Here is a 72,089-nt window from a genome sequence, read left to right as displayed (position 1 = left end):
TATCAACGCAGTAGGTTGGGAAAATCCCCTGGAGAAGGGGATGGCAACCCACTCCAGTACTCTTACCTGGAAAATGCTATAAACAGAGGAGTCCATGGGGTCACAAAAGAGTCAGTCATGACTTAGTGACTAAACAACAGCAACATTCGACACATGAAACTTGGTATTGGAGGCTGTTCCCTGCTCAACTTAATAATGATAAAAGAGAGTCCTATCCAGGAGAGAGGATAACTCCAAGATTATATTTTTATTGTCCTCATGAAATTAAGGCAATAAAATTTTTATATCTGATTTAGCACTTTTATCACAGCATTCTTTCTTTCATAGATTCTATATAATATAATCAGTTTCTGGTATCTTCCATTGAAAAAACGTTGTTGTCTTTTTTAAAATTTCCTCAATGATAAGTTAAATAATAGTTTGGCACACATTTACTATTTATTTGTTATGAGAATTAGGTTTTTTAAAAAAATATTTTAAAGCTTACACGGTCCTCCATAAATTTCTGTAGCCCTAGTCCAATGCTTTTAAGTTCTAGAAGGCTCAGTTTGCTCATCTGCCTCACAGTTTATTACAAAGAGTTTACTATACTAAAGTTTATTGTAGAGGTATTGTAAAATACATAAGACACAATAAAAACTCAGTATGTTGTAGCTGTCACTCATATTTTCCATAGTAATAACTCAGTATGTTTCACTTATTTCACTTGAATAGTAAAAATACAAACACTATAATATGAAAAATTGTGAGAAATATTTGACGCTAAATACAGATCCTCATGCTTACAAAAGCTAGGAACTAATAGGATCATTCTAGAATGATGTTGTATACGATATAAAGCTCCTCCCAAAACCTGTCTGAACATTCCAGCGAAGGAGAGCTCGTTATCACTTAAGATGTAATATTGGGACATTCCAACAGATCAGAAATTCTTACATTAGAAAGCCAAAAACTATCTCAATCTAATGTTCAAATGCTAATCCTAGCTTTCCTCCAATGCATTACGGAAGAAGAAAGACAAGTTAGTATTAATTGATGACATGCCTTGCACTTCTCTCTCTACATGCATCACGTATTTTCACACTCATATCAATCTTCTGAATTAGTTACTACCATTATTCCAAATTCACAGGTGATAAACTGAATTGAGAGTGATTAGACAACTTTCCCAAGACCACACAGTTAAAGCCAGGAATTGGATCCAGGCGCACCTGATCTCAAAGGCTTTGCTCTACTCACTAGTCTCTGCTTCTGCTTATTATTACATTGGTTTTCCTTCAAGCAAACCCCTTCTACCACCTCTTTTCCATTCACTTCAAATCCCCAATACCCTACACAGCAAATAAGACCTCTCAGTCTCTTGGGTATCCCAAGGCTCTGAAGGTCACAAGCTCACAAACTTGGTTAAATCCCTCTTCCACATTGAAGCCCTTCAACATTTAAAGATAATTATTTTATCTCCTTTGAGAGTTTTCATTTCTCTGTGCAGACATCCTTCAGTTAGTTCAGTTGACTTTCTATGACAAGATTGCCAAAACATACATAGTACTGTTGCCTTCAACTTGGCATGCTGTAGACATAGACTGTCCCTTTTAAAGTTCAATATCCAAGGTTGAGCATAATATGGTAGAAATGGTCTGGCAAGTATAAGGTAGTGTCCATATGATGGACTCTTATTCTGACTTTGAGCCTCTAGCAGGTAGCTCAAATTCTATTACCTTTTTGGTAGGGAGGTCACAATAAATAGTGGCCTTCCAGGGAAATGCAATAGCTAAGATGTTTTCATTTGAGCTTCTGTTTTAATGAAGATTCTTTATTACCTGTGCAGTTGATTTCTTGAAACTAAGTGCAAGATACTGTGTCATTTCCAATTAATTTTGCGTTGTCTGTTTTGATCTATCACTATACCCTGTCAAGTTATCACTCAGCCTTGATTCTGTTTTCAAATATATCACTTAAATTCAAGCAATTCTTGGTAGCTAAGAATTTTCATAAAAATATAGACAGCTAGGACTGTTACAGTCATGCTAACTCCCAACTGTTAGAATTCTAGTACATACTTTGGAAGTACAGATTTTAGAAAGTATTCAATCTACCCACAGTTATCATCATCGAGGCTACATTCTTCTATCTTGCATAGTGCAAGCATAATCTTTGACAAATAATATGGGTTTATTAACCATATCATAAATAAATTAATGAATTGCCCAAAGCACATCCAGAGATATTTTGGTAACTGTCTTTCTGAAATTAACATATACCATTAAGCATTTTGCTGCCCTATCTCATTCACAACCCTTGTCAGTAAAGGAAATGTGAAATCTGACATGATTTTGTTATATAAAACTATGCTGATCTCCAGAGAGCTTTCATTCCTTTCTGAGAGCTCACAAACTGCCATTTAATAATCCATTGCATAATCTTTCCCATGATCATGGTGAAGCTTCTATTCTAAAATTTGTGGGCTTCTTCCCTGTTTCAAAAAATTGGGTTGTTAGTGACTGTTTTCCATAATTTTAAAAATAATTTTGTGATCTTCCACTAACTTCTTCCAGCATTTCATGAAAAAAATTTGGGGCTGATTTTGAAGTTGTCTTAAACAGATATTTGCTTGATTTTTCTCTCCGTATACATCTTGGGTATCAACTCATTCCTATGGGTTCTATTTTTCTTATGATGTATGGCTTTTAAATGATTTTAATTAGTAAGGAAAATGAAAGCAGAACAAATGAATTCTGTTTTCCTCAAGAAGTTCTGCTCTCAGGAATTTTTTAACATTTGTTTTCTGGTCTGTTTTTGAGTGTAAGGTATGTGATGCAGTCAGGGGACTGTAGGGTGAAGAATGGGTGGAGTAGATAATTTATGAAGTTGGCATTTTGGATGGGACAGAAGATGAAGGGTGGTTTAATCAAGAGGCTGGCAGTTTCACTTTTTGCCACATGGGAGAGAGTAGAAAATGGAACATCTGGTGAATGTGAGCTTATCACGATATCATCTTGTCTGCATGGGCTATTCCAGTTGGCCCTGGCTCATTATGAAAGCTCATCATGAAGAAGCCAGAGGAATCCAGCACATATAAACATTCTGTATGCTCTCAGGATGTTATACTAACATCCAAGAACCAAGTCTATGGAGAATATCTAATCTAACTCTGATGTTATATCATTTCCTGAGGGCACCAAAGCAGCCAGAGTCCTAAGAGAAAGAAAGAGATGAATAAACGGACTTGTCATCACCCTAAACTCACAACTTGATTTGTTAAGACTTTCTGATTGGGAGGACCAAGTCTGTGCCTCTCTCACTCTAGAGACTATTCATCAAACTGACGTCCACAGATGGATGAGAGCCAAACTGTATTTTTCCATGATTTCAAAATTTCCTCCCTTTACTCCCATTATCACAAATATTAACAAGCAGAAAACAGACTGATTAGTTTTTGTTCTCCCCTTTCTTATGTTAGTTAAGCCTCAAAAGATAAACTAACATTTCTAGTGTATCAACAGTCTACCAAATACCACAAGTATGTCTATATGTAAGTTATATGACTGTTAATCATTGTAAGAATATGGTTTTTATGTACATTTTCCTTTCAAAGATGAAGAAACTGAAATACTAGGGATGGAGAGAGATAAATTGGTTAAGCCTACAAAATCAAAAGATGTAAGACCTGGAATTTAAACCAGGTCTATTGGATTCTAACATGTTCTTTTACCTACCAAGATGCATTTCCCAAGAGAAGCAATAGCAAAAAAACCCAAATGTGACAAGTTGGCAAGAAATAAGATGTGCGACAGAGAAATTTTTTTAACCAAAATCACAAAGAAACAAAAAGAAAACAGTTCTGGCTAACCTACCAAGTATTGATCTTCAGGCTTTGGGAAATTCAGAACTGGTACATGTGGAATATTGTGATATGATTTTGTATGATTTTAAAGTAATGTGTATTTGTGGTTTATAGTGCTTTTAGAGAAATATACTTTATTGTGGAATTTAATAAATACTTGAATAGAAAGCAGTTTGAGTGTGCCTGTGGTTGATTAAAAAGACATAAATTACACAAAAACATAGTTTAAAAAATCGGCCACCTATTGTAATTGTTTGGCGAAAAGTTTGTACGTTCATACTTAACTCTCGACTCTAATTGTTTCTTGCTTCTTCCTTAAGTTCTCTGAGTATAAGATTTAAAATTTCTTTCTTGGATGTCAGACACCTGGAGTCGTATATGTCACACTGATCCCCCATTAAGGATTACTGTTCTTGACCTCTGTAGGGCCCACAGCACACTATCCTGATATGATATCTTTGTATGTGAGTTTCTGATTGTGACATGGTTCAGATTATTGAAGTTATTACAGGTCAGCTTGCAATGTCACCCTTTTTTCATGCAGCATAGTAACAGAATTGGGCTTTGTAGATATTTCCCCTTTGCCACTTAACAAGGTATTAAGCCTCATCTATTGAGAGTGCTGGGCTTCCCAGGTGGCTCAATGTTAAAGAACCCACCTGCCACTGCAGGAGACACAGGAGATGCCAGTTCAATCCTTGGGTTGGGAAGATCCCCTGGAGTGGGGAATGGCAACCCACTCCCTGGAGAATCCCATGGGCAGAAGAGGCTGGCAGGCAACATTCCATGGCGGTCACAAACAGTCGGACACGACTGAGCACACACATATGCACAGAGTGTTCTAGAGCGAGATTTGGGGAAAAAGAAGCTTTCTCTTCCTGGTTCTCAGGTGGATCTCTTCCCAGTCTCCAGCAGAGAGTAATTTTCTTCCATTGCTTTCCCTTCTGTGCTGAGTTCCAGAAGCATGCACCTTTCTCCAATATCTGGGTGCAGCACACTCTGCCTAGCATTCAACTCAAGCAGCAGTGGCATAACCAGGGGCCCCAGACAATGCAAGCTGGCACCCCAGCCTGGGTCACTGTTCCAAGTTTTATGTACACAAATGCCTAAGATTCTACAAGAATGGTCATTCAGCAACCCAGGGGGGCTGACCTTTATTTTGTTCAGATGACCTGACAGCTCCCTAGAAGTTCAGAGCAGAGGACTAGACTCCCGCAGAGGGCAGCCTCCCTAGCTCCCAGTTGCAGCAGCATCTAATGGTCAGCAGGTGTTCCCAGCACATCACAAGTTCTGAGGCTTGATAGTTTCTGCGGACAGCCTTCTCTGACAACATGGAGGGAAGATCCCTGGCCAGTCCTATAAGTACATCTCCACAGTGACTCTTCTGCCATCTAGTCATCACCTAGTCCCTGCAGGGAGGCCTGGATCTCAGCCGGGAGGGGTGAGGGTCCTTCCTCAGACACTGTATCTCACCCTAGGGTGTGGTGGGTGCTCCTTGTATCTGCTAACCCTGTATCTTTTACAGTCTTCTTTTCCTCTCAAAGTTACTTCGCTGTTACCTCATTCCACTATTAATAGTTCTTTATAAGTTGGCTTAAAGCTCAACATTCAGAAAACTAAGATCATGGCATCTGGTCCCATCACTTCATGACAAATAGATGGGGAAACAGTGGAAACAGTGTCACACTTTATTTTGCGGGGCTCCAAAATCACTGCAGATCGTGACTGCAGCCATGAAATTAAAAGACGCTTACTCCTTGGAAGGAAAGTTATGACCAACCTAGATAGCATATTGAAAAGCAGAGATATTACTTTGCCAACAAAGGTCCATCTAGTCAAGGCTATGGTTTTTCCAGTGGTCATGTATGGATGTGAGAGTTGGACTGTGAAGAAAGCTGAGCGCCAAATAATTGATGCTTTTGAACTGTGGTGTTGGAGAAGACTCTTGAGAGTCCCTTGGACTGCAAGGAGATCCAACTAGTCCATCCTGAAGGAGATCAGCCCTAGGATTTCTTTGGAAGGAATGATGCTAAAGCTGAAACTCCAGTACTTTGGCCACCTCATGCAAAGAGCTGACTCATTGGAAAAGACTCTGATGCTAGGAGGGATTGGGGGCAGGAGGAGAAGGGGACGACCGAGGATGAGATGGCTGTATGGCATCACAGACTCGATGGACGTGAGTCTGAGTGAACTCCGGGAGTTGGTGATGGACAGGGAGGCCTGACGTGCTGCGATTCATGGGGTTGCAAAGAGTCGGACACAACTGAGCGACTGAACTGAACTGAACTGATAGTAAACTTCCCTTGTTCAAAAGATTTTGTACTTTCTGCCTTGTGATTTGATCCTGACTAATACAGACTTCTTAGCCAAGAAACTACTCTTGATTTGGGCCTGACTTTGCCACCTCAGAGAGGGAGAGAGAGGGGAGCGAGAGAGGGAAAAAAGAGAGAGAGAAAAAATGTAAGACACTTTAAAAAACCAATCTAATCTAATTATGTACTTATTACATACAAAGGATGATGCTAAGTACCTGATGGACATTAGTCTCTTGACTGTCACTGTGCCCTACTAAGTGTGCCTTATTAATGTTATGTCACAAATGCAGAAACTTGCTCAGATTCCCATAGCGAATGATGGCAGGGGTGAAACTTGAACCCTAGTGTTTCCAACTGTAGAACTCTGATTTTGAAAAAATGCTATACAGACCTCCAAATTACATGATATTTTAGACAAACACCTAAATAGTTTGTTCAAAATATAAAATGTTCCTTGTCATAATATCCTAAGTTTTAAAATATCCCAACATTTAATAAATGAGTTATTATATTTATGTGCTTTGGCTAATATGACAAAATACCATAGACGGGGTAGTTTAAACAACACACATTTATTTCTAACAGTTCTGGAGACTGGAAAGTACAAGATCAATGTGATAGCTAATTTAATTCCACCTTCCTGGTTTGTAAACAGTAGCCTTCTCTCAGTATCCTTGCATGGTGGAGAAAGAGTATACTCTGGTCTCTCCTTGTCTTCTTATAAGGGCACTATTCCACTGGGGACCCACACCCCCACAGCCTCATCTAAACCCAATATACCTCCCAAAAGCCTGGTCTCCAAATTCCATCACACTAGGGGTTAGGGCTTCAAAATATGAACAGTGAGGGAATACAAATATTCGGTTCATAACAGTTATGGAAGAACTGATCCTTGGTATCCCCTTTATACACTATGCCTCATTTTTATGTGACATGGTTTTAACATGTTAGGGCTAAAGAAGAGAACTCAAGGTCATCTAAGGCCATTCAGTTCAGTGGCTCAGTTGTGTCCGACTCTTTGGGACCCCCATGGACTGTAGCACCCCAGGCTTCCCTGTCCATCTAAGGCCATTGCCTAGACTTCAATTTCAATAGTCACATAATTCAATAAAGAATTTAGAGTGAAGGATTGTTTCTCTAATAAAAACTGTAGCCAGTATTTCTAAGATAAGTTGTTTAATTACTCAGAAGCTATAAATCCTTGTAGTATGGTTGCTATTTATATCATGCCCATGAAAAAAAATTAAATATCCAAACTAACATTCATATGATATGGAATAGTCAAACTCAATTTGTTGTAGCTGTAAACTTTCTCCACTGATTATTATCTTTTAATATTCAAGCTGATATTCTAATTCTAGAAAGTGACATTTTTATCTAGAATTATCATTCAAAAAGAATGGTGAATTAATTGTCAAGGCAAAGCTAGAAAGAAAAAACTTAAATGAATGAAAAAAATTTTATACTCTTCAGATTAATTCTCTAAAATTTGTTTCTATAAAAATAAAATTAATTAAGGATAAACGGCACTAGCCAATTCTATATCGTAAGTGTGTGCCTACATGTATGCAAATCTGCCAGTTTCTTTCTCAGTTCTACCTCCCTGTGTGTGAGGTTGGGAAGATTTCTTAAACCTCTTTAAACTTCAGTTTTCGTATCAATAAGCTAAGTATAATAAAACTACTTTGCTGACTGTTGCGAGTATATGTGATAATAGATATGCACATGTGAACGCGTCAACAAATTTATCTTCTCTGTTCCCTTTCTCAGGAGACTAGTGGAGAATGTGTTCCACTTGATCAAAAAAAGGAAGACATAAGACTTAAAAAACCAGAATCCAACAAAAGATAGAAGTAAAAAAAATACAGTACTGTTTTCTGGTGATGGTGAGGAGAGACCCAGTAACTACTGGCTTAGGGCAGGAAGATAGGGAGTTGGAGGAAAAATAGCATGAACAAAACCAAATCTGGTAATTACCTGGTGTGTTTGAAGACATCAAGGGTGCTGAATAAGTGACTGATAAATAGAAATAATGGCTCTTAACTCCGAGGATGCTCAGCTTTGTACAATAAAAGAAGTGTACTACATACTACATGAAAGTGAAAGTGAAGTCGCTCAGTCATGTCCGACTCTTTGTGGCCCCGTGGACTGTAGCCTACCAAGCTCCTCTATCCATGGGATTCTCCAGGGAAGAATACTGGAGTGGGTTGCCATTTCCTTCCCCAGGGGATCTTCCCGACCCAGGGATCGAACCCGGGTTTCCTGCATTGGAGGCAGACGCTTTAACCTCTGAGCCACCAGGGGAGCCCACATACTACATGGTTCAGCTGTAAATAATGTTTACAGTCAGTACACTGTCTAAATACAGCATTGAGCTAACTGAAATATATTGAGATGATGGGAGAAGGGCTGTAAGAGAGCTAAATCTTCATTTCCCAATTAAAAGAAACCATAGGATAATATATAAAACTGAAAAAAAAATCAAGAAAGTATAAGCATGTTTCTTGATAATGATGATAAACAGCAGAAGAAACAGGTGAAAGTCAAATCATTCTACAGTGTACAAGAAGACAGCTGCAGTTCTGGGCCACCTATCCCTTCCCCCAGTTTCCCTTCCCAGAGGAGATCACTTCCACTCCTTTAACTGTTGCATCTGGTATTTACCACCATGTCTCTAAACGTTAAGATTAAGTTCGTAAACAGACAGATTATAGGTCTATATACCTATCACAAGATCCAGTCTAGGTAAGTATATACTCCTACTTCTGTGTGGTTGTTGCTGTTAGATAAAGAAAGCCATTGATGTCGTGTTAAAACACTGGGATGCATTAAGAGACACATCTTTAAGACCATCAAAGTTTCTAATGTGATACCCAAGGAACACTTTACACCAGGAATCAGCCAGGTGGACTCATTTTGCTCTATGCAGGTGCAGAGAGGAAATTAAAAGGAAAGTAAATAGGAGAAAGGAAGGAGAGGGTCAAAGAATCTGGACATTCTTTTAACTTAAAAAAAAAAAAAGACCAATAATCCAGAACTGTCCTTTAAAAAAGAAAAGAAATACTTAGGAAATAACTGCAGTATTTTTAAAATGTCAGAATATATTAGCTAACCCTTACATAGTACCTATTAGTGGCCAACACTATTCAAGAAAGCAGACACATTAATTCAGTAAATACAGACAACACTATGTGGTAAATAAAATATTTTAATCCTCATTTTACAGATAAGGGAACTGAGATACAAAGAGATCAAGTAACTTGCCTCAGTTTACACAATGAGTAAATGAAAAGCCAGGTCTGGAACCCACACAGCCTGGTTCTAAGAACCCTGCTCTTCACCACCACTTCTTAAAATGAGGTCCCTCGAGACCCATGCTTGGGACTGTGTCTTCAAGAACAATGAGCAGAGAAAGCTAGGCAGGGGAAGATGAGTGTGAAACTTTGGGTATCAGGGTATGCCTGTTAGGGTTGGAGGTACTCTCTGGCAGAGGGAAGAGGTGAGTGAGAATGAGCTGGCTGGTATCAAATGGCATCTGAGTTTACTGCTGTGCAAATGTCTATTCTGAACCCAAAGTTCTATATGAACTGTGTATACCATATCTCACCTTTCCCAGAATCCTAAATGCCACTTTCCAGAATGGAATCCTCTGTGGCATGAAGAGGAAAGGAAATGACATCAGAGTCAGGGCTAGAAAGTAACTTATTTTCTCCTCAGGAGAAGGAAAACTAAACCATAGGGCTGTAAATGCAGAGTGTATTCTAGGGAAACCAGGACTGGCTGAATGTGCCCTGCTCACAGAAAATTTAGATGACTAGAAAGACCAAACCCAGAACCCTAGACCAGAAATGCTCTGGGAAAAATAAGGGCATTTCTCAACTGTAATGAACCTTCATGGTGTTTTAAAAAGAATCTCTAAGAAGTGAAGACACCTATTTCTAAGTACTTTAGGGACCAGATCAGGGCAGACACTCCACAACTCTGTTCAGATTTCATACATTATCAGTAAAGCTGTTCCCAAGCTTGAACACATCCCTAAATTTCACCTGAGGAGGCTAGAACGTGTTTTCAGATTCCCTGGAGAGTGACTTAACAGATGCCTCTGGAATACAAGCAGGACTGTTTTGTGAAGTTTCTCATTGTAGAGCAGCTTAAACTCCTGCTCTTTCCCAGCTGTGCTGGGCCCTTGGCTGCCAGTGAGATAAGAGGTAGAGGTCTCCAGAGATCCACAGAGTTGCCGTGTGGAGAGAGAGAAAAATTAACCTTCGGCTTAGTATCTGAATTCGTCTAATTTTTGCAAAAGAAAACATAAATCTCACAAGAATTGGCTTTTGCTCATTGTGAGCGTAAGTCATCAAGGCATGTAGATTCTGTTAAAGGCATATGTGGACCCCATTTCTGGGACTCTCTGGGTCAGCCACAGTCACTTTCTATGGTGAAGCTAGATTTGCCAGGTTGACTACGGAAATTCAGAATGCACACCGTAAAAGGCAGGCAGGCCCTGTTCTGTTAAGCATATCCCTCCACCCAAACATTTGCCCAAAGAGGAAAGCTGCTTCAATTTAAAAATATATATATTTGTAACTGAAGGATAATTGTTTACAATATTATGCTGGCTTCTGCCATACATCGATATGAATCAGCCATAGGTATACACAGGTATACTTCATCCTGAACCTCCCTACCATCCCCACCCCCATCTCACCCTTCCAAGCCGTCACAGAGCCCTGGGTTGAGTTTCCTGAGTCAGACAGCAAATTCCCACCAGCTATCCATCTTACGTATGGTAATATACATGCTTCCCTGCTACTCTCTCTCCATTCATCCCACCCTCTCCTTCCCCCTACCTTCACTTTTTAAAATGGCCTTTTGTTATTGACAACTTTAGGGACTACTGCTTGACACAAATGGTATAGCAGAGAGAAACTAGAAAATCTAAAAAGGACTCTGTTTTCCAAAATTCATTTCAATCAGTAATAACAAAGGGGCTAGAGTTTAAAGCATCTCACTGGGCCTCCATTAAGACAGAGATATATAGAACTGACTCTTAGAACATAGATGTGATCAAAGGAACAACAGACTATTATGGCATCTTAATATGGATGTTTTAAGCCATGAGACATATTTTTTACTCCATCACTAAGTTATGAAACACAGTTTTTGGCTGCTTTGAGTAATTAGAAGGGTGTTTTTCCCGTAAGTCCCCATGTGTCAATAGTAAAAACATCTGTCCCACATCTGCCAAGAGTAAGAATGCACACACTGAGGAAAATTGCTTTTGTTCATGAACAACAAACCTTCAATGACATTCAACAGAAAAAAAAAAATCTAAGCTTTATTTTGTTGAAATTACGTTTCTGATTTCTGGCATTGCAAAGGGAGTATTTAAAAATGTAAATTGATTCACAGTGGTCCTGTTAACTGAGGCCAGCTGTGCAAATGAGGACTACACATCATTTGGTCTCATGTTACTCTTGTTTCCCTTCCCTGGTTTCCTCTATAGCCACTCTCTCAGCAAGAAACACACTCTACTATCTGTTCATGTTGTTAAAGTCAGAGTGAAGTCACTCAGTCATGTCTGATTGCTTGCGACCCCATGGACTGCAGCCTACCAGACTCCTCTGTCCATGGGATTTTCCAGACAAAAGTACTGGAGTGAGTTGCCATTTCCTTTTCCAGGGGATCTTCCCAACCCAGGGATCAAACCCAGGTCTCCCACATTGCAAGCAGAAGCTTTACCATCTGAGCCACCAGGGAAGCACTTTTTTTCATGTTGTTAAGGTGCAAGTTTCATAATTTATAGATCCCTGGGAGAAAATGCTTCCAATGTTTCATAGATGAGAGATCCATCTTCTAATCTATTAAAATGAAAAAAAAAGTACAAAATCTAAAACCCAGAAAATTTGTTTTTCAATATCTACCTGCATCTTATCAGCATTTCAACAGAGAAGCAGGACCATTGGTATATAAATACATGTATTTGGCTTGACCCTGTGCAACTGTGGGAGTTGGCTACACAGTCAGTATGTGGCTATTGTTTATGTGTCTGGTTCTGGAGCATGAAATCCAAAGGCTGGCAGTCAGGAGTGGAAGATGGAAATGACGTGGGAGAAGGAAGAATGAACTGAAACCTGGGAGGCTGAGGCTGAAGCCACGAGGAAGGATAAGAATCTGCATGAGACTTTCAGCCCCAACCAACCTCTCACTTGAGTAATGGGGGTATCCTACAGGAGGAGCCCATGCGTGCCATCACAGAATAAACATGTGACTTATCCAGGAGGTGGAGCAGCTGAAGGAGAAGGTGCGGGCTGGCCTAGTGCGGCTCAGTTTCTACCCCAGGGCTGTTGTAGGAGCCAGTTGTTGAGTTTTCGGGTATGTGAGCAGAGGCAGCACATGGTGTCCAGATTGACTTTTCAAGTATAAAAACAATATGGCTACTGATAATTTCCACCTTCAAATTTCACGAAAAATGCTTCTTAGAGATTTAGCATGTAGGAACTATGTAAGAGAGGGAATTCCAGGAAACATAGTTCTAGCTTAGCAGAGGTGAAAAAAACACAAATCAGCTTACCCTAAAGAAATACAGTCTCATATGCTCAAGGAATCAGGTACAGAACATGCATGTTACAGTGTCTTTTTTAAAAATCGGAAATAATTCAAATGTCCCTTAATTCCTGACCTATGTCTGTTTGAAAGTGAAAGTCACTCAGTCATGTCCAACTTCTTGCACCCCCATGGAGGTGCCATGCCAGGCTCCTCTGTCCATGGGATCCTCCAGGCAAGAATACTGGAGTGAGTAGCCTTCCCTTCTCCAGGAGATCTTCCCAACCCAGGGACTGAACTCAGGTTTCTTGCATCACAGGTGGGTTCTTTACCAACTGAGCCACCAGGGAAGCTCATATCCAAATAAAGTATACTGCAATTCCAACAGATGAGGCTGAGCCACATCCTAATGTGGAAAGAGTTCTATGTCAAATTATTGGATGTGAAAAGAAAGTGTTATACAGTATGGTAACATGTTTTCAGCTCAGTTCAGTTTAGTCATTCAGTCATGTCTGACTCTTTGCAATCCCATGGATTGCAGCACGCTAGGCCTCCCTACCCATCACCAACTCCCGGAGCTTGCTCAAACTCTTGTCCATCGAGTCAGTAATGCCATCCAGCCATCTCATCCTCTGTCATCCCCTTCTCCTCCTGCCTTCAATCTTTCCCAGCATCAGGGTCTTTTCAAATGAGTCAGTTCTTCGCATCAGGTGAACAAAGTATTGGAGCTTCAACTTTAGCATCAATCCTTCCAATGAATACGCAGGACTGATTTCCTTTAGGATTGACTAGTTTGATCTCTTTGCAGTCCAAGGGACTCTCAAGAATCTTCTCCAACACCACAGTTCAAAAGCATCAATTCTTCAGTGCTCAGCTTTCTTTATGGTCCAACTCTCTAACAATCCTGCAAGCTCTACCTTTAAAACATAAAAAATGTGGAAACAGTTCTATGCCAAATTGTTGGATGTGAAAAGAAAGTGTTATAAAGTATGGCGGCATGTTTTAAAAAATATATAATGCAAAATACTGCTAAATAGCTCCGTGGGTACCTTTGTCCATATATATGTCAGATCCTGGAGGAGGAAATGGCAACCCACTCCAGTATTCTTGCCTGAAAAATCCCACGGCCAGAGGAGGCTGGTGGGCTACAGTCCACAGAATCACAAAGAGTCAGACACAACTGAGCAACTGAGCACGCATATATGAGATACCCTTCTTATCATAAGAGATGTAGCAATTTTTAAAAGCCCTCTGCCTCAGAGAGCTTACAATGTAGTTGAGAAGACAGACAATAAAGGTATGTATATAAACAAAATAAGTCATGGCTTAGGTGGTGAAAAATGCTACCTGGAAAAGAGCTGGGGGAAAGAAGAATGCACATTGCAGGTGATTGCAAGTTTAAATGAGGAGGCCTGGGAAGGCCTCAACAAGAAGATATTTAAGTAAAACTTTGAAGATGAGAGAGCCAGAAGTGCGGCTATCCTAGGGGAGGGAGGGATGCTCTAGACAGAGAGAGTAACAAGTACAAAATTCCTGGGACATGGTGTGTCTAGTGTACTGAAGGATAAATGAAAGAGAGGGAGCAAAGTAACCTGAAAATCAGATCAAGTGTCGCCTCATAGGTTGTAACACAGACTTCGGACTTTACTCGGGCATTGGAAGTATTTGGACAGTTTCAAGTAGGGAACCTAAAAATTAGAACAAAGCATCCTGGCTGCTGTTTTGAGGCAAGACTACAGACAGACCAGAGGGAAAATGGGCACCAATTAAGTAGTTACTACAATAATCCAGAGGAGATATGTAGTGACTTGGACCCAGGTGGTGATGATAAAGCGATTGGGTTCTGAATATGTTTTAAAGGTAGAGCTTGCAGGATTCTCTGAACACTGGAAATGGGCTATGAGAGAAAAAAGACTCAAGCGCTACTCTAAGTAGAGCTCCTTAGCCTGAGCAGTTGAGGCAGAAGGAGTCTTGATATGAGATGAGTTTGGGGGAGATGAGTATGAGACAGTTATTAAATGTCCTAATGGGGATGTCAAGTGGCTTCTTGTCTTTTTGACACCAAAATCATCTTGCAATCATATTAAAGCTAGGCCTGGTTGCTTGTAGCTGAAACTTATGAAGGACACAGCTGCAAAGTTAACTGGCTTATGTGTAACCCCCAGAATTTCAAAGAGTATTTCTAAGCCACCACGTTTATACTCAGAAATATGGCAATATGGCTGACCTTCATTTTTAAGTCATCTTGCTTATGCCCTCCACCCTTAGCACACATGCCAAGGGTGCTAAGAGAATCCTCTTGCCAATGCAGGGTATGTGGGTTCAGTCCCTGGTCCCAGAGGATTCCACATGCACCACAGCAACCAAGTCATGTGCCACAACTACTGAGCCCATGTGTCCATAATGAAGCCCACACACCTGAGAGCCCGTTCTCCACAACAAGAAAAGCCACTGCAATGAGAAGTTCAAGCACTGTAGCAAAGAGCAGCTCCTGCTCACCACCACCAGAGAAAGCCCACAAAAAGCAGTGAAGACCCAGTGCATCCAAAATAAATAAATAAATAAAATAAATAAATGTTCTAAGATATGGATGGGTGGTATGAAAAGCAAAAACACTTTAAAAATCAGATTCTTATGTCACTATTTTTAATTTTATACTGTCAGTTATTTAATTCACAGACAGTTGTTTCTATTAATAAGAGAGAATCAGCTTGTCTTCCTTTTCTTTTCTTTGGTTCCCACGTATGAGGGACTGCGAGACTAAATAAATCATTATATATTCTACATGCAATGCTCCTGTGACAGCCTTTCAAAAACAGAATTAGGAAGCTTGAATATTAAACACCACCAATCCATGACTAGGATAAAGTCAGTTTCAAGGATAAAGACATTTTCAACTTGAGTAGTTGTCCAAAAACAATTTCAACAATAAGGCTTTGTTATTCTAATTTATGAAGAAAGTCATTGCTTTCCAATAACTTCACTTAGAAAGAGAGTGTATATATATATATATGTATGTATATACACACACATATATACATATTCTGTCACACATATACACACACATCACTGAATTGAATGTCAATGGCTTTTTAATTAAGGTAAAATACAAGCTTTTACAGAGAATACAAGGAAAGCTAGCCTGCTGGTAATGTTCTGAAGCCTTCCCTGTGGCTTCTACTTTTGCATTAGTATTGATTTGTCAGATTTAAACTGTCATCATCATCAATAGCACAAGTCTTTGTGTGAATATTATTAACTCACACTAAACCCTGTATTTCAAATTATAAGCCAATCTAACTGAACAGCTCTTTTTGTAGGGACTGCTAAGATTATGCATATATTTAGAAATGATAGATTATTTTTTGTCCATCAATTTCAGTGCCTTTATTAATGAAACCCCTATAAGATGAATGGAGCTTCCCAGGTGGCGCTGGTAGTCAAGAAACTGCCTGCCAATGCAGGAGACTTAAGAGACGTGGGTTCAGTCCCTGGGTCAAGAAGATCCCCTGGAGGAGGGCATGGCAACCCACTTCAGTACTCTTGCTTGAAGAATTCCATGGACAGAGGAGCCTGGAGGGCTACAGTCCCTAGTGTCGCAAAGAGTCAGACATGACTGAAATAACTTAGCACATAATGTGAATAGTTTGAAAAGCACACAGAACTATCATTATTGTTGAGAACACGTGAATATTTACTTAGTGTTGGTAGGTGTGATAATGCATTTTAGTTATGCAGAAATATACCCATATTTTTAGGGTACACTATGGTGTGTGTGATGTCTGGGTGCTTAAAATACTTCACAGAAAGCCATCAATAAAGCGTGTGTGCAAAAATCTTGATAGTCTGTGATGTGTAAATAAAAGTTCATGAACTATACTCTCTCCTGTGCATATTTAAAATTTTTTATAGTAAAACACAAAGCAGTCCACTTGCTTCTATCAGTCAACTCTCTTTTTTTTATAAATAATAAAATGAGATTCCAAACACAGAAATATAATTTCTTAATACTGCTTCCTTTACTGATGAAAATATGCTCTGATGTAGGCAGCGAATCTAGGTTGACTGTGTCCACAGAGAGGGTAGGAGATCTAACATCTGGGCAAAGGTACTTTTTCCCAGTTATTTTAGTTGTGATAGCATTTGATTCACAGGACTCTGTACAGTTTCTCTATTACTGATGGAAGAACTGAGACTTAGAAAGAGGTTAAGTAATTTGACAAACTCACATTGATAATAAGTGCTGAAGTTGGGGATGAGAATCTAGATTGCCTCTAAATATTGCTGCATCTTAACCAGACTTCTGGGTCTCTTGTGTGAATTTCTGAAAAAAATTTATATCACCATCATCAATATTAATAAGAAACGAAAACACAGTTCTGATCATATGTCCTTGCTGCTAAAATACTCTTAAATGCTTTCTTATTAGCAAAAAGAGAACAAAAAGCCTTAGAAGGCTCACCAGGTAGGCTCTTAAATGGCTCCAACTCTGCCCATCCAACTTCAATCCCCAGGAGCTCTTCCATTCACACTGTGATGATTAATTTTATGTGTTAGCTTGTCTGGGACATGGGGTGCCCAGATATTTGGTTAAACATTATTCTGGGTGTGTCTGTGAGGGTATTCCTAGATGGGATTAACATTGGAATAAGTAGAATAAAGCAGATTGCTCTTCTTGATGGTCTGCAGCCAATCCTTGAAGGCTTGCATAGAAAGAAAAGACAGAATAAGAGAGAATGTGCTCTCTCTTCCTGAATGTTTTTGAGTTAGGACGTTGGTCTTCTTCTGCCATTGGATTTGGACTTGGACTGGAATTACATCATTGGCTCTCTTTATTCTTAGGTTTGGACCTAGACTACAGCCATACCATTGATTCTCCTTGGTTTTCAGCTTGCTGACTACAGATCCTGGGACTTCTCAGCCTTTAAATCTGTGTGAGTCAACTCCTTATAGTAAATCTCTTCATATATTACTGGATCCCACAGTAAGACAGATCTTGGTACGGAGAAGTGGGGTGCTGCTATAAGAAATGCCTACAAATGGGGTCGTAGATTTGGAACTGGTAATGAGTAGAGTCTGGAAGAGTTTTGAGATGCATACTAGAAGAAGCCAATGTTGCTATGAAGTGAGTTTTAAAGTTTAATTTTTGAGGACTCATAATAAGGAGAGAAGAGACCTGGAGGGAAAGTTTCCATCTTCTTAGAGAATATACAAATAATTATTAACAGAATGGTATAAAAATATGGACATTAGAGGCCATTTCTGGTGAGGATGTGGTAGGAAAGAAACTTTAAAGGGACAATGCCAAAATTATAAGTGTAAATTATATATAATGGCCCATCTCTGGGAACTCTGACTCCCAGGTGATAAACCTTAAGCTAACATATCTTTGTTTAGCTCACAGAAAAAAAAAAAAAAAAACCAACATCCTGGGGGCAGGAAGGAAGAAATTAGCATATCCCCTTCTGAGTCTGGTCAGAACCAGGGATTTACTCTCTCCCTTTTTAGTATTAAAAAAAAAGGGGGGGGGGGCTTCCCTGGTGGCTCAGAAGGTAAAGAATCTGCCTACAATGCAGGAGACCCAGGTTTGATCCCTGAGTCAGGAAGATCCCCTGATGCAGGGAATGGCTACCCACTCCAATATTCTTGCCTGGAGAATTCCATGGACAGAAGAGCCTGGCAGGCTACAGTCAGTGAGGTCACAAAGAGTCAGACAAGACTGAGCAACTAACACTTTCACTTCTTAGTATAAAAGAAGGCTGAATTCTAACTTGGAGAAGACAGTTCTTTGGGACACCAGTCCACCATTTTCTTGGTCTGCTGGCTTTCTAAGTAAAGTCACTAGTCCTTGCTCCAGCAACCTGTCTATCAATTTACTGGCCTGCGGGTGCAGTGAGCAGTACAAGCTTGGACTCAGTAACAAGGTCTCAGATAGAAACATGTTACTGGAAATTGGAGGGAGGGCAATTCTAAGAATTTGGCTGAACTGTGTTCATGTTCCAGTGTTATGCGGAAGGCAAAACCTGCAAATGATGAAATTGGATATTTAGGTAAGAAGATTTCTAAGCAAAGTATTAAAGTTGATTCCTCCTGACTGATTGTAAAAATCAGGAAGAGAGAAGAAATAAATAATGAATTGTTCATCAAAAATGAACCAAAACTTTAAGATTTAGATAGCATTCATCCTGGCCATATTGAAAAAAAAAAAAAAAAAAAAACACACACCATTTTCAGAAGAGAACACCAAGGGCTGGATTATCACACAATAAAGAAATTTTTGTACAACTCATTGGAGGACCCTGATGCTGGGAAAGATTGAAGGCAGGAGGAGAAGGGGATGACAGAGGATGAGATGGTTGGATGGCATCACTGATTTGATGGACATGGATTTGAGCAATCTCTGGGAGCTGGCGATGGACAGGGAAGCCTGGCGTGCTGCAGTCCATGGACAGGAAAAGAGTTGGACAGGATTGAGTGACTGAACTGAATGAGATTATGGGATTATCTGAGCATTGACATTGCCAGGTTGGATTAAAGACGATAAAGACAGGGAATTCTAACCAGTGCTATGAGGGTGGGGTCTTCCAGAGCCAAGAGGACAGAGCTACCTGGAGCCTTTGGGATAACATCTCTGCCCAGCAAAGCTTTCAGCGGTGCAACCCTCGGGCAGCAGTGCCATGAGAGCTGGACTCCTGCTCTAATGGATCTGGAAGGTGGGTCATTAAACTAAAGGGGCTAAATCCTGAGTCTTGGGACCTGATGCAGTTTACCTTGCTGGGTACTGGATTGCTTGGGACCCCTCCCTGTTTCTTCTTCCTGATTTCTCCCTTTTGGACTGGAAATGTTTATCCAATGCTGTCTTACCATCGTACTTTGGGAACACAAAATCTGTCAGGTTCCGCAGTGTGATGTTGTGATTTATACTAGGATCTATATATATATATATATATAAAGAAAGCTGAGCACCGAAGAACTGATGCTTTTGAACTGTGGTGTTGGAGAAGACTCTTGAGAGTCCCTTGGACTGCAAGGAGATCAAACCAGTCCATTCTAAGGGAGATCAGTCCTGGGTGTTCTTTGGAAGGACTGATGCTAAAGCTGAAACTCCAATACTTTGGCCACCTCATGCAAAAAGTTGACTCATTGGAAAAGACTCTGATGCTGGGAGGGATTGGGGGTGGGAGGAGAAGGGGACGACAGAGCATGAGATGGCTGGATGGCATCACTGACTCGATGGACGTGAGTCTGAGTGAACTCCAGGAGTTGGTGATGGACAGGGAGGCCTGGCGTGCTGCGATTCATGCAGTCGCAAAGAGTCGGACACGACTGAGTGACTGAACTGAACTGAACTGATCCCCATTTCTGGCACAGAGCTACTAAAATTCTCAGAATTGTGTGTGTAAAAGTGATAGAGTTGTTTCTGGCTACCTTAGTGAGGTGACTTTTGGATCACACTCACACCTAAAGATTGTGGTTGGTTACCGGTGAAACCAACACCATGGTAGAGGGTAGAACTCTGAATCCCACCCCATGGTTTTCCAGGGAGAGAAGAGGAGCTGCAGGTTAAATCAATCACCAATGATTAATCATGCCCATGTAAGTTCAGTTCAGTTTCTCAGTCATGTCTGACTCTTTGTGACCCCATGAACAGCAGTATGCCAGGCCTCCCTGTCCATCACCAACTCCTGGAGCTTACCCAAACTCATGTCCATTGAGTTGGTGCTGCCATCCAACCATCTCATCCTCTGTCGTCCCCTTCTCCTGCCCTTAATCTTTCCCAGCATCAGGGTCTTTTCCAATGAGTCAACTCTTCGCATTAGGTGGCCAAAGTACTGGAGTTTCAGCTTTAGCATCATTTCTTCAAAAGAAATCGCAGGGCTGATCTCCTTCAGAATGGACTGGTTGGATCTCATTGCAGTCCAAGGGACTCTCAAGAGTCTTCTCCAACACCACAGTTCAAAGGCATCAATTCTTTGGTGCTCAGCTTTCTTTATGGTACAACTCTCACATCCATACATGCCTACTGGAAAAACCATAGCCTTGACTAGATGGACCTTTGTTGACAAAGTATTGTCTCTTTGTCATTACATGATGCCCATGTAATGAAGCCATCAAAACTCAAAAGGACAGAGTCCAGAGAGGTCCTTGGTTGGTGATCACATGGAGATTTGGGGAAAATGACACACCTGGAGGCCCCTTCCCTTTCTCACATACTTTGCCCTACACATCTCCCCCATCTGGATAATCTCTCCCATCTCCCCCATCCTAAATTACATCCTTTTATAATAAACTGGGGCTTCCCAAGTGGCGTGAGTGGTAAAGAAACTGCCTGGTAATGCAGGACATATAAGAGACATGGTTCAATCCCTGGGTTGGGAAATCCCCTGGAGGAGGGCATGACAACCCACTCCAGTATTCTTGGCTGGAGGATCCCCAAGGACAGAGGAACCTGGGGGCTACAGTTCATGGGGTCACACACAGGCACAACTGAAGCAACTTAGCATGCATGCATGCACCCTTGATATAATAAACTAGCAATATAGTAAGTAAAATGTTCTTTTTGAGTTTCATAAGCCCCACTAGCAAATTAATTAAACCAAAAGAGAGGGGATTGTGGAAACCTCTGATTTATAGTCAGTCATAAGTTCCTGGGTTCAATTCCTGGGTTGGGAAGATCCCCTGGAGAAGGGAATGGCAACCCACTCCAGCATTCTTGCCTGAAGAATACCATTGTGGGGGTTCACGGGGTCACAGAAAGTCGGACATGACTAAGTTCCTAACACTTTAGTTGCTTTCACTTTAGTCATAAGTACAGGTAACAACCTGAACTGGTAAACTTCATCTGAAGTCTAGGGAGGGGGTCATGAAACTTCTAATCTGTAGCCAATGAGCAGGCTAACATTACAGTTAGCAACCTGGGCTTGTTACTAGCATCTGAAGGTGTAGTGGGGGGGCAGCCTTGTGGCACTCTACCCTTAAACTACCTGCCACACACACACACATACACAAACACACATACACACACACACATACACACACACACATACACACACATACACACACACACACATACACACACATACACACACACACACATACACACACACATACACACACATACACACACACACACACACATTGGAAAATGGATTTCAAAACACATCTTGCACAGGTTTACAGCTGGAGAGAATTTTGCCTCAGGATGAACTTTGCATTGAGTTTCACCCGTGCCTGCTTTAGATGTTATTTAAATGAGACTTTAGACCTTAGACTTTAGAGTTGATGATCTGGGACTCTGGGAGCTGTTGGGGTTGAATGAATGTACTTTGCATCCAAGGAAGGACATGAATTTTAGGGGGAGGCAGAGTGTTGTAGACCAAAATGTGTCCCTCCAAGAGTGATGTATTGAAGCCCTAACCCTTGATGTGATGATATTTGGAGATGGGGCTGTGAGGGAGCGATATTGGGTTTTGATGATGTCATGAGGGTGATGCCCTCATGATGGAGGTAGTGTTCTAATGAGAAGTAAAGAGCTCTTTCTCTCTTTCTACCCAGTGAGAACACAGCAAGAGGGCAGCCATCTGCAAGGAAGGAAAAGAAAACTCACCAGAGTCTGATTATGCTGGTACTTGACCTTGGATTCCCATCCCCCAGAACTCTGACAAATAGATTTCTCCTGGTTGAGCCACCCAGTCTGTTGTGGCAGCCCAAGAAGGCTAAGACACCCACCTACCTTCTGGCCATGTGCTCTGTTGTTCCTCTTGCACACGCCTTCCCTTCTACTTCAAATGTCCTGATCCTCCGAGAAAAACCCACTCATTCTTCAAGATTCAGTTCAAATGACACATTCTCTGGGAAGTTTTATAAACCTCTCAGGAAAGGTTAAATGTTCCTGCTACCATGTTACCATCAGCTCTGTATCATAGTAGGCATCATAATAGACAGAGTACTTGTCACTTAACTGCTGTAAAGGTAACTCATATATTATTTTCATTCTACTTGTCACAATCGTTATGATTCTTTAAATCACAAGGTCTGTACAGCAAGCAGTGGGGAAAGAGTACCAGGCAAGAGGCAGTGGAGGCCTGAATTATGCTAATGAAGAAGCAGTGAATAGAATGAGCTCAGGCTCTGGAGAAGGGAAGGGCGACCCACTTCAGTATTCTGGCCTAGAAATTCCATGGACTGTATAGTCCACGAGATTGCCAAGAGTCCGTTACGACTGAAAACTTTCACTCTTACTTTCACGCGAGGGAGGTTGGGGAAGACGCTCACCTTTTCATTTCATCCAGACATCCTTTCTTTTTCTACTAATTGAACCACCACCTGCTCCTTCCCCCACCCCTGCACTGATATAAATGATTCCCTACTTACCTAAAGAATATTTTTAGTTTCCTGGATCTCTCTGCTTCACTTGACACTGTTAAACCCACCCTCCTTCCCTTGATTTCTGGTACACTGCAGGATTTGGCCTCCTTCTCCGGCCATCATTCTGACCTTCTTTTATTTTGACTACTCAAGGGTATCCCCAGTATTTAAAAGTTCTTTCCTTGGGCCCATTTTTCTCCCTTTATAGTCTCTTTACATATCTACCATCTTGATTTCAACTACCATTGAATGATGCTCACATCTGTTTCTCCAGCTTCAAACTCGTTTATCTAGCTACCTATTATTTGAATGTCCTGCAGACAGCACAGTCTTGCCATGCTCCAGACTAAATTAATTAGTAAAACCTCCAATACAGATGTTGCTCTTATCCCTACATTATTTATCCCTGTTTGTGGCTATGCCATTCAAACAAGATAGAACTCTATATCATCCTTGATGCCGTTCTTTTTTTTTTTTTAATTGGAATATAGTTGCTTTATGTGTTAGTTTCTGCTATACAACAAAGTGAACCAGCCATGTGTATACATATATCCCCTCCCTCGCGGGCCTCCCTCCCGACTCCATCCCACTCATCCAGGTCACTACAGAGCACTGAGCAGCGCCCGCTGTGCTATACACTGGCTCCCACTAGCTATCTGTTTTGCACATGGCAGTACACATCAATCCCAGGCTCCCTATTCATCCCACTCCCCCCTCCTGGTGTCCACACATCCACTCCCTATGCATTTGTCTCGATTCCTGCCCTGCAAATAGGCTCATCTGTACCATTTTTCTAGATTCTTGATGCCTTTCCTAACATTATTTCCCATATATCTGTCAGAACCCGCAAATTCCTTGATTTCTCCCTTCCCTACACCACCATATCCAATTGACCTCAGATTTTTTCTGATCTAAATTCTTAAACATTTCTCAAATCTACCCCTTTCTCTCCAAATGTAGCAAATCCTTGTTAAAAGAAAGTCTCTCTGCTTACCTCTGTTTCAGCCTAGACTTCTAATTTTTCTACTTCTGTCATTCCTCTTTCAAACAGCTCTATCACACAGCCTCCAGCACAATCAGTCTAAAACTCATACATAAACCTGCCTGAATCTCTTCAATGACACTGCAGACTATTGGGAAAAAATCCAAGTTTTTAGGATACCGTGTGATGTTTTCCACGATCTTGTCCAGTGGCTTTTAAACTTTTTTTTTTAATAAGGTAAAAGAAACATTCATACTATGACTCAGTATACACATATGTTTTAATAACTGAAACCATACTTACCTTTACTATGTGTAATTTTGATATCTATTCTATTTCATTTTTAACTGTCAGCCCATACTGAATTGAAAAGCATGGGTCTAGTGTCCACCTACCTCTAGAGTCTCAGCTTGCTACTTCCTAACACATATACGACACTTGAAGAACACCAAAGTAAGTATAAATGAATGAACAAATGACCTTTCAGAGGTATATAACATTTAAAGATATTGAAATTTTATTGTTTTCAAAAACCTAAAAAAGTTGGAAAGTGGAAAGAAATAATTAAGACTGCCCTGTAGACTAAAAAACAATTGAAATTCACAATCAAGCTGTGCATCAGTTATCTTTAGTCATGTATCAAAATCTTCCCAAAGCTAAGTGACTCAAAACAACATGATTTATAATTTCTCACTAATCTGTGAGTTGGCTAGGTGGTTCCTCTACTGGCTTCACCTGCCAGTTCACTCACACAGCTGCCTTCAGTTGAAACAAAAGGTCTATCTAAGCTGACTGCTCTAATGTGCAGAGTCAACCAATCACATGACCTCTCACCTTCCAGTAAACTAGGCTGGCTTCTTACATGGAAGTTTCAGGGCAGCAGCTAGGAGGGCAAAGGCAGAAGCAGTAAGACCTCTTGAGCCCTGGACTCTGAATTACACAGGGTCACTTTCCTCAAAGCAAATCACAAGACTAGTGCATGTTCAAGGAGCGAAAAATACAATCTGCCCCAGGCTCGTTAGTAATTAACTTTCCAGACCTCCTAGTCCTATTGCTCAACTCGTTTTGTAATCAGGTATCCTTCTCTTTCGTCTTTTCCATTGTGGCATCCACAGTCTAAGAATGAAGAGCATGGACTATGTTCCTGAATATGAAGAGAGATACCGGGAGTAGAAAGGCAAGGAAACATCTTTAAAACAACCAACCAACCATCAGTTGAAATCCTATTTACCTAGCGATTTTGATGTTGGAATTTGACACCTTTAGTTTGAGGAGTGCGTATGTGAGTTCAGATACTGCAACCTTCTGCAGACTGTGTTTGGGTCACATTTGCTTGGAGAAGAGTTACTCCTTGAACACTGAGGCCAAGCTTATTTTTTCTTTGAACTTCAGGTTTTTACTCTTATATTTTCATTTTGAATTTTTACTATAGTAGAGTTTATTTACAATGTTGTGTTAGTTTCAGGTGTACAACAAATTGAATCAGTTATACATATACCTATATTCACTCTTTTTCAGGTTCTTTTCCCATATAGGTCATTATAGAGTACTGAGTAGAGTTCTATACAGTAGGTTCTTATTAATATCTGTTTTATATATGTTAGTGTGTATATGTCATTTCCAATCTCCCAATTTAGAGGCCAGACTTTGGAAGTATTCATTCTTGATTTCTCCTTCCTCATTAGACCTCCCTCACTCAGACTGGCCCAGCTGATATCATTAAATGTTCACATACCAGTCATTGAGATCACTTCTTGTCTTACAACCTGTCTTAGGTTGGCCTCCAGTGAATGCTGTACGTACAAGTATGGCTAAGGGGGGTTTGTGCACAGCCTGATGAAGCCAGCCTCTCAGCATCTGCTAATTTTGCCTACAGCTGTGATAAAAAGAACAGATTTAGCATAAATCTCTGAAAACAGGGCAAAAGCAAAATGTCTGTGCTTGCCAAGTACCTTCTCAGTGATCACAGGTTATTTAACACTCCCTGTTTCAATCAAAATCTATCTCAATTTCTGAAAATGCTAGATTCTCTGTTATAGAACCATATCTGAGATGCCCAGTTGTGAATATTTGGTTCAGTATTGATTTTTCCTTTTAAATTAGTTCAACTGCCAACTCAACCAGTTGAAATGCTAAACTCTCAACAAAATCTGCCTTTTCCTTTTATTTAAGCAGTGCATAACAAAGCAATATAAGAATCTAATAGAAGTTTGAGTCAGAGAGCCTTTAAGAATTTTACTTTTATTTATTCACTAAATATTGTCTATTATTTATTTACAAAATAGTATATAGTGAACACTGTTCTAAGTGTTAAGGGAAAAGAATGAGCAAAACAAAATTCCTGCCCTCTTAGAACAGATATCTTTTGAGAAAGTGTAGAAGATAGAAAAAGCAATCCATCTCTTCGATTCCAGTCTTCAGGCACTTTCAGAGACCAGCTAGAAAGTGGCAAGTGCTATCAGAGCAAACCAAATATGCTTTGGGGCTTTAGAAGAAGCAGTGATTTCTTCCAAGAGACGCAACCAGAAAAAGGTTCAAGCCTCTAACTGAGCTTGAAGAGTGGATAAGACATATACCTGCAAATGAGGTGGGAAAGATGTCCGGGACAAGAGAAGAGCAAGAGCAAAGATCCAGAGTTGGTGAGTTGACCCATGATTCCATATGGCCAGCACTTGGTTCCAGGAAGGAAAATGGTAGAAACAACGGTTAGAAGGGAAAGTGGTGGCCCAGGGTTAATCACAACCTGTGAGGCCTTAAAGACGCAAAAGGAAATGATTTCTTGATTTCCTCCAAGAGATAGATCATTTAAAACGATCCAAAGATGAAAATCAACACTCCCAAATTCTGATTTTGCTTTCCCATAATGGCTTCTGTAATAAAGACCCTGGTTCTATTTTTGATGTTTGATCACAGACATCTTTTAAGTTTCACCAATCCTTTATTCCTCCTGCCCCTCACCCCCAGTCTGGGCAAATTAAGAAAGGCCAGGTGTTCCTTCCTTGGGCACCAATGGGAAGATTCAAACCACACAGGAACGAACCCTCATCCTGACCCCACCTCCTAACATCCATTAAGACTCTAAGACTCCTTTTCCCTGCTCTCTAAGTCATTTCAGACCTGCCTGGGAGCTTAGTAATAAATCATTACATAAACTTTGGGTATATGTGTGGCATCATCTGTCTTGACATCAAACCAGATGTTGGATGGGGCCCATCCTGTTATCTATGGAATCTCTACAATAACCATATTGATGTTCTTTTGAAAAGGGGGTAATAGTTTTTAAAAACAGTTCAAGGCTCTGTTTTGACCATTAGGAGTCACAGCAGTTTGAGGATAGATCATAGCAAGTCTTAGGCGCTAAAGTCATTGGAATTTTACAACTGTTTTCTCTGTAGCTATAGGTTCCGCACTTCTTACAGTTAGATGAACTATTTGCATACTATACCTACTCTAAATACACATTAGATGCTTAATGGAAGAATATCACAGCAATGGTTGCTGTAGATGTTTTGATAGCAGAAAAGTAAATGGTAAAATAATACATGGTAGAAATATGCACTTCACCTAAAATGAGTAATAGTGGAATTTGAGCAAATTTTAATTTTTTTGGTGACTGTTTATCAAGCACTTATCACTTGCGATGCACTTTACTTGTCCCTGAGGATATAGAAACAAGTTTTGGGGGGTGGTTTGTTTGTTTTTTTCTATAGTTACTTTATATGCAAGCCTAACACATGCATTCAAACAGGTGCACCTCAGGTGGTTAATTTGCCTAACCAAAGTTGAAATGAATCGATGAATGTTGAAAATGAATTAATTGTCACTTAGCCCATAATGAGTCACTTATATTCAAGCCATTCAGAGGGAATTAAGCTCTATTCTGGAATGCATTTCATGTACAAATTATTCCTTGCAAAAAACAAACTGCATTGAAAAAAATTTTCTAAAAGCTGTTGATTCTGAATGATGAATAGCATTTTTCTAAACTATCAAATAAAAGCTATCATGAGGCTACTAACATGATTCTCATAATTAAATATATTTTACAGCCTTACTCAGAGCATTTTATCACTGATGGTATGTTACATCTTTTTGAGAATTTGCTGGTTTTGTGGGATGAACACTTAAAATATAAAATAACTTAAATTTTATTTTCAGTACTGCAATCTGGAAAAGAAAGTGCTATCAATTATAAATATATTGTCAAAGGATGGGTCTCAATTGCTATTAGAAAGAGGGACACAGGCAAACTGGAAAAAGGGACAGAGAGAATTAATTAAGTGCAGGAATTAATCAAGATATCAGACATCTTCACATATATGCTCCTGGGACAATTTTAGTAGGTTTTCTCTCTGTGAATCCAAAGTTATTAAATCATTATCAAGAATGAAAATTACTATATGATTATTCTAATTTTACTTCCAAAATAAAATATAAGCATTGAAAGAGAAGCCTACGTAGTACCACAAGGATGTGTGGCATTACAAGAATATCTACTTCAGAATTGAGAGTTGAGTTGCTTAACACTAAAAAATTGATATTGTCTAATCACTTATCAAGTTTCCATCAGAAGTGGCAAACTCTGTCAAAACTGACTCAAGCCATTTGTTGCACAGACTAAACTGACATGTGGAAATCATGGAAGTAACATGCCATTACCACTTCCAATACTAATTCTAAACACAGAATAATTGCCACTCATTTTATGACAAATCTCTCTCAGGTGCACGCATTTCTTAAAAAGAAGTGGTAATCCTTTGACAAAAGCTCCCTCAAAGTGGATGTGTTCTTGTCAAAGATGCCTTAAAGCAAAGAAGAAATTGAAAGAGAGCAAGGACTTAGATAAGCGAACCAAACTAGGCTGAAAATGTGTGTAATCTTTTCTTACAGATATAAATTGCAGTACAGAATAGGCTACATTTCTTCACACCATTTCAAATTCCTAAAGCCAGAAGTCCCTTTTAAGTCTGCTAAGAACTGTCTTCAACTTGTGTAAAGGGACTCAGGTCAAATATAAACAAAGACAGAAGTCTGTTCCTGTGTTCCGGCCTTTAGGCAATGGTCACCTTGCAACCTCAAATTCATAAAGCATTCTTTCAACAATGTGCGAAGTGTGGGCTATGCACAGTCCCATGCCAGACATTTGAAATACATCTGGAAAACAGAATGACAAAGATGTCTGAACCAACATGCTTTCAAACTTGGATTTCTATGACTGCCTTCCACCTCTGCAATGACTATTTCAGTCTCCACAAACTGGCACGTCTGTCTTCCTTACACTTGAGGCAAGTTACTTTACCTTTATCCCTCAAAACAATCGGGAGCCATGAAATATAAACTCTCTCAAATTCCTGGACCCAAATCTGCTCCCTCACGCTTCCACCTGTTACGAATCCCACCACCTTTAAACTTCCTAGAATCTTAAGCTGGTGATGTCTCTATCCTAAATAACTCTCTCTTCACTGAATCCTTACTGTGAGTATTTATGCTTGATCTAAACCAAAATTATTTGTTTAAAATAGGTGCACATGTGTGCCCACACAGACACACACATGCACACACACCAAGATTCCATCTTACCTTTAGCCACTACCTTCACTTCTCCCAAAGTCAAACTTCTTGAAGTAGGTACAAAATTCTTACTTTTCAGCTTCCTTATTTCACCAGTTCATTCATTCAATACATGCATTGCCCTCTCCATATCACTAAGATTATTTTTGATAAGAGCTTTGATAACTTTTACACTATTAAGTATAATTAACACTACTCAATTTTCATCTTACTTGAAGTCTTAGACATGTTTACTGCCTTGAAATCCTCTCTTCCCTCAGCTTCTGCCACATTATGGCACATCTAATTTACCTCCTCCTTCTTCTCAGTCACTTTTCTAATTTCGTTTTCCTTTTCTACTTGCTCTTTAAATCCTGAAGAGCCTTGGAACCCAGTAAAGCCCTCATCCTCCTCATACTCTTTTCTCTCTACCCATCAAACTCACTCACTGCCACAGTTTAAAATGCTACCACTATAGTGGAGACCTCAGAAATTATAGTTCTACTCTCAGATTCAGGGTATCCAATCAAAGCCACAATTTTCCCTCCAAAACCTGCTGTCCACCATTTGACGTTGGCATCATTATTTTTTATTATTGTTACTACTATTGCCATACTTATCTTGCTTTTCAAAGACCTTTTTTTGATTTTCCATACTACATCAAATCCTCTCAGTATATGCTCTCCTGGCATCCCAAATCTTCCCTTCACTAGATTTAACTCAACTCTGATTAACTGAATATTATTTATATTGAATAACTGAATATTATCCAATATACAAAACTCCAAGCTCCATGAGGGCAAGTACCACTTTGTTTTGTTCATCACTGTATTGGCATGCCCAGTGTGTGTCTGGCAGAGAGAACAGTCATAAATTCCTGTAATGCTAGATGAATGATGAATCACACTCCATTAATTTATTTTTTGTCTTAAATATCTTAGAGCACTCATGTGCTCAGTCACTTAGTCGTGTCCGACTCTTTGAGACCCTGTAGACTGCAGCCAGCTAGGTTTCTCAGTCCATGGGATTTCTCAGGCAAGAATACTGGAGTGGGTTGCCATTTCCTTCTCCAGGGGATCTTACTGACCCAAGAATCAAACCTGTGTCTCCTGCATTGGCAGGTGGGTTTTTTTTACCACTGAGCCACCTGGGAAGCCCATTGAGTACTCCTAGCCTATTACTATAACTGACTTAACTCTCTTGTGTGGAACGTAAGAAGTAATCTGTGCCCTAGTGTCCTGTGAATTGAATTGTGTCCCCTAAATATACATGTTAGCTCCTGGTCCCTGAGAATATGAATTTATTTGGAAATATGATCTTGACAGTTATAATCAAATTTAAGATGAGCTCATCAGAGTGAGCCCTAATCCAACAGGACACAGCTGGAGTCCTTACAGAAGGGAAAACTGGACACACACATAAACACACACAGGAGAACACTCTGTGAAGACACAGACACAGAGGGAAAATGACCACGTGAAGACAGAAGCAGCAAGTAGAGTTCCATTGCCACGAGCCAAAGTTCACCTGGGGCTACCCAAAGCTGGAAGAGGCGAGTAGGCATCCTCCCCGGAAGACTTCACAGGGAACATAGCCTTTCCAACACTTCGACTTCTCACTTCCCCAAAACTGTGAAAAAACAAACTTAAAGTTGTTTTAAGCCACCCAGTGTGTAGTACTTTCTTATTGCAGCCCTGGGAAACAGATACATGCTAAGGTGCTAAGTTGCCTCAATCGTGTCTGACTCTTTGTGACCCTATGAACTGTAACCTGCCAGACTCTTCTGTCCATGGGATTCTCTAGGCAAGAATACCAGAGTGAGCTGCCATGCCCTCTTCAGGAAACAAATATAGGCCCTTAAAAAAAAAAAGTCATTTAGAGGCAGGTAAACAGAAACCTTGGGCAACTGGACAGACAACAGAATCATCTTTCCCCTCAGTTATCTTTCTTGCCTTTTTGCCTCCATTATATTGGGTTGGCCAAAAAGTTCATTTGAGTTTTTGTCCAATCTTAACCCAAAAGAACTTTCCAGTCAACCCAATATATGAGGCTCACTGATGAGTGATCCAGCTATGGAGGCCTCCAGGTCCTGCACCCGGCTCACCAAGTGATCAGAACTTTCCATCCAAGGAAACAGTCCTCAGAGCTTCTTGGATAATGCCCAATCAATGGAGAAAGTTAGACTGGCTCCAAAAAATGTTTTTAGTAGGATATTTTGTGCATTGTTTGCTCCTCTGCTGAAAAAGAAATGTGTCCTTATAATGCATTCAACACAGCTGATTATGGAATAACTAATTCAATATTAAATAACATTCTTTCTTTCTGCCAGTCAGCAAATCATGATGAGACTGAAAATGCTTAAAAGTCCAGCTCAGAAAATGGTGTTTTGTCACCTGTGCTTTTTAAGACATGCAGCAATAACATACATTCAGTCAATTGGTAGGAAAGTGCTTGTCCTGTCAGCTTTTGTATGCTTGGTGATTACAGAACTGCCAACATTATTATTCTTGCCAGTTCCCACAACTGCTTGACAACCTCTTATCCATTTGCATTTTTCACTGATTTTCCAACAGTGTAATTGGGAAGCTTTACGATTGCACAAAAGTAGAAGGCTAGAGAAATCTATGGATGCTGTCTGTATTATTCTGAATTATTGTAGCTGCAGTCTTATTACCTCTGATAGGCTTGAATTCAACTATAATCACAGCCATTTGTTAAATATGAATTACAGTGTAATATATGTATTTTGATAGGCTTGGCACAGTAGCATCAAAAGAAAAAGGTGATCTTGTTATTTCTACCCCCATAAAGAGCTCTAGAAATACTCTCATGCTACTCTTTGAAATACATTTATAAAATTTTCATGATATTTTCATTGTTAAAGGAGCAAAACATTAACTGAGAGTTAAAAATTCAGAGTATTCTCTGGATTAAGTCTTAAATGAACAAAATATCTAATGATAATAATAGAGTGAACTTCAAAACGCAAAAGCTCTTGAAGGATTCTGACAAAGAGACATTTCTACTCTAAGAAAGCTACTATATGAGCCACTTTCATCAGTATTTTTTTCAATAGGTAAAAATATATTGATATTTTCCTCAGAAGAATATGGTTTTGAAAAACAGAAGTAAAAGTACTGTCCCTCATGAAACATTATACGATCTTAGAAAAATAAATTCAGTTCTGTCCAATTTACCTAAAATTGGGTCTTACTTGAAATTCCATCATCAAGTACAGAAAAGTGCTTAGATGTTTAGATTAGAAAACTGCATTTGTGAACATGCAGTAACTCCAGGGACCTGTATCAACTCCTTTGTTCACTCACCTCTGCAGATGATGACTCGTTTGCCTCACTCAAATGGTCACTGCAAAATTATTAGTATAGTGGTTACAAACTTACGAATCTTTGACTCTTAGGAAACCATTAATTTATCACAACATATCTAAAAACCCATATGCATCCCAGCATTTTCTGTAGTAAGAATAAATACAAATAATGTTTCAAGTGTAGATAAGCCTGCTATATCTATTCATTTTATAATGAAAATATTTTTGCCAAAATTACAGAATTCATAATAGGTATTTTATTTTCTCAATCCTCAGATTAAAAAAGCAGTTACTCTTCTGTAACTGCATTGTAATATCTCAAAACTCCATATAGTCAATAATAGCTACCAACTATTGAATGCTTATTATGTTTCAGGAATTGTATTGAGCCCTCAATCACTACCTCATTCAATTTGCACAACAACCCTTTGTAATATTAATAAATCACAAATTATTGGATACAGCCAGAAAGGTTATTCTCCCAAGGTCATACTTCACAAAAAAATGGGGCCAGAATTCTAAACTAAGATCATCACAACCTCTCTTGCACTGTACCATATCATATAGCCATTGGTGTGCTGAAGCTGCCCATAGGTCTTATAAAAGTTTCAGCAAGTTTTAACCCAGTTGTTAAAATCTGGGAAATATAAGCTTTGTCATGATAAGAATATTTGCACCCCAAAAATCAACAAGCACCACAAATAAGGGCTTCCTCTCGCTGTCCCAGACAGCTGGTTTACCAGCTCTGAATATAGCAAGATTTCAACTATTACTCCACTTTCACTTTGGTTCAAAATAATCGGTCCCCTCAAGAGTTTGTTAAAATGGGGACTGGACAGAGTCATAGACACATTTGAAAGTAAAAAAACGTTTGCTCATGGTATGAATTTCAATATTCCACCTCTGTGTTCTGCTATGCAGAGAGCTCTGAAAGCACATATTTCCCTTTTCATAGTGTCCACCATTCACCCTCCAAAGCCCATTGAGTAAGACCAACACTTTATTCCTCTAAGCCTTCTAAACTCCAAGTAACTTCAGGCCATAAAACCTACTCTATACATCGCATTTATATTTCCAAAACTTACTACTACTCCGTATTTTTTCCCAGATTCAAAAAGAGTGTTTTTCTTTTCTTTTCTTTAACCTCAATCACTTGATCAGGGTCACAGTCTAGAGTAGCTATTTCAGGTCATTCATTTTCTTTGGGTTTCATGGCTATCTTCTGCTCAGTTCTTCATGAGAGGCAACAAAGTTGAAAATAACTTGCTAGTAGAGCCAATGTCATCGCAACATTTTGAAATCTTTGCCAAAGATCCTTCCTTAGTCAATTCAAGCTCTTTCTTATAGACATGCTTATTGTCAAAAGACGTTATTAAACTATGACTTCATGCTACTATAAATTTCTGAGAACTGTTTTGGTTTTCAAATGAGACATACCATGTGCTCACTCATCCAGATAAAGGGAGATGCTCATCACAGCTCAGTGGACTGGATGAATTTATTAAGATGCATCCTGTCCATCAATATACCCTGAATATATCCTCTTTGGTAGTATTTTATTTTTGCACAAGCTATTTTTTATGATTAATGAGGAATAGGTTTAGCACAAATAAAATCTGCAGAAAGCCACTGACTCACCAATGAGCAATAGCCTTTGACGGTTTTGTTGTCAAATAATAACACAATCAAAATGTGTGTTGAATGTGAATGTAATAACATAACCAAAGGTGTATTTGATGAGAGTATAGAAAAAATAACTACTGTAGAAGTCCTTTTAAGAATAAGAATGAAGTGATCAATATATCCTTAAAATGTGCTTTAAAATGTAATACTTTGATTCTCTAGCCTGCCAAAAATATCTACTGAGCCCATAAAGTTATAACATTAGCAGCTACTTTTTCTAATGTAATCTAATTTTAATGACTCCCAATTTCAGTCATAGTGAAGTTAACTGATCCAGGATTATAGCTCCTGCTAGTAACAACTAAAGAACTGGTTAAAATATGTAATTTTTTCATATACCAGAAAACAGGCATTACAGGATTCTGATCCATGAGAAAAGGGAAACCAATATGAGGAACCCCACAATTGACCCAGATTGCTTCATGAAAGCACTTTTGGAACAGAAGAGGACAAGGCAGAAATAAAGCAAAGTGGTTTCACTGAGATTAAGAGACAGAGATCAGAGGTGAGAGAGGCACTTTAGCTGAGGGACAACAAGAGAGACACACAGAGAAAGAGCTCCAGAAATCAACCTGAGCCCTTTTAGATCTTTAGCTGAATTCTAAATTGCATACATCCAGGATGGGATTATATGAAAATGGCAAAGAAGTGCTAGTAAGAGTGAACAAATACCTGGAGCTCTAACCAGACCCACCACCAAAACTGGCATAGGGCCCGTTGTCTCTCAAATGAGAGACATTTGAATTCTGACCAACCAGAGTGAAGAATCTTACTCAAGAGATTCTGAAGAGACTCCAGAAAGACAACTGCTGACGAGCAGGGCTAGTTCAGCAAAACTGACTTTCAACTTGTTGGAGCACAGCTTGAGAAAGCCTCAGTAGGATCAAACTGACCTTCAAAGAAATTAAATATCTGACATAAAACTCAACACACTTCAAGGAAGGAAAGAACATCTAGACCTTCACAAATACTGCATTTGCAATATCTAGGATCCAGTCAAAACTTTGTAGACATGCAAAGATGCAGAACAACATGACCTATACTCAGGAGACAAATCAGGAAATAAAAACAGAACCATAATTTACATAGGTGATTCAAATGTGTTAACAGACAAGGACAGTGAAAAATAGTGTTATAACTATGTTCATGTTCAAAGATTGAAAATAAAACATGAATATGGAGGAATGAGCCAACTCATTGGAAAAGACCGTGATGCTGGGAAAAATTGAGGGGAGGAGGAGAAGGGGCAACAGAGGATGAGACAGTTGGATGGCATCATCGGTACAATGAACATAAGTGTGAGCAAACTCTGAAAGATAGTAAAGGACAGGGAAGCCTGGTGTGCTACAGGCCACGGGTTGCAGAGTGGGACATGACATAGTAACTGAACAACAGCAATAACATAGGGAGGAAAAAGACAGAGACTGTGAATAAATAAATAGAAGCCATATAGAAGAACCAAATGAAATTCTATAGCTAAAAATACAATAAAATAAAAAATCACTGGATGGGCTTAACAGAAGATTAGAAACAACACAAGGAAAAAATAGTGAATTTCAAGATCAGGTGATAGAAACAACACAAAAAACATAGAAAGAAAAAAGACTGAAGATGAACAGAGCCTCAGTGATTGATAAGACAATATCAAATGGTTTAACAAATATGTAATTGGCATTTAAGAAAAGGTCAAGAGACAGGGTGGGACACAAAAATATTTGAAGGGACAGTGGCTAAGAATTTTCAAAATTTGATTTGCGATATAAACACAGACCCAAGAAAACTCACAAACTACAAGCAGATTAAACATAACAAAAATCACACTAAGACCTATAGTAATTAAATTGCTGGAAATGAATAAAAAAGAGAAAATCCTTAAAACAGCCAAGGGGGAAAATGGGTGTTCCATGTTGGATGGGACACTAGTTGATTTGAAAGAGGAATTAAAAAAACTCTTGGGGTTGATGAAAATGTTCTGTATTTTGATGGGGTAAGTGCCTGCCTTTGTCATCATTCACTATATACTTAAGATCTATACAACTCTATGTATGTAAATTATATTATACTTTGATAATCTAATTCTAATCTAATTCTGGAAAGAGCATTTGGAAGATATCTGGACAAATAATCTGATATACATATATTCTCTGACCCTAAGTTTATGGTCATAAGAAGCACAAACACTTGAACGACTCACGGTAATGAAACTCAAATTACTATTATAAAAATTAAAAACTAAGTGCTTTTGGAGCACAGAAATCTTTGTGTAAGGAATATTTAATTCAACTCAGAAGATAAGAATCATCTTTTATTTCAAAGAAACAAATATTTATTGAACACTTACAGTAAGTTATATACTAAATATATAAAAATGGATAATACTCATTTGGTTAATAATATTAAATTGCATTGAGTATATACCATATGCAGACATTGAACTCATTATAACATCATCTTACCATAGAATAATAGTTAAAACTCAAGCAGATCTGGGCTTAAGTTCAGGCTCTGTTACTTGCTCACTTAGGAAAGTCACTAAACTTCTGTAAACTTCAAATTCTCACAGGTAAAGTAATGATAATAATTAAAATGCCTATTTTGTTGTATGTTTGTGAAGATTAATTGAAATAGATAGAAACAAAACAAGGTCCAAGTCCTAAGAACGCACCAGAATTGGCCTATGAAAAATAATGTCTGGTGGTGGTTCAGTAGCTAACTTGTGTCCAACTCTTGCAACCCCATGGACTGTAGCCTGCCAGGCTCCTCTGTCCATGGGATTCTCCAGGCAAGGATACTGGAGTGGGTTGCCATTTCCTTCTCCTGAAATAATGTCATTATGTTATGTTCAATAGTACATCCCTGCTATGAGAATACAGGGTGTAATTCATCTTATCCCAGAAGTCTCCCTTAGAAAGATGCTTAATGGACTCTTAAAGAATAACATAGTTATTCAGAAGACTTGGGGAATACATAAACTCCAGGCCAAGGAAATATAAACACAATCTCAAAGGCAAAAAAAAAAAAATCATAATTGCTGAAATGCAAAACACAAGGCACATGATATAGCATGGATTCAGAGAGACCAGGTTTTATAGGAGGTTTTACATTGCATGTTGAAGAGGCTGATCTGTACTTTGTAGGCTTTTAAGAGCCACTGAAAACTTTCAAGGGACAGCAATTTTACATTTTAGAAACACAGGTGGCTCAGTGGGAGTCTTATATGAAAATGGCAAGGTGTCAGAGAAGCAGTTAGGCGGTGGTCACCAAATCTCAGGCAAGAGTTGTGAGTCAAGAACTGGAGCAACTGTAGAGGGTTGGAGATGAGCTCCAGGGATGGGAAAGACCTGAGAAACTCTAAGGAAGTAAATTTGGCAAAGCAAGGTCAGTGATGGGATGTGAGAGGTGAGGGAACTAGCACCTAGGTTTGTTCTCTGGGTGATGATACTGTGATAAGAGTTCCAGGAGGAAGGATGCATTTGGTCTCAAGCATGTTGAATCTGAAATGCCCGTAGGAATCCCAAGGGGCTGTGAGTAGCACAGTAAATTTGCATCTGGAGCTTAGAGGATAGATAAGGAAGATTGATGTGGACTGGAGAACCACCAAATATGAGGAAACAGATGCATTAAAATAGCTGAGACCATTTGAAAAGACAAAGTACAAACTGTGGTGAGGCAAGGACATAACCCTGGGACACTGATCGAATCAGTTGGTAATTAAGGAGACTAGTAGGAAGACAGAGGGCAATAGGAATGAAACAGAGAGTTCTAACACTGAATAAAGGAAGTTTGAGTGGAGAAAAGGGAGAGAGTGTATCAGGTAGGACAAAAACCTGAAAACTCTATGTTGTGTTAAGGAAACTATTTACACACAAAAAGCATCGTATGAAGTGAAGTAAGAGGTTGAGACCAGCTCAGGGAGGGTCTTGAAGTCAATGCTATTAAGTTCAGGTTTTATTTTTTAGTATTGGGAAACTTTTTGTCCAGTTTAACTGAGATGCAATTGATTAATGAAACCATCTTGTATACATCTATATATACACATAGATGTGTATGGGCTATATATGGACTTCCTAGGTGTTTCAGTGGTAAAGAACCTACCTGCCGATGGAGGAAATGCACAAGACGTGGGTTTGATCCTTGGGTCAGGAAGGTCTCTTGGAGAAGGAAATGGCAATCCATTCCAGTATTCTTGCCTGGAAACTCCCATGAATACAGGAAGCTGGTGGGCTACAGTCCATAGGATCACATACTTTATATATATAAAGTATGAAACTATTGTAAATCATTTAGGAGAGAAGTTATATATGCAGTTATTTATTTTAGAAATGTAACTTTAACCTTTGTGTGAAAGAAAGTGTGGAGACAGGAGAGATGCTGGAAGAGCATTTGGGAAGCATTTGGGGAACATTTGGGAAGTATGGGAGCTGAGAGTGACAGCCTGCATCAGAGGATGGGGAAGTGAACATGACGTCAAGCTCGTTCCCCGGGAGAGCAGGAGGGTGGTGGGTGTTACCAGTGACTCAGGCAGGAAACATCTGAGAAGGACCTGGTTTAGGGAGGTGAGAACTGAGACCATCTGTGTCCACATGACTTAGACAAGCCTGCAGACCACCTATGTCAACATGATAGAGTTCTTTGTTCCGGGAAAACTTTTCCAGAGAAAGATAAGACTGTAAAGCAAAAAATAGCTCCACCAATTGTTTTAGGAAATTCCTGCAGATAGATTGATTAAAGATAAGAGGCTGTTCATCTGAGCAACAGCCCACTTAACAAATAAAAGTTTGCTTATCAAGACTTTCTTAGGGAGACTTTGTGCAGCCCCAATTAGTTCTGTCTTGGGGGAACTGACTTATGTCACCTGAGCCTAGAAGCCAAAATTCTGTAAATATTCCTCTCCTAAGACACTGCTAAGACCATATCAGATTCATGGTTTTTTTCTTGCTGCAACAAGCACAAGCTAGGTTTTGCTTTATTAACAGACTCTGTTGTGGTAATTTGGGACATTCAATAGAAGGACTATGATCAGTGCAGTGTGGGGAACATTTGATTTGAAAGATATATGGGATGTGAGCAGGCACTTGAATATTTCCATAGACAGCTAGAGAGATGATGAAGATGATATTTGATAAGGCTTCCAATAAATCCAAATCATTCATTCAGATGGTTTCAAGTCAAAATGTTGTAATCTAATAATGGCTACTTTTTTGGTCACTTCCCACATCAAATTTTCACTACCTTTCCCCACTGTGTAAAGGCCTGTCACACCAAGATCATTATCAATTTCACACATTGGCTCATGTTGCTTCCTCTGCCTGGAATTATTTTCCCTTCCTTCCTTCCTAAGGTTTAAGTTTCTCAGGGTCAGCAGCCTCCTTCCAGCCCTTGAAGCCTCAGAGGTATCTTTAATTCTCAGGGTTTGTTCCTTCACTCTCTCTCTTCCATATTGCATCAGCTGCTCTCCAATCTATTCCCAATGTTTGTTTTGTATCCTTGGGCACACTGAAATCGCTTTTAAATGGTGAGATCAGTTATTATACTTTATTATTGCTTCTAGCCCTTATATTATTCCTGGACATGTTATAAACCTTCAATGAATATACTTAAATGTACTGATTTAAACTCAGAAATTTAAGAGAAAGTTGAAACGTGTCTGACTCGCAAAAAAAAATTAATTAGCAATTAGCTAGTTAATAATCATTAGCTTGATTGTACATTTATTTGATACAAGCTTAAATTATAAGCAATTAGGAAAGAACGAGAAGGAAATCAGAAATTCTATTCGAGTAAAGATCTAAAAGGTGCAACTTTTTCAAATTGTTTCTAAAATGAAGATATTGAATATTTTGCATCAGAAATATATGAATATATTTGGGAACACCATGTGTGCATGCATGCTCAGTCACTCAGCTACGTGTGTGCTAAGTCCGTCAGTCATGTCTGACTCTTTGCGACCCTGTTGATTGTAGCCTGCCAGGTTCCTCTGTCCATGGTATTCTCCATGCAAGAATACTGCAGTGGGTTGCCATGCCCTTCTCCAGGGGAACTTCCTGACCTACGGACTGAACCCACATCTCTTACATCTCCTGCGTTGGCCCGCAGGTTCTTTACCACACCAATGTATATGTCTGGGAGGACATGGACCCATATGTTTCAGTGGTTAGCTTAGGCATAATGACAGCAGAAGAAAGGATTAGAAGAAAATTTTTTCTTTACTTTGATCTTAATTATTTAGTTAATTGATTCTAGAGCAAACTGTTATTTGTTGGACACTAAAACAACGCTGAACAAAATTTTAAAAATATCAGCGTGCAAGTTTCATATGAAGTGTTAAAAAGAAACTGGCACAAAAATTTATCCTCAGAAGAATGCAGTGAGAGACATGCATGAACTGTTTTGAACAAGACTATAGTTAGTTCCCTGTTCTAGTATACCAGAATTGTTATTGTTGAAGCTATCAACCCAGATGTTAGTAATAATAATGAACTCAACCTACTGACCCTTCTCAATTGCCTATTCTACTGAAACAAACAGGAAATCTTTTTAATTGAGGGTTGTGGTGATCAAACAAGGACAAGATTTGATTTAAACTTGAGAAGTTCATATTTACAATTTAATAGTCTTGCTATTATTTTATATCCAGTATCATCCAATACCCAAGGTATGTCAGTGAAACAGAATTGTTTGGGGACCTGAGATTAATGTGCACACACTTCTCATTCAGTGCTTGTCTGACTGGCATATCTATCCAAATTTTTATGGGTCAGAAGCCAATATGAACAGCAATTAATAAATATAAACTTGGACACACCATTAAAATTTGGACTTTTGCCCCTGAATGTCCCTTTCACCATCTTCCTTCTCCACTCAATCACTCTTTTTTTTTTTTTTGAGCTCCTTTACAAGCTAATTTTTTTTTTCTGTAATAGGAAATGTCTTGGATGAGCCTGACTAATTCCAAAGCGGTATCTATAATTCTTTAGTCACTTTAAGAGGTATATGAACAGAGAGTCACTTTGAAAAAAATTAAAGGAAAAAAGGTATGGTGACAGAATGTATTAAGCTAGTGTCCTGCAGTTAAAAAAGCTTTCTACCATCCTCACACCCCAGTGATATGTAAGAGCAAAATCATTATTCTGAAACAGCCACATCAGATGGCACATTGGTTTATCTATTTTTGACCAACTTGACCATTAATGTCATGTCAATAGGGAAAAGCTCATGTGTACATATATATAGATGGTATCATATTGGCTACTAATCCTGTATTTCTTATGATCTATTTCTTTGTCTTTAACAGTTTTTATAAATTTTTTTTATTTTAGGAACACAATTGTGTGTATTCATAAAATTCTGTGCCTAAAGTCATAAATAAAATAGAAAAGCAGCTAGCAGAAAATTAGAAATAGATATATATACAACACTGTAAATTTTCATTCTCTGCTTTATGTCAGTCTAGTTTGCCTTATGGTGAAATAATCCATAATTAAACTTACTGCAATATAAATGTTAGCAAAATGGACTGTCGTAGTCAATCAGTGTTTAGAAAAAATTAATCAAATCCAATTCCTTTCTATAATGAACTTCTTCATGCACTGCTAGCTCACACATCAGCTCTACGTGAGTCTGGGCAGGTAATTTGGAGAAGCCCATGGCTAGTTAGAGGGATCTTCTCACTCTGTGCTGGAAAGATTTGAAGTTAAGAATCAGGTACAATATTAACTAAGGGAGAAACCCATACATTTGATAACTTCTAGAAAAGTTCATATATGTAGTGTCTGATCTGATTTTAATGGCATTACAGCATAAGATACTTGTATGTCAATGAAAATTAGCATACTAAAAATCACTTTTCAGGACCTTTTGAAAGCTCTGTGTAAACATTTTGTACACCAGAATAAGGCTTGGTCAGCCCACTCCCTTCAATTATCCATGTGGGAAAGTGTTAAGAAATAAGCTTTATATGCTAAGCCTGAATCTGCTGCTTACAAACTATGTTATCTTAGGCAAGCCTTTAACATCTCAGTGCCTCAAGTTCCATCATTTCTAAAGTGTGGAGTAACACTACACAGTAAGCTTTTTTTGAGAAAATCAAACAACTATTCACACATAGACATACAAATAGGCAAAGTGCACATTGACAGATATATACTGCATTCATATAAGAGGTAAAATTCATGTGTTTAATACAAGAAAAGACTGAATTCTAAATTGTTGTCAAGGAATTCCCTTAGGCCTTCTGTCTATTTACCTTCCTGGACCAATTTTCCAAGTTTCCTTCCTTGTCTGCTGCAGATTCCAGGCTCTGAGCTTGTTTTCCTATCCTTTTTGAAAGCTTTTCTGCTTTGAAGCTGCCAGCATCCAGTTCATTCCTTGGACTCTCTTGACTGCCAAGGGTATCAATAAAATGCAAAAATAATCTCCTTCAGTTTGCCCAAGCGCCCTTGGGGGGGGCCTTTACTTTACTGCTTAACAGTTTGGAGGGAACAGACTGAGAATAACAAAGAGAGGTAGTCGGAGAAACTGCAAACTCTAAATCATCTCTCAAAATCCATTTAGATAGCCACCTGTTAAAAGAGGGTAGTTTTTGCATTTCTGAAACCAATTTACCTAGAATTCAGTTTTTGGCCAACATCATCCACTCCCTGGACACATACACACATATTATCTCTCAATTTTCACAAACCTGTAAGTGAAATTTAACAAACCCTATATTTAGAAGACAAGAAGCAAATTGCTTCTTGGCAGGAAAGCTATGGCAAACCTGCTGCTACTAAGTCACTTCAGTCGTGTCTGACCCTGTGCGACCCCATAGCCGGCAGCCCACCAGGCTCTTCTCTCCCTGGGATTCTCCAGACAAGAATACTGGAGTGGGTTGCCATTTACTTCTCCAATGGCAAACCTAGACAGCATATTAAAAAGTAGAGACATGCCTTTTCTGACAAAGGTCTGTATAGTCAAGGCTATGGTTTTTCCAGTAGTCACATACAGCTGTAAGGGTGAGTGCCGAAGAATTGATGCTTTCAAACTGTGTTGCTGGAGAAGACTTGAGAGTCCCTTGGACAGCAGGGAGATCAAGCCAGTCAGCCTTAAAGGAAACCAACCATGAATACTCATTGGAAGGACTGATGCTGAAGCTGAAGTTCCAATACTTTTACCACCTGATGCAAAGAGAAAACACATTGGAAAAGACCCTGATGCTGGGAGAGATTGAGGTCAGAAGGAGATAAGGGTGACAGAGGATGAGATGGTTGAATGGCATCACCAATGCAATGGACAGGAACTTGGGCAAACTCTGGGAGATGCTGAGGGACAGGGAAGCTTGACCTGCTCAGTCGCCAGTCAGACATGACTTGGCGACTGACCAGCAGCAATAATTTATTACCATAGTAGTAATAATAGAATTACTTGAGCCTTTGTTACTACTATATAATTGTTGCAGATATTATTTAATGCTCATTGTGTGTGTGTGTGTTCTGTCTCTTGTCTGACTGTTTAAAACCCCATGTACTGTGGCCCATCAGGCTCCTCTGTCCACAGAATTTTCCAGGCAGGAATACTGGAGCTGGCTGTCATTTCCTACTCCAGAGGATGGTCACAACTCAGGAATCAAACTTGTGTCTTTTGTATCTCCTGCATTGGCAATCGGATTCTTTACCACTGCACCACCTGGGAAGCCCAATGCTCACTGCTATATAGAAATTAAGGCAACTACTAGACGACTATAGATTTTATTATTGATATTCTAATAGAACATATGTGCATTTGTATATCAACTCTGGGTTTTTAATGCCTCTATTACCATACGGGCTTCCCTAGTGGCTCATCTTAAGAATCTACTTGCAATGAAGGAGACCTGGGTCCAGTCCCTCGGTTGAGAAGATTCCCTGGAGAAGGGAAAGGCTACCCACTTTAGTATTCTGGCCTGGAGAATTCCATGGACTTTCATATTACCATATAACTGGCGTCCTTTGTAATTCTAAGGGTTTTCTTTATGCATATAAAACAGTATATATTCAGTTATCATTTCATCTAAATCCCACATTATTTTGGCTGAAATTCTGTGCTTTGTTTGCTTCAGATGTGATATGCTGATATGTTAGTTATGATATGACAGTGACAGTAAATTCCACATGTAAAAATGATACTGAACTCCAATTTAACTATGGGATTTGAAGCTAGGAATTTTAAAAATAAATGATAAAAAGATAACTTCATTAGAAACTCAACATTTAATCTTTGGAAACCATTTTTCTAGGGAAAAAGAGAGATATATGCAAATCTGTGAAGTAATGAGCTCTGCTACAATTAACTTCTGGAGTCTAGGAGGCTGAGTACATAATCTATGGCCTGAACACAAAGACACAGCTTGTGGAATTTGCTAACTGAACTTCCCACTCTTGGAGGCACCCTGCTGTACTATTGACAAGAAATATGAGTTTTGTCAGGCAGCCATCTGGGCTGGACTTGCCTTACCGTGTGCTTAGGTGTCCTGCTTCCAAAATCCACACAAATAGAGTGATTTCCCTTTGTTTTGAGCCCATAATGACAGCTGTATGTTGTCACCATGCTTTTTAGAAACAAATCTCTAAGCTTTTTTAAAACATCAAAGGATCCCAAAATGATGATTTCCTATTATGTCGCAAAATTGCTTCAAAGCATTATTAATACTCTTTATGTCCAAACCATGGCTGGTAAGTAAGCTTTAGAAGGAATTTGCTCACAATTACTGCAACAAGATGAAAATTTACTGTTTCTCTCTTAAAGTGAAAGAAAGAAAGTGAAGTCACTCAGTTGTGTCTGACTCTTTGTGACTCTATGGACTGTAGCCTGCCAGGCTCCTTCGGCCATGGGATTTTCCAGGCAAGAATACTGGAGTGGGTTGCCATTTCCTTCTCCAGGGGATCTTCCTGATTCAGGGATCAAACTCAGGTCTCTTGCATCTAAGTCACCAGAAAATCCCCATTTCTCTCATAAGGAGCTTGCTAATGTAACATCAAAATTATGCGTATAAAACAGTATATGTCACTTTACAGAATCCAAAATGTTTGTTTACTTATTTTACTTAGGAAACCTTTCACCTGTAGATCTCAAGGTTCTCATTTAAAAACCAATCCAACTACCTGTAAATTTGGCCCAAATTCAGAAAGTTCTAAGACAAAGCCAACAATATATTCATCTCAGTGAACAGCACAGAGTGCCTCAGATGGCCACAACTCCAGAACTCATGCCAGGTGAAAAACCAAAGGGAAACATAATCTCAGTTGGCTGGGATATTAATTACCTTCCACAGAAAGCGTCTTTCAAACTCACACGATTTATAATCACTTAGAAACATTTAGGAAAATCAAAGATAGAGGAAAATATCTCAGCATTGTGTACTGATGAATTAATCCTACACAAAGAAAGTCTGTCTTTTGGAAGGTGAGCTCTCCCCCCTGGCATGTCCAGCCTGGTATTAATAGAACTATCTGTTTGCTGGGGCCTTTGACCATCAGAGAATCTAACACTGATTTCTTATGGTGGCTCTGAGTCATGCTAATCAATTTTGACCTCCAGACTAACTAGAAAATAAAGGCATTAGCCTGACATCGGGAAGGTTTGGAGACAAAAGATTAGACCAAAGTGGGCAGTCTGTGGTTGAGCCCCAGTAAAAGCTCTGGACACCAACAGCTGGAGTGAGCCTTCCTGGTTGGCAGTACTCCCTGCATGTTGTTACACATCACAGCCAGGAGGAGGCAGTGCTGTGCATAACTTTACAAGGAGGGGATGACCAGAAGCTCTGTGTGGAGGCCTCCTGTGTGTGTGTGTGTGCTTAGATGCTCAGTCACATCCAGCTCCTTGTGATCCCATGGACTGTAGCCTGCCAGGTTCCTCTGTCAGTGGGGGTTCTGTAGGTGAGAATACTGGAGTGGGTTGCCATGCCCTCCTCCAGGGGATATTCCCAACCCAGGGATCGAACCCAGGTCTCCCACATTGCAGGCAGATTCTTTAACACCTGAGCCACCAGGGAAGTTCTCCGAGACCTTGTTTAATGTAACATTCTTTGGATAATTTTGTCCTGTACACTGTCCCTGTATAATCTTGTGAGTACAGTGGCTTTCAGTGATTCCTGTGACTCCTTGTAGCAAATTATCAAACCTGAGGGTGGCCATGGGAATCCTGGAATTTGCAGCCAGCTGGTCCTAAGTGAGGGTGGCACTGGAGACCCTGAATTTGCAGCTAATGTCTGAAGTGAAGGTTCTTGTTAGGACTATTTCCTATAACTGTATAGTTTGCTTAACTCTGCATAGTAATTAAGAAAGAATCTGAAAATTTAGGATTTTATACAGTTGTTAACATTTAGCTTATTAGAGCCACAGCTTGTAATTCCAGTTTAAAAGGAGTACTTGAGTTGACTTTTGACTTACGATAACACCTTACTAAGTTTATTAGTTACTGACTCAGTTCAGTTCAGTTGCTCAGTCGTGTCCGACTCTTTGCGACCCCATGAACCACAGCACGCCAGGCCTCCCTGCCCATCACCAACTCCCGCAGTCCACCCAAACCTATGTCCATCGAGTCGGTGATGCCATCCAACCATCTCATCCTCTGTCATCCCCTTCACCTCCTGCCCTCAATCCCTCCCAGCATCAGGGTCTTTTCAAATGAGCCAACTCTTTGCATCGGGTGACCAAAGTATTGGAGTTTCAACTTCAACATCAGTCCTTCCAATGAACACCCAGGACTGATCTCCTTTAGGATGGACTAGTTGGATCTCCTTGTAGTCCAAGGGACTCTCAAGAGTCTTCTCCAACACCACAGTTCAAAAGCATCAATTCTTCAGCGCTCAGCTTTCTTCACAGTCTAACTCTCACATCCATACATGACCACTGGAAAAGCTATAGCCTTGACTAGATGGACCTTTGTTGGCAAAGTAATGTCTCTGCTTTTTAATATGCTATCTATGTTGGTCATAACTTTCCTTCCAAGGAGTAAGCGTCTTTTAACTTCATGGCTGCAGTCACCATCTGCAGCGATTTTGGAGTCCAGAAAAATAAAGTCAGCCACTGTTTCCACTGTTTGCCCATCTATTTGCCATGAAATGATGGGACCAGATGCCATGATCTTCATTTTCTGAATGTTGAGCTTTAAGCCAACTTTTTCACTCTCCTCTTTCACTTTCATCAAGAGGCTCTTTAGTTCTCACTTTCTGCCATAAGGGTGGTGTCATCTGCACATCTGAGGTTATTGATATTTCTCCCGGCAATCTTGACTCCAGCTTGTGCTTCCTCCAGCCCAGCGCTTTTCATGATGTACTCTGCATAGAAGTTAAATAAGCAGGGTGACAATATACAGCCTTAATGTACATTTTTTCCTATTTGGAACCAGTCTGTTGTTCCATGTCCAGTTCTAACTGTTGCTTCCTGCATACATATTTCTCAAGAGGCAGGTCAGGTGGTCTGGTATTCCCATCTCTTTCAGAATTTTCCAAGATTTATTGTGATCCACACAGTCAAAGGCTTTGGCATTGTTAATAAAGCAGAAATAGATGTTTTTCTGGAACTCTCTTGCTTTTTCGATGATCCAGTGGATGTTGGTAATTTGATCTATGGTTCCTTTGTCTTTTCCAAAACCAGCTTGAACATCTGGAAGTTCACGGTTCATGTATTGCTGAAGCCTGGCTTGGAGAATTTTGAGCATTACTTTACTAGCGTGTCTTTACAGAGTTTATGTGTCGAATAGTTTTATGTCTAAATATAGTAAAATTGCACTACTAAATTGCTAGTACTGCAATTGCGTGGTAGTTTGAGCATTCTTTAGCATTGGCTTTCTTTGGGATTGGAATGAAAACTGACCTTTTCCAGTCCTGTGGCCACTGCTGAGTTTTCCAAATTTGCTGGCATGTTGAGTGCAACACTTTCACAGCATCATCTTTCAGGATTTGAAATAGCTCAACTGGAATGGCATCCCCTCCACTAGCTTTGTTTGTAGTAATGCTTTCCAAGGCCCACTTGACTTCACTTTCCAGGATGTCTGGCTCTAGGTGAGTGATCACACCATCATGATTATCTGGGTCATGAAGATCTTTTTTGTACAGTTCTTCTGTGTATTCTTGCCACTTCTTCTTAATATCTTCTGCTTCTATTAGGTTCCTAACATTTCTGTCCTTTATTGAGCCCATCTTTGCATGAAGTTATTGACTACTTGACATAAAATCTGCCACATTTTTAACTTTAATATATTAGTTATGAAAGAGTTATTTAAATACTAAGAAGATTTTGTGTGAGTCAGAAATTAAAATACTTAAAAATTACAGAAAGTGATTAAGCTTATGAATACAGTTTAAATTATTTCAAGATATGGATATATAGTTTGTAAAAGGCACCCAAATTTACTTAAATATGCCTTAAAATTGGCTACAAAAATTTTGCAAAAGTACAATAAATTTTTGAACTTAATATCTCGAGGACCTAGGTTTTGAGTATGCAAATTTAATTAATTGCTTATTATGTAAAAAACATTACAAGTATTTTCTGTTCTGTTAAGTCTATTAATGGATATTATAAGGCAATTTCTAAATTTAGAAAGGGGTGATTATTGACTACTAATAAAGTAGAAACAGGACTAATGCAGGAAATATTCAGAAAGTTATACATTCCTAATGTCTAATCTATTGCTTTCCTCTTAAATCTTTATCTACATTTGGGAAAACAATATTTGGGGTCCTTTCATGTAAAAATAGTAATTAAGTTGTGAAAGAAAATTAGATTTTTAGTTGGTTGACTTATCTCTTGGCCTGACTACTGCTCTGTTGGATTATGCAGAACTGGTGAATCCCAAGAAAGTTAGAAGGGCACAGATTATCAGTTCTTTTGGCTACAAAAAATCCAATCCAACTGGACTAAGCATGAAAGTAATTTAGGGGCTCATGTAACTGAAACTCCCAGGCACAGCTGGAATGAAAGACTCACACAATGCGATCAGGACCCATCTCTCAGTTCTTTTCTCTGGGTCAACTTTACCTATACATTATGAAGGTTGGGCCTGCATCCTTCCATGTTTAAAACCAGCAGAAGATAACATGCCTCTCCAGGATTATCCAGATGGCATCTCATAGGATCATGTCCTCCCTCAACCAATCACTCTACATGGGTATAAATCTTACCCTCATCTTTGGAGCCAGAGGAGAGTGAGATTAGGAACTGTGCAGGAAATAAGTAACTGCCCCTGCCACTAGAGAACATTCAACTTGGACAAAGATGAGTAGATGCTGGATGCAGGTCACTTGTAACACAGAATGTTTACAAATCCAATAATTCTACTTGCAAAATGTTTCTCTGGTGGAATCTTTTATTATTATTATTAAGCATGTAAGAAATCAAGGAGCTTGAGCAAGGGTTAGGAGAAAAGTTCATTTCTTTATCAGATTAAATAACAGTGAAGCCAATAGAATCAAAGCAAAAATAATGTTAATTTCTACTTCTGTCTCCACCAGGAAGCTCTATGACAAGACAAGCTACTTAGCCTTACTGTTTTATAGCTTCCTTACATGTCAGATGAAACTACCACATCCCAGGTTTTAAAGGTGATATGAGAACCTAGATAGCATATTTAAAAGCAGAGACATTACTTTGCCAACAAAAGTCCATCTAGTCAAGGCTATGGTTTTTCCAGTAGGCATGTATGGATGTGAGAGTTGTTGGACTGTGAAGAAGGCTGAGTGCCGAAGAATTGATGCTTTTGAACTGTGGTGTTGGAGAAGACTCTTGAGAGTCCCTTGGACTGCAAGGAGATCCAACCAGTCCATTCTGAAGGAGATCAGCCCTGGGATTTCTTTGGAGGGAATGATGCTGAAGCTAAAACTCCAGTACTTTGGCCACCTCATGCGAAGAGTTGACTCATTGGAAAAGAATCTGGTGCTGGGAGGGATTGGGGGCAGGAGGAGAAGGGGACGACAGAGGATGAGGTGGCTGGATGGCATCACTGACTCGATGGACGTGAGTCTGAGTGAATTCCAGGAGTTGGTGATGGGCAGGGAGGCCTGGAGTGCTGCGATTCATGGGGTTGTGGGACACGACTGAGCGACTGAACTGAACTGATGAGAATTGAAAGAGATAATTTGAAAGTCAAGATGCAAAAGATGGTATTTTATTTTATATTTATTTTTGGCTGCACTGGGTATCTGTTTCTATATGAGGGTTTTCTCTAGTTGTGGCAAGTGGAGTCTACTCTTTGTTGAGGTGCATGGGCTTCTCATTTTGGAGGCTTCTCCTATTGCAGAACACAGGCTCTAGGCACATGAGCTCAGCAGTTGTGGCAAAAAGGCTTGGCTGCCCCGTGGCATGTGGGATCGTTCCAGACCAGGGATCAAGCCCATGTCCTCTGCATTGGCAGGTGGATTCTTTACCACTGGACCAGCAGAGAAGTCAGATGTTATTTTAAAATTACAAAAGTTATATACAAATCTAAACTATTAGTAGTAGCAATAGTATTGATAGAACCATTGTTTTAGGTACTATACTAATTGAAGTTGTAAGATGCAGACAAAAGAAGCTGTTCTGAACTATTCAAGTAGAAAAGAAATTTAATAGATGGGTTCAAACAGCTTACAGACTTCTGAAGAATCAGGCTTAAAGGCTATATAACTAGGAGTGGGACAAAATGACTCTAGAGGACACTAAGCCTGCATGCTGGGCACAGGCTCTGTATCTTGTCTTTCCAACATCAGGTGCTGGAAGCTAGGCCACATGCTGCTGCTGCTTCTGAAACTGAGCATCTACCTGCAATCAAATTCATCATCAGACTTGAATCCCCCTTGCACTACCTTCTTCACACCACTCTAGCAATAACAGACCTCATATTTTAAGGTGTGCCTGGTAGAATCAAGGTCACACATCTGTACCTTAGCTGCAAGGGAGCCTGGAAAAACATGTTTATGGCCTTCATCTTAGGAAGCAGGATTCATAAGGTAAGAAATCCACTATAGGAAGGAGGCTCAGGACATTCCAAAGGCACATAAATATCTACTATATGCATAGCATTGTTTTAAGTCTTAAAAAACATGAAAACATTTAATGTCAGCGTGCAGATATAACCTACAGAACTATAGTCATAGCAGAACATAGACATCCTTCAGCTACAAGTCTTCTTACATTTAGCTTTCTCCATCTTTATAGAAACTCTGAAGCCACATTTTTGCCTCATTGCACTTCTTAAAATTATTTTTTGCTCAAATGAAAATCTCTAGAGTTTATAAATATATCATTCAACTTGAGTGTTTTTCAGAAACTCAAACTCAGCTGCCAGTGAACTGGTAGAAGTTACTCACTCAACTATATCCAAGATGAGACTCATCTTGCAGACCAAATATCAGAGATTTTTTTTTCCAGGAGTCTCCCAGAACATCACTATATGGAAATCCTGCAGAGATGTTTTGGAGTTTGAACAATACTTGACTTATAGTTCCATGACAAGTAGAGTTTATTCCTGGTTTTCCAAACTGTGTTCTTGTAAATCTTATTTTTCTAATTTTTAAAATTTGATTGGAGTAGAGTTGCTTTACAATGTGTGTCAGTTTCTGTTGTAGAGCAAAGTGAATCAGTTATATGTATACATATATCCCCTCTGCTTTAGATTTCCATCCATTTATACCACCACAGAGCCTTGAGTAGTGCTCTCTGTGCTATACAGTAGGTTCTCATTAGTTATCTATTTATACATAGTAGTTTACATATGTCAGTACCAATCTCCCAGTTCATCCCACCCCTCCCTACCCTCCTTAGTAACCATAAGTTTGTTTTCTTCATAAATCTTTAAATTTTCCACTCACAATAGACACACGAAAAAAAGAATGGGAATTTTGAACATCTATTATCTCTTCTGTAGTAACATGTGATACCTTCAGTTGTTGAGGAGTTTTCTTGCATAGCTGACAATGACGACTAGGTTTAAGAGGGCAGTAATTTAACTTTTGTTGTCCATACCCCTGAATTACTGAGAGAAGATAGGAAGAGAAAAAATTGAAAATACTTGTGTAGAATGTCTTAGGTGAATTTTTCTTGATCCGAGTGATAGCGTGAGTATTATAACTCAATTTTGTCTCAGCTATTACTTTCTGATCAAATTTTTGTATGCATAAAAAAAATGTAGATACTACATAAAAATTTCAGGGTTTTGCATCTGAGTGCGTATGTATGTATGTGAGTGCACATGTCTGTGAGCAAAAGGGAGAGGTACATGGGAGTTTGCTTAGGCTGAGCTTCAAGGCATGTCTGTGCCTTGCCAGGAAGAGTGCAATGTATAAAACTTGAATTTCAAATCTGTTAACTTATTTTTACTCCCGTTTGTTATCATTAATCCCATTTTGGCATTATTAATACCAAAACAGTCTCTTGGAAGAAACATTTGAAGAAAAGCTGGCTTATATCTATAAATTATTTAAAACTTTTATATGATAAATATAAAAAGTGAAAATACTAACAATATATTTCTTTTTAAATAATATGATCTTTAGTAGAGTTTATATAACACTTCTACATTTCCTGTGTTTCATAATCATTTAATTTTATAACTGACTAAATGCAAAAACCCTGCCATCCAGCATGCTCTGTGAGCCAGCATTTCCAGCCCAGCCTTGTGGCAGATGTTGCAGGAGAGGTTACTGAACCAAAAATACGGTTTGGGGGGTTTAGGCAGAAAAAGCTAAAAAGCACAAAGGGATAAAATTTTCACTTCAAGATTGATCATCAGTAAATCAAGAAAAAGATGAATAGTGCTGAATGTGAGAATAAGAGTGACAGAAGACGTGTGTAAGGCTGCAGAAATCCCAACACAGAGGCGAGAACTAGGAGCTAGGGCTAAAGGCGACGAGGAAAATATGAAGAAGGGTGGGACGCAAAAATAGCAATGACCGTTTAAGTTACATTGATTAAGCACTTACTACTGTAAATACTATGTTGAAAAATGAAAGTGTTCGTCATTCAATTGTGTCTGACTCTTTGCGACCCCATGGACTGTAGCTTGCCAGGGTCCTCTGTCCATGGGATTCTCCAAGTAAGAATACTGAAGTGGGCAGAAGATCTTCCTGATCCAAGGATCAAATTCAGGTCACCTGCATTGCAGGCAGATTCTTCACTGTCTGAGCTACCAGGGAAGTCCTATTAAACACTATGGATGCTTTAATTTACTCTCAACAACAATGAAAGGATGATATTACTCCTAGAATGACCATTATTCCTAGGAAGATGATATTACTCCCAGAGGAAGAAATTGGGAGGAAGGCAGAAGCACAGGTAACTCTCTCGTAAAAAGAATCATGAAGAGTGACAGCATCAAGATTTATATTCAGGGCTTTTTATTTATGCTCAAGACCTTTCCATACTTGGCTTCTTTTGACTCAATCACTTTGAAAATTGATTCCTCACTAAATGTGTTTAATAATTCTTTATTAGCTTGAATATGCACTTAGCAATACTTATCTATAAGTCAAATTTTAATTTTCTAGCTCTAAAAGGAGAATAAAAGAATATCAGCAAGCAGGAAGTACAGCACCAGCTCATATTCCATCAATCTTCTTTTTACTTATGATGGTTTTCACATGCAGATGCAATGCCCTGATCAATAACCACAAAAGTTGATTAACTGTTGTTTACTAAATCAAATCCTGCTTTAAGCTAATGTCTAAAACCAAAGCAGGAATTACGTGAGTTGGGTTATATAAACATTGGTATACATCAGGTCATTTCCAGGAAGAGCTTTTCTGGGCCAAAAGGATGTTTTCCTCCTTAGCCAGAAAGCATGACAAATGAGGGCCTCCCTGGTGGCTCAGACGATAAACAATCTGTGTGCAATGCAGGAGACCCAGGTTCAATCCCTGGGTGGGGAAGATCCCCTGGAGAAGAAAATGGCAACCCACTCCAGTATTCTTGCCTGGGAAACCCCACAGACAGAGGAGCCTGGTGGGCTACAGTCCATGGGATCGAAAAGGGTTATACATGACTTAATGACTAAGTGATGACAATGTATGAACAACTCAATCAATTTTAACATTGTAACCTGTTAAGAAATAAATGGATACCAGTTCATTGGAGGGGCCCAAAGTACACCCTGAACATAAAGTGTTTTAAACTGTCAAGAATATATACCTGTGACTTTGGTTAAAGATGGCTAAGTTGACTAACCCCACATGCTTCTCTTTCCTTCCAAAATCTAATTGAAATAAAAATAAATAGACATTAGGTAGAAATAAGAAATTATTTTGATAGGCAAAAATTTTTTATGAAATTGTTGGAAATTGGAAGCAATAAGAGAGTAAGTGTTTAAAATACATGCATATGCACACAAACACACACACACACACACACACAAACACACACACATGCAAAACCCAAAACAGGTAGAGAGGACTACTACAAAGGTGAAAGCCATGTATTCCAAGAATCTCATGCAAAACTCCAGAGAAGTTCCCCAGTATTCCATAGGAAGTCATCCAACAGCAGGGGCTGTCCAAAGACAAAATAATCAAGGTAATTAATTCAAAGACTACAGAAATGCTGAACTGGTGTGCCCTGCTGCCCCTCATTATTCCCCATAAAGCCATTTACTTGAGTAACTCTCCCCTTGCCCCAAACAGAAGGCCCTTTTGCAAGAAGTGTTGGCTCTGCAGTGAGATGGGAGAACAGGGCAGAGCCCAAGATAACTCTAGACGTCTGCTATGGAGAAAAATAAAAAGCAGTATCTCTTCCCAAAACTGAAATAAATAAACATGAAATAAGTGCATTTACAGAACAAAATCCAACTAATGGAATCTTAAGTAGCTGTCCTTCCAAGATTCAATTGAACTAACCTGAGACCAGAACTCAGCCTTTGTTACATTCCTGAAATGCATGCTATCTCACAAAGAATTAGTGAGAAACATCAGCTTTTATCAATTATTTTATGGGGACGTTGAAAAAACATACATTACCTATCACATAGGAATAATTTATTAAGTATCACACATTATAATCACATACATTTAACTCTTCTTTCTAAAGACATCTACCCTTCATTTCCTTTCTCTCTTTTCTGACTGCAAGAATATAAAATTTTCTCTTCTTCTTCATTATGTCTGTGCCCTCCAGGGTCCTTGCTGATTCCAACACATACTTCCTACTTTCTGCTGAAGTAATTGTACTAATGAAATTGTTTTAGTTCAAGCACCAGCCACACAAAGTGTTTCCAAGTTTGCATAACCCTATAATTAGTTATTCTCTACCTACAAATCCTTTTCTAATACTTTTTGTCCTATATATTGTTTAACTGAATCATTTCCCTTAGGCTCACTACTAACTGTCACTCCTATGTAAGAATTCCCATTATTGATTTAGTTTCCCATAAAATGAGTCCACATCTGCCTTTCCAACATCTGTCTCTTCCCATTACTACATAGGCTATTTTTTTTTTCAAATGTTCCATGCATTCTTTATCCTATAAGTCTCTTGTACAAAAGGAAATGTAATTCAAATTGGGTCCCCATATGGAAAGAATAAAGTGAATCTTTGGGGATCTGTATGATTAAATCTATAAATCTTCTCTATGGTCCAGCTGACATGTACCATCATAAGATGCCTTCCATCTCACCTATCATGCAGTTGTACATTAACAAAAAAGCATTTGAAAGATTTTCCAGAATTTCAAGAAAGTTGCCTATATGACATCCAATGTAACAAATAAGTCAATAATAACAATATAGCTTAATTAGAACTTTTCAGAATGGCAGCTAGAAAAGTTAATTTCCTTGAGAGGTCAAATGGCATATTCAATGGCTTGAAATTTCCAAACCAGCCTCTGCAGTTCTTCTATCCTGATAGTAGCACGAAACCTAATTCATTTGTCTTGGCTAATTAAATTCTACCTAGAGTGCCACCACTGCTGCTTTTCTGTAAGTCAGGGATGTTAATTACATGAGAATATTCAGTGTTATCATGCTAGGACAGTTGACTACCACAACCATGTTTTTAAAGGCTTGGCCCAAAGTACTTTCTAACTGTTTTGCTGGAATGTCAATGAATCCTGTATATTCAAACACAGAACAGTTACCTAATCATCTTCCCTCCCCTAGTTTGTATCTGATAGCTCTAGTTTTCATATATTATATATCATTTTGAAAAACATGTGAAGTCTAAAACATCAGAACTATACATTTTTTTAAAAAGTACAGAAAAACCATGAGCAACAGGAAAATAAATTTTAATTGATAATGAGATTAAGACATAAAAGTAGAACAATGGGCCATAAAGTAGAATGGCCATAAATATACATGTATGGCTTATAAATTTAACCTGTTTTCTATTTTTAAATAAAAAGGAGCCCCTGGAAGTGTTTCTAATAGACACTATGTTTTCTACTCAAGATTTCTCCCTTTCTCTTTATTAAAAAAAAATCAAACACATTTTTATTATGGTAGTTATGTAGATTGGGGGTAAATTATGGTTAATCTAAGCCAGCCATGGTCATCTCATCTCCTCTGCAATAGTTGTTCTGCTAGTATTTGTTGTATCTGGGCACCTAACCTGGTTCTGGCCAATGAAATTGTAGGAGATAACTGTGGGTTCTCTGGAGATGTTCCTCTGCATTTAGCTAGATTATTCTGAGAAAATTTGGCATATGTTATTCTTTAGGATGTTACTGTTATGAAGATTTGACTCCCAATACTACTACAAACACCTAACAACAATGACATAGGCTAGCCTAATAACAAGCTTGACACTGAAAGTGCATAGCTGAAAAAAAGGAAGTTGTAATTGCTGTGAATATCACTAAGTTGCTAAATAATCACTCTGAAACCAAACTGTCTCCTGACATCTTGTTAACTGAGGTTATACATTTATTGATGCTTTAATTTGGAACAAGCAAATTTTCACTAGCAATTAACAGAAATTTTTCTAAAAAACGTTTTCATGTGCAGTGAACATTGGGATGGACAATATTTCCAAACAGCATTCCTGTATCAAATATAAAGGTAGATTTGATAGTACTTTTACGAGAATATAGCATCAAAAAGAAACTCCATGAGAATAAACCATCAGATCTACACAATCTAGACTATGCTATACTTTTCTCCTAGCCTGATTTTATTTCACAATAAATTCTAACTTATCTAGAGGTCTTCAAAAAAAAACACATCAGAGGTTAAAATATAGTATTAATATTAGATATTCTGTCAAAGTAGAGGACGGAGGAAGAGTGATAGGGAAGGGAAGAAGGAGAAAGAAAATGCAAAATGGTCAAATACACATAGAAAATTCTAGGATAACAATGTTAAACAGTTTCTCAAAGGTTCTTGATGTGCTAATGGGTGTTAAGAATGTCTAAGTGATGCATGTAGCATTTCTGATGTTATTCTGACCCTAGACCTCAGAGCATACAGAGGGAATATTTTCCTATATTCTTATTATACATAATATAAAGAAAATCACATTCTATATAGTCTTTATATATTCTTCCATGTAGATGAAACAATAGGAAACTGAGCAATGAATATACTAAAAATTGCCAAAAATCACTCAGGCATCACCCCCCTATGCTAGGTTTTTGACCAGTGCACAACCAGCTGTGGGCTTCACTGGTGGCTCAGGGGTAAAGAATCCGCCTGCAATGCAAGAGACTTGGAGACCCGGGTTCAATCCCTGGGAGGGGACGATCCCTTGGCAGAAGAAATGGCAACCCACTCCAATAATCTTGTCCAGAAAACTCCATGGGCAGAGGAGCCTGGCAGGCTACAATCCATAGGTCACAAAAGAGTCGCACCTGACTGAGGGGCTGAACAACAACAACAGCCAGCTGTACCAGACCTTGGTTTCCCACATGCTCCCTCACATGCTGCCCCCTATAGTTCAGACACTATTTATGTGAATAGTACAGATGCTATCGATTTTATGGAACACCTCATGGAGTGGATAAAAAAGAAAATCTCAATCATGTCAGAATGGAGGGAAAAGGAATTATAAACTTTATTCGACACTCCAGACAAATATGAAAATGAGACAACCCAGCCCAGAGGTCTAGGCAGCCGAGAAGGCCAGCACAGCTGCGGGCCATCTGAGCTGCTTGCCACCTGCAGCCTGGACGACAAGGCAAGCCAGTGCGCGCGTGCGCAGTGGCAGTGGCCTCCGCGGTGGCCAAAAGCGCGCGCGCCATGGGCGAGCGAGGGAGCCTGGTGCCAGGAGAGGCCCGGCCACAACGACAAGGGACACCGCAAGCAGCTGCGACTGCGGCTGGCCAAAGCCTCCGCGATGAAGGAAGCGACCAGCCTCAATGAACCTGTCTTCACTGAAAACCGAGACCTCTTCTCTGTGGCTTACAAGAACGTGGGCTTTGCCTGACGGTCTTCCTGGAGGATCATCGACCAGAAAACTGTGGCGGAATGAGAAGTAACTAAAGAAGGTTAAGGTTTACCGAGCGAAGATCAAGGAGCTGGAAACGGTGTGCAACGCCATGCTGGCTCTTCTGGACAAGTTCCTCATGAGGAACCGCAGTGATTTCCAGGGTGAGAGTAAAGTCTTCTCCCTGGAGATGAAAGGCGACTCCTATCGCTGCCTGGCAGGGGCCGGTTCCGGTGAGAAGAAAAAGGATGTTGTCCCAAACTCTGCACTCTGCGGAAAGGAAGCCTCCGCAACCATCCAAGAGCGCTTGCAGCCCACGCACGCCATCCGGCTAGGCCAGGCCTCACTCTACGCCGAGATCCAGAAAGATCGCAGGCAAGCCTCTCTCTTAGCCTTTCACGATGCCTTAACCCAGCTGGACTCACTGAACGAGGATTCCTATAAGGACTACCTGCTCGTCGTGCGGCTGCTGCGAGAGAACCTCACCCTCTGGAGGGGCAACCAACAGGACGAGGAAGCTGGAGAAAACAACGCAGGCGCCTCGGTCCTTCCTCATCACAATCACTGAATATCTAGTGCTAAACTTGTCTGTGTGGCAGCACAGCTACTGAGACTACTCATATCTACTCTCCGCTCTCCCGGGAAGCAGTTCTGGACAAATTCATTGGCGTTGCTTTGAGCCCGTGGAAGCTTCCTTTTCCAATTGTGCAGACAGGTACGTTCCCAAGGAGGCCTTTTCTGTACTATGCCTGCTTATCTAAGTGAAATGGAGGTGAAAGCAATGGGGAAGTTAGAAGGGAGAATTAGCGGACACAGGCTATTTAACAGTCAGCTATTTAAATGATTCATTTAAAACAAGCTGGTAATGTTTGTTAAAGCAGTATGTCCGTGCATGGAAATATGAATTCACCGCTCTCGCCTGTTTCTTAAACTGATGGAAAACTGTTCAGGGAAGCTGAGACGGAGAGATCCTTTCTCCTTTCCATCCACTTAATAATAAGCTGCCTCACATGACGATTAAGTTGTACTTTGTTTTCCCTCTCTAAATAATGAGGTGCACAAACCTTTTCAGTGCAATACATTTAAAGTTTTGATACCTGTAACTTTTGGGAGTGGGGGGAGGTTACGATTATTTAAGAGTCATGGATATATTTTTTGTAACTCTTCGGCTGTCTTCCTTATGTGTCAGCCCATGTCAATTGAAATGGATGATTATAAAGTACTAGACTTTTTAATTATATCTTTTGGAGTTCAATGGGTAAATAAATGCTGTTTGGGGGATATTTTAAAAAATAAGAAAAAAATGAGATAACCTTTAGTTCTGTTAAGTCACTTAGTCATGTCCGACCCTGTGGACTACAGCATAGCCAGGCTTCCCTGTCCATCACAAACTCCCAGAGCTTACTCAAACTCATATCCATGTCAGTGATGCCATCCAACCATCTCATTCTCTGTCATCCCCTTCACCTCCCACCTTCAATCTTTCCCAGCATCAGGGTCTTTTCAAATGAGTCAGTTCTTTGCATCAGGTGGCCAAAGTATTGGAGTTTCAGCTTCAGCATCAGTCCTTCCAGTGAATATTCAGGAATGAGATAACCTTAGATGATTCAATCTAGAATATTAAATGATTCCTTTTGTATCTCATGATCTCACACTCAGTGTCTCACATCCCTTGATACAAGTTTATTAAAAACTATATATTGTTGAAATGAGACTACAGTTGACCCTTAATATGGGATTGAACTGTGAGGGTCTGCTTATATACAGATTTAGTTTAGTAAATACATGCTATAGTACTACATGATCTTGATTGGTTGAGTCCACTGATCAAAACCCCCAGATGAAGAGGGCAGACTGAACTTACATGTGGGTTTAGGACTGTTCAGGGGTCAGTGCCCCAAACACTTCCCCACCCTGAGTTACTCCAGGGTCAACTATAGTTAGTTAAAGACTAAGTCACTCTGAAAATATTGCAAATAATGTGGTTCATTGGGAGCTGCAATCCCTTGTTTACTTTCTTGGAAGTCTCTTTTGAATTCATCCAAGAAAAAAACTAATCTATTGTTTTCTCCCCACAGCTCCCCTTCTAATCCTAACCCAGCTCCCTAGGTCAGGATTATTCCATTCAGTAAGCCTTAATAGAGCAGATGCTTAGTGCCAGATGTCATGACCAATGCCAGCAGCACAGAACTGGACAAGACATGATCCCTGACTTCAAGAAGCTCAGGCAGGTAAATCTTAACATTTGTCTGCCACAAATTGATGAGTACTTAACTGTCTACAATCATAATATAGAAAATACATGTCATTCAGTTTAGTTCAGTCACTCAGTTGTGTCCAACTCTTTGCGACCCCATGAATCACAGCACGCCAGGCCTCCCTGTCCATCACCAACTCCCGGAATTCACTCAGACTCACGTCCATCGAGTCAGTGATGCCATCCAGCCATCTCATCCTCTGTCATACCCTTCTCCTCCTGCCCCCAATCCCTCCCAGCATCAGAGTCTTTTCCAATGAGTCAACCCTTCGCATGAGGTGGCCAAAGTACTGGAGCTTCAGCTTTAGCATCATTCCCTCCAAAGAAATCCCAGGGCTGATCTCCTTCAGAATGCACTGGTTGGATCTCCCCACAGTCCAAGGGACTCTCAAGAGTCTTCTCCAACACCACAGTTCAAACACATCAATTCTTCGGCGCTCAGCCTTCTTCACAGTCCAACTCTCACATCCATACATGACCACTGGAAAAACCATAGCCTTGACTAGACGGACCTTTGTTGGCAAAGTAATGTCTCTGCTTTTGAATATACTATCTAGGTTGGTCATAACTTTTTTTCCAAGGAGTAAGCATCTTTTAATTTCATGGCTGCAATCACCATCTGCAGTGATTTTGGAGCCTAAAAAAATAAAGTCTGACATTGTTTCCACTGTTTCCAATAGCAAACGCAGTAAAGAGAAGTTAATTCTTTTTTATTGATGTGAGATTATTTACTTTTTGAGTAATGAGGCTAATACTTAGAAATTGCATCTAGTGATCATTAAGACAACTGGCCATATTAATCATTTTGTTGTAGGAAGCAGGACCCTTCCAGGGCCTGAGAGTGAGCTCTTGTCTAATGCTTGGGAGTGAATTATCTGAGGAGACACAACATACTGACAAAGCAAGAGTCTTTGTTGGAAAGGGGTACCTTGGTGAAGAGTAGCAGGGTAAGGGAACCCAGGAGAACTGCTGTGCCACGTGGCTCAGTCTTGGGTTTTATGGTGATGGGATTAGTTTCCACGTTATCTATAGCCAATCATTCTGACTCAGGATCCTTCTTGGTGGCATGCACATCACTCAGCCGAGATAAGATTCCAGCAAGGAGGATCCTGGAAGGCTGAGAGACCATATTAACTGGCATCTTCTCTCTCCTTTTGAACTTTCCCAGATTCTTTCAGTTAGTAGTAGCTTATTCATTCCACATTTCTTACCAAGACCTTCTATTGTAAGAAAGTAAAAAAGAATGAACACAAAAGTGAAAGAGAAGTGTTAGCCTCAAGAAATTTACAAAACAGTGGGAGAAATTGACATGCGAATAGTTAATTTTAATAGAAGACCACACTGAAGGGAAGATAGAACAAAATGGAAAGGAAACTGAATGGAAAATAGGGTGGGTGAGGGGCAATCGGGACATTTTTATAGAGTAAGTAGCTTTTTGACTAGGCTTTGAAGGAAGAGTATGATTTGTATTACATGTTAAGTAGAAGTTCATCCATCACCACAGACATTCTCTCCACTTTAAGCTTTAATCTTCCATTCTTCTAAAACTCTGCTTTGCCATCATTCTTGGCAGATATCATTCTTGTTGCACTGACTGGGTCTTGAATTTATGACACTTAAGTGCTTATAAGTTTATCGGGAGGAAAGTTGCTTTTAATACCAAATTTTCTAGGTCATAATGGGATTTGGGGAAAATCCACCTGTCATGGGGGTTATTTGACTCTGAATTTATATCAGTTCAAAGATGCTTAGATCACAAACTCATTCTACACAGCTTGGAAAATAGAATCCATATATCAAATGTTAGAGCTGAAAGGTACACAGCTAGCATGTAACCCAAACATCTTGATGGGAAAACAGAAACCAAAAGCTGTTAAGGGAATTGCTGAAGGTCACATTGGAATTTCTGTAGAAGAAACGGTGCAAGAAATTGGGACACAGGTGACCTCGTTGTTTTCTGTCAGTCACACCTATCTTCTGTGATTTGCTTGGATTCATCCTGTTTCAAATATCCCAATTGCCAAGCTCACCGGGCTCCATGGGAAGAAATTTGTTTGGGTGTCTTTACTGACACTCTATATCTAGGAATTATTGGTGATATGATAAAGCAGGAGATCATGTCTTTCACTGAAAACTTTCCATACAAATCAAAAAATGCTTTTAGCTCTACCCTTGTCTTTCTTCAACCACAGTGTATATATATTTTCCTGTCAAAAGGAATGTGCTTTATGCACAAATTAGCATCTGTCTTGCTCCTGCTGAATCTGTATCATCAGTATAATAACAAGAGAAATGGCTCGTAATTTTTGCCTTATGTTTTTTTCAATTTGATAAATTAAAAAGCAGTGCCAAATTGCAGTTGTGAAGATGCAGCTGAGAAGTATGTTTAACTGCTGCAGCCTCATACAGTCTTTATGGAAAGAAAAGCCACATCTGTTTCTTCTGTAAGCTTGAGGGATGATGACACTCATGAGAGAAACACCAATTCAGGAATCTCTGTGATTTTATGAACCAAACCAAAAAGAAAAAAACCCATGTCCTTGAGAAGAAGTGACCTTGTGAAAAGAAATAAAGAAGTGATTTTTAGTTTCTCTAGGCTTTGTTGTTTTCTCTGGGGGAGAAAAAAGGTGAGCCAGATAATCCTAATTTCAAACCATTTAGACCATTTTCTGATAATTAATATGCTTAAATATTAACAGTATCTCTATCAAGGGTTTTCTGCAGAGAAGTATTACATTGCAATATTATACCATGTTATTCCTATATTTAGTGTTTATAATTCTCATTTCATGTTACTATGTAATAAAAAAACACTTGTAACATGTTAACATATAATGCTGATATGGGGAAAATCATTGGCAAATGACTTTGTAGCTATGGGTAGAATTACAATCACTTTCAGAAATATTATGTGATCATTTTTATTGCTAAACATGTATCTACAGTTCAGTGACAGATGGTAGATAAACCTCCAGCAGGAAGTAACATAAGAGGCCAGGAAAATACATTGTCAGTAGAGAGCTTTGAAAAAGTAAAAATTAGCTAAGTCAGGATGCTAAAGAAATAGCAATATCCCCTATGAATTACATGAACATATCTAATTAATTCTTACACTTTAATGCTCTAATATATGCTGAATTGTTTAAAACTCTACATGCTCAAATGGAACTGCAATTTGTTCTTTGAGTGACCTGTGTGATCCAATTATGAGAAATAATTTACTGCAATCTTAGGCTGCTTTGGTGGGAATATAATATTCAGAACAAAGGAGATGAAAACCACACAAAGCACATCAGGAAAGGCAAAGCTCTTCTTTATATTAGAATGCCAGCTAGTAAAGTTTAAAGAGATAAAATTAGAAATTCTGCACCAGCCAGTGTAATAATTGATGAAGGCAAGAGTCATCAATAGATGCTAAAACTATAGGTATAAATCTTAGAGAACAAGATGCTCATATAGTCTTAAAGTAATATTACCCCTATATGTGGATTAATTACAAAGGAGAATACTGACCTCTATACAGGAGAGTCTGGGAACACCATGTTAAGTGATGGTGATCAAATGATAAAAATGCTTGCCACCAGAAATGGGACCAGCTGATACCATGCTCCACTTAAGGCAGTAGAGTGATATGACACAACTTTACCTATTATTATTGATACAACTTGACCTAGTATTATTGTGAAAATGTTTAACCTGACTCTAATCATAAAAAAGCAGTCAGACCAATTCCAATTGTGGGATATTCTGTAAGACACCAGCCCCAAAGTCTTTTTAAAAAGAAAATAATCAAAGAAAAGTGAGAGAACTTGAAGAATATTAAAGAGACACAACTGCCAAATGTAAACCATGGACCTTGATTGGATCCTGGGATAGGGAAAAAAGAAGCACCTATAAATAACAATTGGACAGTTAGGTATATTTGAATGTTGACTATTGTCATAGCAATGTTACATTCTTGGATGTGTTAATGGTACAGTGATAATGTGAGAAAATGTCTTTGTTCTCATAAAATACATGCTATGTTTTAGGGACAAATATATTTGGGGGCAATTTTTTTAAAATGTCAGCAAATTAATAGCAAAGTTTCAGGCAAAAATTAGTGTATTTTATATGGACAAAGAAAAAATAAATGAGAATATTAAATATTTGTTAATAAAGGTGAATAATACAATGTTCCTTTAACTTTTCTCTAGATTTATTATATTTTTAACTGGGATTAAAAAAAAGAGTGAATCACGAGTACTGAGTTCAATTCATGATACCACATTTTAAAGGAGATTTCCATGTCCCAGAGAACGATGAAAGGATTAAATATCAAGATGAAGAGAGTCAAGAAGCAATGTCATAAAAAAATTGGGGATTGTTCATGTGCAGAAGGACAACTATTCTTCTGGATCTGAAAATACAGTCATATAGAAGATTTGAGTAAATTTTTTTCTGTCTTTCTTTTAAAAGAATGCCTAAGACAACTGATTGAATGTAGCAAGCAAACTAAAACCAAAAAGAACAGAAACAAACAGCAGTTTTGCTGAAGTGGGTGAGAGGTTGAAAAGACCTCTTCACTTACCTTCAAATCTAAGAGTCCATGGTCAAAATCAGAAATAGGTTATAGTCTTCTGAAAGCACAGTGACACTCACTGCATAACAGCACCCCCACAGTCTGCTTCAGTGTTTTCAGACCATCAGGTACTCAGTTCAGTTCAGTTCAGTCACTCAGTCGTGTCCAACTCTTTGTGATCCCATGAACCACAGCACGCCAGGCCTCCCTGCCCATCACCAACTCCCGCAGTCCACCCAAACCCATATCCATCGAGTCGGTGATGCCATCCACCCATCTCATCCTCTGTCATCCCCTTCTCCTCAATCTTTCCCAGCATCAGGGTCTTTTCAAATGAGTCAGCTCTTCACATCAGGTGGCCAAAGTATTGGAGTTTCAGCTTTAGCATCATTCCTTCCAAAGAAATCCCAGGGCTGATCTCCTTCAGAATGGACTGGTTGGATCTCCTTGCAGTCCAAGAGACTCTCAAGAGTCTTCTCCAACACCACTGTTCAAAAGAATCAATTCTTTAGCATTCAGCTTTCTTTATAGTCCAACTCTCGCATCCATACATAACCACTGGAAAAACCATAGCCCTGACTAGAAGGATCTTTGTGGACAAAGTAATGTCTCTGCTCTTTAATATGCTGTCTTGATTGGTCATAACTTTCCTTCCAGGGAGTAAGTGTCTTTTAATTTCATGGCTGCAATCACCATCTGCAGTGATTTTGAAGCCCAGAAAAATAAAGTCAGCCACTGTTTCTACTGTTTCCCCATCTATTTGCCATGAAGTGATGGGACTGGATGCCATGATCTTAGTTTTCTGAATGTTGAGCTTTAAGCCGACTTTTTCACTCTCCTCTTTCACTTTTATCAAGAAGCTCTTTAGTTCTTCTTCACTTTCTGGCACAAGGGTGGTGTCATCTGCATATCTGAGGTTATTGATATTCCTCCCAGCAATCTTGATTCCAGCTTGTGGTTCTTCCAGCCCAGCATTTCTCATGATGTACTCTGCATAGAAGTTAAATAAGTACGGTGACAATATACAGCCTTGACGTACTTCTTTTCCTATGTGGAACCAGTCTGTTGTTCCATGTCCAGTTCTAACTGTTGCTTCCTGACCTGCATACAGGTTTCTCAAGAGGCAGGTCAGGTGGTCTGGTATTCCCATCTCTTTCAGAATTTTCCACAGTTTATTGTGATCCACACAGTCAAAGGCTTTGGCATAGTCAATAAAACAGAATTGGATGTTTCTCTGGAACTCTTGCTTTTTCGATGATCCAGCAGATGTTGGCAATTTGATCTCTGGTTCCTCTGCCTTTTCTAAAACCAGCTTGAACATCTGGAAGTTCGCAGCTCACGTATTACTCAAAAGCAATACTCAGGGATTTCCTTGGGGGAACAGTGGATAAGAATCTGCCTGCCAATACAGGAGATCCGGGTTCAGTCCCTAGTCTGGGAAGATTCCACATGCCGCAGAGCGACTAAGCAAGCCACAACTACTGAGCCCATGCACCTAGAGCCTGTGCTCCACAACAAGAGAAGCCATCCCAAGGAAAAGCCCATTCACTGCAACTAGAGAGTAGCCCCCACTCGCCACAACTAGAGAAAGCCTGCGAGCAACAACAAAGACCCAGTACAGCCAAAAATAAATGAATAAAAAAATTTTTTTAGGAAAGCAATACTCAGACTTCTGATTCCAAATATATATATGTAAAGAGAAGCACACCCATTATATGTGAGGCATTTTGTTAAGCACTAGAATTTCAGAACAAACAAGAGTGCTGGGTTTCTGTTCCTGCAGCTTTTCAGTCTGGCTCATAGTTTTGGAAAACAACGAGAATTAAGAAAATGGGATTTTGTCAATTTTATAGAAATGTTCTCTTGTGCTTGAGAAAGAATTATAAAGGCTATCCTGAAAAGCTAGATCTTCTTTAATGAAAATATTTCTGAGGCAGGGTTTTGTCCTGTTAATATCTAAACACTTTTCTGAAGCATCTGCTCCAATGTACCTATTTTAGGAAAATAAACACCATGACTATTTACTTTTATTATACCTATTTTTTATTATTTGGTACATATACATATTCTAAATTTATTTCAATATGAATTAATATGGGTTCAATAATTATATTGCAATTTTGATTTTGAGATAACTGAATGTTGTCTGCAAAATTAAGATTGATAATTTTTTGCTATTATATGTTCAAAAAACCAAGTACATGTTTCTTGGCTTAGTTATTCAGTCATGTCCAATTCTTTGTGATCCCATGAACTGTAGCCCACCAGGCTCCTCTGTCCATGGAATTCTCCAGGCAAGAATGCTGGAGTGGGAAGCCACTCCCTTCTCTAGGATCTTCTCGACCCAGGGAATTCTTCACTGTCTGAATTCTTCACGGATTCTTCACCATCTGAGCCACCAGGGAAGCCTACTGCTGCTGCTGCTGTTAAGTTGCTTCAGTCATGTCTGACTCTGTACGACCCCATAGATGGCAGCCCGCCAGGCTCCCCTGTCCCTGGGATTCTCCAGGCAAGAATACTGGAGTGGGTTGCCATTTCCTTCTCCAATGCATGAAAGTGAAAAGTGAAAGTGAATTCGCTCAGTTGTGTCCAAATCTAGCGACCCCATGGACTGCAGCCCACCAGGCTCCTCCATCCATGGGATTTTCCAGGCAAGAGTACTGGAGTGGGGTGCCATTGCCTCCTCTGAGGGACGCCTAAGTACATGTTAAATATCAGTAAATAAAAAGAATGGGGCTTTTTACAAATAACTTGGTCAGTTTTCTATCTCTGTAAGAAAGTGCTTTGGTGGATCTTGTTTAGAATCTTCATAAAGCTGGAGCAAATCTTGTTCAGAGTGGTCTGTGCCAGAGGAGATGATCCTAGTTGACCAAAATTGGTAGGATATTTTTTTTGAGGAAGCGCCAGATGTTGATGGAGTGTCGAATTGCGTGTAGGGGAAGAGTGGAGGGAAAAACAGTAAAGAAGCCCTGAGCATTTTAGACCAAAGATCATGGTGAAATCGTAAACTGAAAATGATTTTCTTGGTGAAACAAAATCGGTACAAGTGGTTCATGATTAAAGCTTTGAACGTTTAAGGGCAGGCTTTTATAGGAGTGAGTCTACTTGGTGAGCCTGCCAACTTAAAGGAACTAAAGTCAGAGAGACCAACCTATTGTTTCCTGCCAGACTCAGTTGCTCTATACCCTTCCAGAGACTAGCAAAATTTATATTTGACATTCATATTTAGACTAGGGCATCTTGCATTTTCCCATAGAATCAAACTAGTTTCTTCTTTATTTATTGGCGTCTCAAGCTTGTGAGAGTTGGTCCTGGTCTTCATCCACAGCCTCAGGGAAATTGCGCTTTTTCATCCTTAACTACTCAGTTTAATACCATAGGATTCCAGAAACATTAGCCAAGCCCTTAGTGTAGGTATGCGGATTGTGGAACGATGATAATTTATTGTCCCTACAGCCTTTGTTTTGTTATTATTTATCCATTAATTCAAAATTACTTACAAAATAAAGTGATTTATTATCAGACACAACAAGAAATCAGAGTTAGTTCCAGTTAGTGGTTCCAGGATTGTTGTTTTTTGCCCCCCCCTTTTTTTTAATATCAAATTTGTCTCCCATGGTGACATGTGTCTCTGTTAGTTTCAAACTTCATATCCTGATATTGCAGCATATAAAAACCATCCTCATATGGGATGTCCCAGAATCCCCACAAAAAATCATCTCCCAATTCTATCTCATGGACCAGGATGGAATGAAGTCATCTTTTCTAAAGCAACCATGCAGAGGGTAATAGAACTGTTCCTACTGACTTAGACTAACCAAGATTTAATCTCTAAGGCTTACTCAAGCCTTAAGTGATTCATGAGGCTACTAGAAATACAAAGTCAGGATTTCAATGGCAAGGAATAACTGAAGAGGAAGCGGTGCTTAAAGGGGCAGCCAGTGGGGTCAGGGACATATTCCCTTTGTTTGAAATCTCTATCTTTCTTGACTTCCTGTAGAAGTCTCACTCTTTTCTTAAGATTTCTCCTTTGGGCAGCTTCCCTCAACATGTAAAGTTATTTTCCTGTGTGGTGACGCAGCATCTCATACATACCCATCTCCCTATAGAACTTAACACACAAGATCACGTTGATCCAAACATCTGTTGTCTCCTTGAGTACCTTAAATACCTTGAGTACCTTGTAATTCTATTCTGTAAGCCAGCATCTATCAGTACTATAGATATTGTATGTTCTTTGTGAATATTTACAAAAGAGCAGGAAAAAAACAGAGAGCAGTCAGAAATAAAAGATAAAGAAGGGAAGCATTGAAGATTAAAGTGATAATCTTTACTGATGATTACATAAACAGGAGTATCGATATTTAGCATGAGCACTGAAGATTAGATGGCTTCCCAGGTGGCCCAGTGATAAAGAATCTGCCTGCCAATGCAGGAGACACAGGAGCTCAGGTTCAGTCCCTGAGTTGGGAAGATCCCCTGGAGAAGGAAATGGCAACCCACTTCAGTATTCTTGCCTGGAAAATTCCATGGACAGAGGAACCTGGTGGGCTGCGGTCCACGGGGTCACAAAGAGTCAGTCATGACTGATTGAACACCACCACATTAAAGATTATTAGGCAGACAATTTTATAAATATATTCAGCAATTTACAAATACATAAAAGTTCGATGCTGTTTTTCTGTACTCTTTTACCCATCCCTTTAATAATGCTCCCTTTAGCAAAGTCACAGTGGTAGTCTCCTCCCTGAAATAGTTCCATACAGGGGTGTGGCTCAGGTGACTGTAGATGACAGAGAGAGTGGTCTCCTCAGCCGAATATATTTTTTAAAGTGGTACTTATGAAAAAATGTTTAAAATGCTAAGTTAATACAGTAGTTGTTAGCATTGTGTGAAAAAAAGATCTTAGGAAAGAAAAACTGTGAAAGCAAGACCATGAGATACCTGGAAAGGGCAACCAAAGCACAAACCTTTCTGATGTCTGCTCTCTCAAGAACCAATAGTGTAGATTTCTGACCCACCTTACTCCCCTCACCCTTACCCTCAACACAGGGTTAACCCTTGCTAGGCTTCCTGTTCCCCAAGAGCAACTTGGCACTAAATATCCACATGCCTCCCACGTACCAGTACAATCCTAGACAGGATGCATCATGAGTGAAACAGAGGAAGATGGCCTCTTGAGGGATTTTAGTAGGGAGCATATGAGTTGAGGAAGCAGAGAGAGCTGCAGCACACTCAAACTGCAGTTGTATCTTTGGAGATAGATGACAAAAACAGCATTAATTTCCAAGAAGAGATAAACCTATTCTCATTACCTGGGCTCAGGTAAAAGACATTCAGCAGGACATTCAGCGGACCCATCAGCACTCAACCAGTAAAGTCTGCTGGCTAAGAATGTAGGGAACACATATGTTATAAGTGAATTTTCTAAATTCCTATTAGGCTTCCCTGGACATGTAAAACAGATGAGGTCATGAGCACTAACATATTTCCCAGTATTCCCATATTTCCCAGCTAGGAAAGAAAAGGACAAAGGAAGAAATAATGTAGTAAAAAACAAACAAACATATACAGCAAGTCCGCTTGGTACTGTGGATAAGTATAAGTTTAAGATAGTATTTGGATAAATTTAGTGTGAGATTTAAACTATTATGTGTAGCTACCTGGAGGAATGCCTAAAAAGAGCCTTTTTATTTTATTTTTGGTTGCACTGCATGGTTTGTGGGATCTTAGTTCCCATCCAAGGATTGAATCATGCCCCCTGCAGTGGAAGCACAGAATCCTAACCACTGGACCACCAGAGAATTCCCAAAAGAGGCTTTAACTAATGGCTTCATGAAGATCATAAAAGGAATCCACTGAAATGGATAACAGCTACTAGTTCTTTACATGATGACTACACATTGAAAGCCATATAATGGATACTTGCATATAACTTCAGCATGGTTATGTATAAAGACAGAAATAATCTTGATGAAAGTGAAAGAAGAGAGTGAAAAAGTTGGTTTAAAGCTCAACATTTAGAAAATGAAGATCGTGGCGTCTGGTCCCATCTCTTCATGGGAAATAGATGGGAAAACTGTGGAAACAGTGTCAGACTTTATTTTGAGGGGTTTCCAAAATCACTGCAGATAGTGATTGCAGCCATGAAATTAAAAGACGCTTACTCCTTGGAAGAAAAGTTATGACCAACCTAGATAACATATTGAAAAGTAGAGACATTACTTTGCCAACAAAGGTCCGTCTAGTCAAGGCTATGGTTTTTCCAGTGGTCATGTAAGGATGTGAGAGTTGGACTGTGAAGAAGGCTGAGTGTG

At 39.3% G+C, this 72,089-nt stretch overlaps 1 pseudogene; it reads left to right on the top strand.

Annotated features, from left to right (window-relative positions):
- The first annotated feature begins 19,270 nt into the window (after nucleotides 1-19,270).
- LOC138443684 (14-3-3 protein eta-like) lies at nucleotides 19,271-59,522 on the top strand (annotated as a pseudogene).
- Nucleotides 59,523-72,089: the final 12,567 nt, after the last annotated feature.

Source organism: Ovis canadensis, chromosome 1, assembly GCF_042477335.2.
Source record: "Ovis canadensis isolate MfBH-ARS-UI-01 breed Bighorn chromosome 1, ARS-UI_OviCan_v2, whole genome shotgun sequence".
Taxonomy (NCBI): Eukaryota; Metazoa; Chordata; class Mammalia; order Artiodactyla; family Bovidae; genus Ovis; species Ovis canadensis.
This window is presented reverse-complemented; position numbering and strand designations above follow the sequence as displayed.